Source organism: Toxorhynchites rutilus, chromosome 1 (assembly GCF_029784135.1).
Source record: "Toxorhynchites rutilus septentrionalis strain SRP chromosome 1, ASM2978413v1, whole genome shotgun sequence".
Taxonomy (NCBI): Eukaryota; Metazoa; Arthropoda; class Insecta; order Diptera; family Culicidae; genus Toxorhynchites; species Toxorhynchites rutilus.
Genome location: NC_073744.1, coordinates 90199581 through 90269027, shown reverse-complemented (window position 1 = coordinate 90269027; position 69447 = coordinate 90199581). Strand labels below are relative to the sequence as shown.

Here is a 69447-nt window from a genome sequence, read left to right as displayed (position 1 = left end):
TTTTCTCAGTTCATCGCAAGGATCGTGAATCGATTCGCCAGTGCTCAGTTTCATATATTTTTAAGCGGTTATAGACCTAATAACGATTAAGCGACAAAATGTGTTGAAACCAAATCCGCTTTGCCCCACCCCATAGCCAGCACGACCATAGTTATAATTCGATAGCTGAACTGAGCGAAACGGCATCACGGATTTTTACCTGAACTGTCATCCAGACAAACAAAACCAGGCACAATCGCATGATAAATATGCTGTCATCGGAATGGTTCTATTTTTTATTTGTTTTTCTCCGACATGAAGGAGAGATAGCTCAGACATTTACCTATATTCCGGAACCCGACCGGGTTTGAAATTAGCACGATGTTGTATTCTGGAACCCGAACGAGATCGACTTCTGAATTCTAAAATCCATTCAAGATTCAAACCCAATCGACATATGCAAAAGTAGTAACATTGCCTTGACGTGAAACAAACGTCAAAATAATCCAAAAGAACGTCTACGTTCCGTCAACGTCTCCACCAATTCACACATGCAGTCAGTGCTTGCACCTTGCACATCAAATGTCAAAAAAATGATTTATTTGATGTTATTCATGGTATCGCCACCTAGGACAATTTGAATGGCAATGGCCTCTTTCGAATCAGCATGCTTAGAATCAGTTCTAAATTTAGAAAAATTAAATGAAAATCATTCAAATCAGCTTCATAAGAATTGCATGGTACAATAACTGACGTAACGTGACGGGACGTGGATGTTGTATGTGAATCGCACTTAAATCGGTCCAAAGGACCGATCTTTGCCGAATCGATCTTTGTCGAATCGATCTTCGAAAAGTCAAAAGATTTTTTTTTTCAATTTATCTGCTTATTCTGTAAGAGTGTCGTGTTTTCTTTAGACATGGAATACAAACACAAAAAATCGGAATGGAAAAGATCGATCTTCGAAAAATCGATCCAAGATCGCCCAATCCCAAGCAATACGCAATATGCAATAGGCAACATATTTCATTGTACTTGCAAACTGTTGTTGTTCAAACAATCTACTTCCGGTTCTTCGTAGTCTGATTGGTTGCGTGTCCGCTACTAAGCGTACGATCATGAGCTCATAACCCTCAACCAGTCTTCCGAAAAACACTTACACATGTCCACGCGATGTGAAAATTCCATGTTTTTGTTTGAATTCGAACATGATTCTCGCTAGTGTTGAGTGTCTATCCCCAACACGAACAATGATACACAAACATAGACATGTGAAAACAAACACGATGTTTATAATTCAAGAACATCATGTACAAACATATCACCCGATGTCGCAGTATTCATTGCTTTCGTTTCGTTTCTTTTCATACACGGAAAGAAATTATTCATCCCAAAACATTCCTTCGTAGAATACTTTTTCACAGAAACGAATTTGAAATTTAGTTCGCATTAAAAAATTGCACGAACTAAGAGGCTATAAGCTATATATATTTTTATTAAGGCTCATATGGCGTCAGCCTAACGGGGCCGGGAGTTCAATATTTTGACAATGTTTGCTTACAACTATGTTAGCAATATGTAACCGATTACTCGCGGTTGGCTCGAGGTTGGTATTACAAGTGTTCTCATAATTGGGATGTTGCAGTCTTCAGTGCTCTGTACGTGTGTCCGACATGGGATACTTCCTATTGGGATGCAGCTGACCGTTAATCAGCAACGACCCCCTAGTCTGCACCCCATATCTAGCGTGGTGCGTCTTTTTCGATTCGAGGAATCCAGGATAGAATGATCACTAGCCGGCGCAATCATCAGCTCGTGTAGAGTTGTCATGAGCGGTACAACCTTCGGCTCTTGTTGAATCATCAGTGGACTGCACAAGCTTCGGCCCGTGTATCTGTAAAGAGTGTGTGTATGTATTGCCGCGACTAAGTAAAAGTTTATAGATCGTTCATGCACATTTTGCAAGTCTGATTAAATAATCCTTGGTTTCGTTCAAAGAAAACATTCTCTGAATAGAAAGAAGCTTTCTATTTTTTTTGCGTGCATGTTGGCAATTAAAGTCTGGGGAGCCGACTGCATAGCGGGCGACGATTTGTACGACGTCCGACCAAAAAAATAAATACCCAAAAATTAGTTTTAGATGCAACATTCAGCGGCACACAGCAGAACCAGCAGAGAAATTTCAGCGGCTAAAACACACCATTAATTTTTCGATGTTATCACAAACTGAATGAAGGAAAAAACTAAAAGCTACACTTACACTGCACTACATATGCTATGTGTGCATGCGATTGCATCATCCTTGCTTCTCCTCTTCTCCGCTCGTTTTATAGCTCGGGTCGCGATCGTCGCGAACAAGCAGTATTGGCCATTTGTATTCAAAGATCCAGCCAAAATTGTTGCTCCCGTGGTCGAGTGGTTAGCGTCACGCCTAACATGTCACTGCTGAATAATTCAATTTTAGTACTTGTTCAAATAGCTAATAATAGCGAATGTTACATGAATATAAATGCGTGCACTAAATAATGATATTAATTGTAAAAAACTCTGATATCAATCGACGTTTATTTTGTTCAGAACAGATAAAGAGGTTTATTTTATTTGCCCAATATTTTAAACGAATCAACCATTGTCATGATAGGAAAGTATTTACCAACACACCACGCGTTGAATGGTGGTGGTGTGGTGTCCGATTCGCTTCTTCTACTCTACGCACTGCCGGTGCTTGAGGTGAAAATGCAAGAGAAACTGTACACCATGTTCGAACATCATGTGAAACATTGGGATTAAACATCGTATGTCCAAACATACCACGAATACAAACATGTCACATTTTCTAACATAGGTACGAAAAAACAGGAAGTGGGTTATATCTATGGTATAACCGCAAGGGTGACGTAGGACTATCGTTGATTTAGAGATCATTTGTATGAAGTTGAATCTGAATTCATTCTGAATGAATGAATATTTGGAGAACTTCGAAAACGAGAGCGTTACGTTGGAGGCACAAGGTTTTATGCATCCAATATTGGATACGGAAATATCCTACTGATGGGGAAGAATAATCTTCAGAAGCTATCCTGTTGATTGCGATTGATTGAAAAACCACAAAACCAAATGTATTTGGTCACAGTGTTACATGGATAGAAAACATTCAATTAAACTCTTTCACATGAATATATTTTGAAAATTCCCAAAGGAACTGGCAGATTATTTTCAGTAACGATTAGATATTTCCACATTTTCCTCGATACTGGAAGCCCACCAGTGGTTAATGCCAACTCGATAACCACCTGTTAATAGCACTTGATTGAAACATATTTGGTCACAGTGTTACATGGATAGAAAACATTCAATTAAACTCTTTCACATGAATATATTTTGAAAATTCCCAGAGGAACTGGCAGATTATTTTCAGTAACGATTAGTTATTTCCACATTTTCCTCGATACTGGAAGCCCACCAGTGGTTAATGCCAACTCGATAACCACCTGTTAATAGCACTTGATTGAAACATATTTGGTCACAGTGTTACATGGATAGAAAACATTCAATTAAACTCTTTCACATGAATATATTTTGAAAATTCCCAGAGGAACTGGCAGATTATTTTCAGTAACAATTAGTTATTTCCACATTTTCCTCGATACTGGAAGCCCACCAGTGGTTACTACCAACTCGATAACCACCTGTTAATAGCACTTGATTAAAACATATTTGGTCACAGTGTTACATGGATAGAAAACATTCAATTAAACTCTTTCACATGAATATATTTTGAAAATTCCCAAAGGAACTGGCAGATTATTTTCCAGCAATGATTAGATCTTTCCGGAACTTTCTCGATGCTGAATGGCATCCTAACGGAAAGAGTTCTGCGCGTGTATGTGTCGATCCTTCGCCGTCCACCTCCTCCAGCACGTTAGGCAACGATGTTGTCTTGTCGATGTCCTCACGAAAAATGAATGTGTCTCACCACCAGAATATCGCTTAAGTATGCTTTTTGTGTGTGATTGAATCGAGAGAAGGTGTGGTTTACAATGGCAATTTGGAAGGCAAACTAGAGGGGAATGAACTCTCTGAGCTCGGAACTTTCGGCGACTGAGCAATAATCGATTGCGGGCGCATACAATATTGGATACGGAAATATCCTACTGATGGGGAAGAATAATCTTCTGAGGCTATCCTGTTAATTGCGATTGATTGAAAAACCACAAAACCAAATGTATTTGGTCACAGTGTTACATGGATAGAAAACATTCAATTAAACTCTTTCACATGAATATATTTTGAAAATTCCCAAAGGAACTGGCAGATTATTTTCAGTAACGATTAGATATTTCCACATTTTCCTCGATACTGGAAGCCCACCAGTGGTTAATGCCAACTCGATAACCACCTGTTAATAGCACTTGATTGAAACATATTTGGTCACAGTGTTACATGGATAGAAAACATTCAATTAAACTCTTTCACATGAATATATTTTGAAAATTCCCAAAGGAACTGGCAGATTATTTTCAGTAACGATTAGATATTTCTACATTTTCCTCGATACTGGAAGCCCACCAGTGGTTAATGCCAACTCGATAACCACCTGTTAATAGCACTTGATTGAAACATATTTGGTCACAGTGTAACATGGATAGAAAACATTCAATTAAACTCTTTCACATGAATATATTTTGAAAATTCCCAGAGGAACTGGCAGATTATTTTCAGTAACGATTAGTTATTTCCACATTTTCCTCGATACTGGAAGCCCACCAGTGGTTAATGCCAACTCGATAACCACCTGTTAATAGCCGCGCGTGTATGTGTGTGTAGCGATGTCTTCCCAGGGAACCGTTTGTGGCATCACTCTCCTCCTGATAGATTCCCTTCTGGCCTAGGGTGCACAAACAGGCTCTTGGTGACACCGTTCATCCGCGCTTTCATGATAAATAAAGAGCTTCACCGCAACAGCGACAACATGCTCCAATCGCTGTTCAATTAGAACTGAGTGGATTTCCGAGCGCCGCTCGCTTATATACCGATTGGTGATTTCAATAGCCTGTTTTGAAAGCAATTTTAAGACTATTGAAACAAGTTTTTGGATCAAAAAGTAACAAGTATATAACGCGTAGACATTTTATCTTTCGAATGAAGTGTTTATCATACCATTTCGTTCAGTTGTTTAGGAGCTATTAACGCTCAAAATCTCGGTCTCCGGCGTAACGCTTTCGTTTTCGAAACTTTGATTTTACACCCCGGTATAGAAATGAAAGACGTAGTCCTACGTCAAAATCATGTTTGTACTCAAACACAAAACTGTGAACAGCAGCGTGGACATGTTTATTCCGGACGCAGTGTTTTTGTGAAACATGGAAGACTGCCCTCAACTGACCAACTTAGTGTGTTATTCTAGCTACTATGTCCACGCAACAATCATCATGTGTCGGTAATCCCAGTCCCTTACCGCTCACATTTTCGGTCTGCTGCATCGGTAATTGGCACTATTGATAACGCAACAAAGAAAGTCTCATATCAACAGTCCAGCTGTGAACAGCCCAACTGTGAACATTCGAACAATAGCAATATTCTTACGCCGAAAAAAGGCGACATGTGTTGTACATCGATAGAATAGGAATTCTCTTGAGCCTAAACGGCTACTGTGTTATAGATAAAACAAATGTTTATCGATAGATAGCGATACTCTTACGCCTCAATATGGTAACAGTGTAATATACAACAAAACTTATCTTAAGATGAAAAATGTACACGAATGAATTCGGCTCTGTTTCAGCTGAATTACTAAATGAGCCTAATAAAATAAACTGTTGGGATAAAAAAAAAATCTACTTAATGAACGAAACTTGGACGATAAGTTGCTTTTCTACAAACACGTCGTGTTGCCAGCGATATATGTTGCTCTACAAAGGCGACAGCGTTATCATATTGCGTCGGTGTGCGAAATCAACAAAAATGTAATGGAAACCCCCATTGGCGATAATATTGCTTATTGCATGTTACTATTTTTTTAATCCCATCTATTTATTCTATTAGGCTCATTTAGCAATTCAGCTGTAACAGAGCCGAATTTATTCGTGTACATTTTTATCTTAGGATAATTTTTGTTGTATATTACACCGATCGAGGATTTTTTCGGTTCCCTCAATGCCACGGACACCAAGCAGCTGACCAGGAGGATCCGGAATTGCATCCGGAAGATGAATGTCAGTGCCATCCAGCGCTCTTGTGAGAGCATATCCACCAAGTTGTGCCGTTGTGCTGAGCACGGCCCCTTCGCCAACATTCACTGACTTTTTTTGAAGAACAGCCGTTATGTTTTTAATAAAAAATACTGAATTGCTTGAAATATTTTTTTTACTATTTTTTACTATTAGGTGTACCGGTAAGTTTCTTCGGTTTTACAACAGATGGCGTAACTTGATTATCATTCCAGTTAATCAAATTTCGAGACATTCGTTGCAAAGCTTCTGTCATTGCGCGTCTTTTTCAGTATATGTCAAGAAGTTGAAGCGTAAACAACATAGCTTTTCACCACTTCGAATATGTCGAATTTCGTACCAACGAGAGTGCTTTTACGGGGAGAGTTACTTCATTATTTGAATATGAAGACAAAAGCTGCGGAAAGTCATCGCATTTTGGTGGAAGTTTATGGTTACCATGCTCCAACTGAGCGAACGTGTCAGGCGTGGTTTACACGGTTTAAAAGTGGTAATTTTGACTTGGAAGACGAATAACGTTCTGGACCGCCAAAAAAGTTTGAAGATGAAGAATTCGAGGCTTTACTCGATCAAGATCCGTCACAAACGCAACAAGAACTTGCAGATACACTTGGAGTAGCTCAGCAAACAATATTTGATCGTTTAAAAGCAATGGGAATGATCCGATAGATAGGACATTGGGTGCCGTATGAATTGAAGCCACGAGACGTCGAACGCCGTATTTTCACGTGCGAATAACTGCTCCAACGGCATAAAACAAAGGGTTTTTTTGCATCGTATCGTTACTAGCAAAGAAAAGTGGGCCTATTACGACAATCCTAAAAGTCGGGCAACGTATGGATACCCCGGCCATGCATCAAGATCCACGGCCTTACGGAATATTCACGGCCAGAAGGTTATGCTGTCTATTTGGTGGGACCAGTTGGGTGTGGTGTACTATGAGCTGCTTAAACCGAATGAAACCATTACGGGGGACCTCTACCGACGACGATTGTTGCGTTTGATCCGTGCTTTGAAGGAAAAACGGCCACAATACGAGCAAAGACACGATAAAGTTATTTTGCAGCACAATGCTCGGCCGCATGTCGCGAAACCGGTCAAAACATACTTGGGCTGAAATGGGAGGTCATATCCCACCCGCCGTATTCTCCAGACATTGCTCCGTCCGATTACTGCCTTTTTCGGTCGATGTAACATGGTCTGGTTGACCAGCACTTCTCAAATTTTGATGAAGTCAAAAATTGGATCGATTCGTGGTTAGCCGACAAACCGACCGATTATTTCCGCAAAGGGAACCGTGAATTGCCAGAAAGATGAGAAAAAGTTTTGACTAGCGATGGGATTTGTAACTCTTTTTGCAGAATATAGAATAAACTGTTGAAAAAAACAGAAGAAACTTACCGGTACTCCTATTAGTTCGTTCATTTTTATTATTTCTATTATTTTTGTCTTTAATAACAATACTTTTTCTATGTATTGGATTATTATAAGAAAAGTAACGCATTTTTCCACTCCTGATTATTGTATCTCTTTTGACATTTCTGTTGGATTCTTTTTGACAACCAAATTGATTCTATCCGCATCACCCAGGTTGCCACTGCCCGTTGACCCCCAAAAACACTGTTTGACGCTGTCTTGTAAGCTCACTTTATTGCGCATTTGGTTATGCAAGAATTAAAACAATATTTCTAGTGCAACGAAATAAAATATTTTTTATATAGACTTACAGAGAAAAATTGGAAATTTGAATTATTCATCAAATACACCTTTTTTATATTGAAAAACTGCATGATCTTTTACGGTAGATCCTAAATAGTACGCTTACAATGGAAAACTTATCAATTTGTTGCATTTTCAACGAATTTAAACAGAAAATCGCGGTTTTGTTACACAAAAATGACTCCTAAATTAATATCGTATATTTTGAGCAACCCAAGTATTGGAGTATTGCCAGATTCACTTTCATTCATTCATTTTTAGTTAAGTATGTATTTAGTTAATATGGATGAATTGTTTTGTCGTTCGTTTCACGTTAAGGCAACGAATCCAGAAGTCGATCTCGTATGGGTTGCGTATCCGATCTCGATCGGATTGCGAAATTTCTAAACTCGAGTGGGTTCCGGAATAGGGGTGATTATATAGCAGGAAATCACAATTGCAACGGGTCCGTGAAAGTGCAGCATCGTCTGTTCAGCTTATTTTAGCTTATTTTAACTGCTCAACATATTCCGAAAAGCACTCTCTAGAAGTGTTACTAGGTATTGGTAAGCTGAAACTGGAACTAGGGAAATGCGATTTCAAAATTCTCATGCTGACATTTGTACTAATCTCCATCGTTCCTTATCTTAAAAACAATTCTTCAAACGTTAGGCGTACACACAATGAAACGAGATGAATTTCGGGCTCAATCACGAACGCCACTTCACGGTGAAAGCGAAATGAAATGTACATAACCTTGCATGCAATTCATTTCGTTTTCACTGTGAGGTGGCGTTCGTGATCAGGCCCTTCATGAAACTTTTATTACTGAAAAAATCATCACACATGTGTGTTTCTTTTAGAGTGTTTCTGCCCGGGATCGAGCAATATATTAGATCAGGGGTTTTCAAATAGTTCTCCGCGGGAAATTTGTGCTCCGCGAAGTCATAGTAAATGCTCCCACTTGAAAACCCACCCTGAAAAATCATTGTTGAATTTAATTTCACTGGGTATATAGTGATTTATTTTGTTTACTTCGGGTCAGATGTCGTGTAACTGCGACGCACAACCGAAATAGAGTTGTTCCCAGTTGGGTAATGCATATGTAAATATGATTTGTTTTATTGGTTAAAAATTGCAGATGCTCCGTCAAATGATTTCGCTATGAAAAATGCTCTGTCATAAAAAAATCTGAAAACCCCTGCACTAGATACTAAGTATAAACTACGAGAAGTTCGACAACTCATTTTGGTTATAGCACGAAATGTTTCGATGAACAACATCAGTGTATTAGTTTTTATTATAATAGCACAAGAAATGAGTAATGTAATGGTAATTGTTGAGTTACATGAATGAGTAGTATGTTCCAGGTAGTGTTATGAGTTTTAAAAAAGGTATTTTTTTTAAAAAATGCTTGTTTTCTCAAAAGTGCAAACAAACATTAGAAGATAACAGTCGATCGATACGGTGCCAGATTGGCACAATGCTGGCTCGTCATTGGTTGTCAAATACGAAGGAATCATTGCAAAATGGCACGTTATCGGCACCGATGTCGACACCATTTTCTTAAACCGATCTGGCACAACAAAGTAGAGTGGGCACTCGAAGATATATGAAACTGGGATTTCAGCATTCAGAAATTCAGATTGCATTTCAGTTGTTATTAGAGATGGGCAAAACAGTTCACTTTGATGAACAGTTCACTCATTAACCGTTCATCTAAGTGAATCAGTTCTTTTGAACCGTCTTTCGCTCTTTCGTTCAGCGGTATTAACCCTTTGCGGTCGTATTAAATTTAGGCATGGGTATCGTACTGGTCGGAATTATTTTTCCTTGGAAAAGCAAAGATACATGGCAAGATTATGAAACATTTTTTTTGTGAACTATATACTCGTATATGTATTATAGGGTAGCAATGGATGTATGGAATTTTTTTTAAAATTTGACATGACCATTTTCGCTGCCACCCTAATGTATTAGCGTAACAATGTATTTTAATGTAATGTTTTGTATAAAACATATATTTTATAATTCGTCTTCGTGTGAAATCTATTGAAACAGTCTCCAAGACTAAATCATATGAAGTATAATCAATACATAATTATATTTTTATTATCCGTTGGATATGAGACACTTTTGCCATTAATGCAATAAATATGTAATTAATGCCAGCAATGTGTATCCGAAACGATCAACACTTTTCACTTCTAACAAACAAAGATTGTTTTACATCAGATGACATAAGACACAAAGGCAAACAATTATTCTACTTTAAAAAAAACTACTTCAGCATAATTTAAACCAGTAGTTATTCAAATAATGATTTAAAAAATTTTTCACTTTAGATGAACAAAGATTTTATCGCTTGAGACACTTGCGCGATTATTAAAATAACATGGGACATTTATGTAGTTCTGATACATATGAACAATCTTTTCCATCACACCAAAGTGTTACAAATTCTACTGTTATGATATTTGTCCCACATTCCTATGCATTCAACGCACTGTGCGTTGTCTTGTGTGGGTGACTACTATGTTTGATACTGAGTACCGTTATCTATTACTCATAGGAAAACCGTATTGATTCGTGAACAGTTTCACAAGACATCAAGGTTCGTTTAGGAAAAGCATAAACTGATACTTGGTTGAGTAAAATATAAGATTAGCATGGTTTCTTGCTGTGGTGGCTGAGAGCAGACAAACGACCAGAACGGTAAAAAAAGGTATGGTGGCTGAGAGCAGACAAGCGATCATAAAGAGTTAAGAACAACATAGAATGTTAGCTGGAATCCAACATCAATAGACAGCTATTAATTGATATCGTTGGATTGGATAGTGTACGTATGGAATTCATATTTTTGAAATTTAGTGGGGAAAGATAAGCTGCTTTAAAAGTCGCAAACTGTATGTGAAAATATGTTTATCAGTCGACAAACGTTTATGTAATAACTTGATGCGCACAAAATATGTGCAATTTTTCATATTCTCTTTTTGAACAACATTCACATTCCGTGTAAGATCATATTTCATAATGTTCATTCAGGGGAAAACATCAGCAGCGATTTTCACTAACAATCAATCATACAAACAATCACGATAATACGTACACGCAATAGGCCAAACAATGAATTGAAAGCAACGAAAAAACTTTTTTCTCAACATGCCCTCACTATAAGATTATATGTTTACGTAATCCATGAATCGCCCCAGCTTCCTCCAGATTTTTATCTGATAATTAGGAAATATATGGATGTTACGCAGGTGCTCCCGTGGCCGAGTGGTTAGCGTCATAACTAACATGCCGGGTGTTCGGGTTCGATTCCCGTTCTGGTCGGGGGAATTTTTCGTCAAAGAAATTTCCTCCGACTTGCACTGTGATCACGCGTATTCTAGAGCTTTTGCCACTCAGAATGCATTGCAAGGCGTGTTATTTGGCATAGAAATCTCAACTAAGTACTAATAAAAATGACGCAAGTAATACTACGTTGAGACGGCGAAGTTCCTCTAGGAACGTTAGTGCCATTGAAGAAGAAGAAGAATGGATGTTACGCGGAATTGAAAGAATACATGAAATTGAAAATATATAGTTTTGCATTTAAAACTACGAAAATCTAATTTAATTTTTAACCCAAAATTGAGTATACATTAACATTTTTTTAATTTTTTTAATTCTTTATTTGAGAGGCTTTTAGCCTCCTGGGCTGGTTCGCCTCTGTAGTGACGGCAGTAAATATTGCCGCAAGGTACAACAACTTACATAAAATGTACATAAAACATTTACGTAAAATGACTACATAGACTGGACCTTGAAATGACGACGGAAAAAGAACGCATTAAAACATTTTTCAATAAATTGAATAAAAAATACTAGATTTTCTCCAATTGCTGCTCGCTTGCTGGACCAGATGGTAAGGATGTCCTCGGACCATGGCTCCAGGCCAGTGGAGAGGTAGCCGTACCGTTGAAGATGCCGAGAAGTTCTTATTCCCCTTCATCGTGGAGAGGAAGGTACAAGGATCTTCGTGGCTGATCCATTGTTCACGCGTTAGACTCTGAAGAATAGTTCGGCATCTTTTAAGTAGCAGAAAAGCGCTGCTGCTTTCGCTGGTTCGTTGCTTAAGATATCTCGCACGCTCCCGCTGATTCCATAAAGATTTCGCAGATCGTCGTATTTTGGGCAACCACACAGGAAATGTTCGACAGAGTTGTGGATTTGGCAGTGATCGCAGAGTAGTCGGAAAGGTCCTCCTTTGAAGCCGTGCGAAACCGAGCAATGACCGTGTCGTGACCAGGGTCTAGACACTGAGCGACCATTTCGGAAATATTTTCCTTCGATCCGGGACACACCTTACTCTCCAGAAATCGTACAGAATGAATTTTCAACATGATGCAATCTATCATCCAGTATAGAGACTCCAAATCTCTCCCGCTCAATTCTATTCCAAGTCTCTCGTTTTATAATGTGTTGCCAGATTTACGGCAAATAGTAAATCTCCAGAATTGACCGAGTATTGCTAAAACCGCAATTGAAGGCAAATCATCAATTTTATAGCGTTTTCCGATACTGTTATGTAAAGAATCGTAGTATAAATTTGATGAATTGATAACTAGTGTTATTATGTAAATATGTATATTCTTCCATGTCTGCTATATATCCCACAATACTTCCCTTCTTTACTCTCCCCATTATCATTCAAAAAGTTCTCACTGAATACACAAAATTCAACCATTGAAGATTCCTTTGACAAGGTAATGGACTTTTGTTTTTGCACTTCTAACATTCCACAGATTTACCTTTTTGTCAAATCGCGATTCTGTGATCTACCGATTTTAGATCTGAAAAATTGACGCTGATTAGCTGATTTTATGGACTCCTTTTCTCTAATTACAATAATCGAGAAATGTCTATCTATTTAATTGTATTCACTATGTAAAATGTATTTCGTCTGTCAAGCTGGTTACACTGAAAATGTATGTTTTGGTTAGGTGCATATGAAAACTTTCAAAATAGTCGCATTGGTTATTCGTTCGGTATCTTGATTCGGGCATCGCTCGATGATTCCGACGCTCTATAAAATTCAATGATTTTTTTCAGCTCTGGCTTTGTGATGACGGTCTGTTCTTTTCTATGAACTGATCGTACCAAACAATGCTTTCTCTCATGTCTTCACTGTAAGCGCTCTTCTAAGCATCGGCACCAACTTTGTTTTCTCTCTACATCATTCCATCAGGAGAGATGTTGAACGCATACGCAATCTGTTTTATGTTATTTGAACCGACAGAAGCCAACATGTCGAGTTCCCCACTGACTTTTTCTCTTTGTTTTCTGCCTGAATTGGGTTCCCCACTGACGGTTCTGCTTGAGAATGTTAGCCTCAATCATAGCACCCGGCTGGAGTAAACCATACACTGTTTGAGAATATTAATGCGGCCAACTGCGTACCACTCAAACTATCCTCACTAAACCCATGTGTACGACTTGGACGACCATCCGAGTTGAAAGTGAGTTAGCAAACTCTGTTTATTTTCCAGTGACACATACAGACCGGCCCTGTGTCTAGTGTTGGATAAATGAAGTTGTTTGTCACAGGGGTGACCACTTTTTCCGGATTTCCGGTAGCCGAAGTTCTTCAACGCGGAACAACTTTTGGTATTAAATGTAAAAACTATCTTTATTAACAGTTGAAGATCGGGAGTAACAACGTGTCCTTTCTGTACAAACTATATTTCCCAACTGACTATTGTTCTGATTATACAACGATTACAATGATTTGTGCGAGCGGGAGATTTTAAATGAGAATTTCTCAATATACACTAGTAGCGCGATTTTCCTGCCGCTATATGTGCCCGATAGCACCAATCTATTTAGTTTTTATAGCGTTCTCTAACATCCCGGCCGCCTTGAAAGAATTTTCAATGCCAATTCAATTTCTTTTTTAACCGCCGATTCTTTATATAATCCTTATACTATATTCTTCTATACTTCTTTCTAATTAAATTTCCTTTTCCTTTACTGTGCTTTATGCTGCATTCCACTGAATGGCTTATTCAGTAACTGTGCATGATTAACAACCTTTCCATGAATGCCGATGTCGATATCCTATTCTCGGATTTCTGTGCGACCGATCCGAATGCTATCCCTGGCGATGTTCTGATTATTCTGAAAAATATGAGAGACGGCCTTTTCAACTGTTATATTTTGAAAGTAAAAGACTTTCCTGAAGCGGAGGCCCTTCTGGCCTCCGCGAGTGCCTCTGGCACCCTTGCTGCTACCCCGTAGCGATTATTTCAGTGCTACTCAATTATGCTGCTATGTTTGACATACGATGTAGAATTCCTTCTCCTGATTTTGGATGATATAATGTTCTGGTGATCCTGGTTGTGATGACAAGACAGCTGGCCAAACTGTCCAAAATCGCTCGCAAGAACTACGCAGTCACTGTACTGCGACGAAATACGACTCATCGTGATGAGATGCCCGATGGCATGGAGATTGTGACCTGACGATTCAAAATAAAAAGCATTACTGGCTTATCAACGTGTGGAGACCATGCGTCTCCACGGCGCCTTGCGCGCCAACTCTAGTGCAGCACTTGAATGTTTTCATTGCGTTATAGATGGGATTTAAGCTTCATCGTTCATGTCCTGGATTTGAATTTCTGATAATGATGGATACGGACCTTAGGTTGGATGATACGGCAATAGTTCTAATTCAACTGGAGTGAACTGGAGCACGCTAGAGAAAAAGATAGGAAATTACTTTTTGCTCTAATATTAATACACAAAGACTTATCTGAAAGGCGGAGGCCTCTCGACCCCCGCCGGCGCTCCTGCGCCCGTTGGAGAAGAAATTAATTCTTCCCTTGATTGCCTAACTGGTTATCGATAATAGGAAGGATTCATATTTTCGAGATTCCTCTCACATAACAGCCGTCCTTCGTCCTGACAGTCACTACGCGAACGTTGGCGTCGTCTCCAGTTCGTACCTCTATCACACGACCTAATTGCCATTTCAGGGGTGGCAAGTTTTCCTCCCTTAATAGTACCATTGTACCCACAAATATGTTGTTCCGTTGCCTGGTCCATTTGGTACGATTGTGGAGATCAGACAAATACTGCGTTGACCATTTTTTCCAAATCTGTTGTACGAAGTTTTGTGATTTCTGCCAGATCAACAATCTATTTTCCGGGATTCCGTCTAAACTTGGTTCTGCTAATGCTGTGAGTGGCCGTTGGATGAGAAAATGACCTGGAGTTAGTACCTCCAAGTCATTAGGGTCACTGCTTAAAGATGTCAGCGGCCTTGAGTTTAAGCAGGCTTCTATTTGAAACACAACTGTTTCGAGCTCATCGTGTCGAAGTACTCTAAGCCCGATTGTTTTTTTGAAGTGAGTCTTAAAGGACTTCACCGCAGCCTCCCAAAGGCCTCCGAAATTTGGTGACCTGGCAGGAATAAATTTGAATTCCACGCCATCCTCCATCGCTGCTTTAATTAAGCTCTCCTTAAATTGCTGACTGCAAAATAACTTCGACAACTCCCCAACTTCTCTCCTCGCTCCGACAAAATTTTTGGCGTTGTCGGACATTATCAATGTTGGTTTTCCTCTGCGAGCTATGAAACGCCTTAGCGCTGCAATGTATGCCTGAGTAGTTAGATCTGTGACTATTTCTAGATGAATGGCCTTGGTTGTTAGGCACACGAAAACTGCAACAAAGCACTTGATTGGTCGGGCCTTTCTTCCTGGGTACGACATCAAAAATGGTCCGCAATAATCCACACCGACCTTTAGAAAAGCAGGTGCAGCATTCACACGCTCTTGCGGCAGGTCTGCCATTAGTTGGTCCTGGAGTTTCGGTTTATTTCGGAAGCACGCTACACATTCGTGGATAATTTGTCTCACTGCTCGTCGAATGTTCAGCGGCCAGTATCGTTCTCGCACAGTGGAGATTAATAACTGTTGACCTGCGTGAAAGTATTTGAGGTGATAATATCGGAGGATTAATTTTGTCAGGGGATGATGGTGATCCAAAATTATTGGATGTTTTCTGCCGGTAGAAATGGCCGCATTTCTCAACCGGCCGCCCACATGTATGATGCCGTTTAATAACACTGGATTTAATGCGTTCATCCTGGAAGATTCCTTCACCTGGTGTCCTTCGAAAAGACTCGCCCTTTCTTCTGGAAACGACTCCGTCTGAGACAGCTGAATGAGTTTCATGAGTGCAACATCATGTTCGCTTTGTGTGATGAATCCAAAGCGTTTGTTCTCTCGATTAATGCGCCTAGCATTGTGGGCAAAACGTAATATTAGTGCTGTGATGCGAATAAGAGCGGGTAGAGATGAACGTAGTGAGAAAAATTCATTTGTTAACACCACTTGTTGACTACAGGTAAGCGAAGACCTTTCCTCTTGGCGTGCGATCTCCATGTCTCCTGCGGTTATGTTTACTGTTGGTGGCCACATGGATTTATCTTCAATCAACCATGTGGGGCCACACCACCATAGTGACGAATCGCGCAAAAATGCTGGGTTCATTCCTCTTGTTATAATATCCGCAGGATTATGCGCGCCCGAAATGTGACTCCACGCGCTTCCTCTAGTCAAATGCTGGATTTCGGAAACACGATTTCCTACGAAAACTTGCCAGCGAGATGGACTCGATTCTAACCAACACTTGACAATCATGGAGTCTGTCCAAAAATGTGCGGGTACATCTGTTGGAAATCCATTTTTTATCTTATTGTACACATGACTCAACAATAGTGCAGAAGCGAGTTCTAACCGAGGAATCGTTTGTTTTCTCGCCTTTCTTTTGGTATCTTCGATCGGGGCTACCCTCGATTTCGACGTCAACAGCCGAACCATTTTAGTACCATCTTCCCAGATATTTCGAATGTAGAAGCATGCCCCGTATGCCTTCTCGGAGGCATCGCAAAAGCCATGCAACTCTATTTCGTTTGGCTGGTACCGATATCCTATCCAGCGAGGAATGGTAATGGTCTCAATGTCCGCCATGGCCCTTCTGTATTCTATCCAGTAGCGATACATATCAGTAGGTAATTCATCATCCCACGCAAGCTTCGTTTTCCACAAATCCTGTAGAAAAATTTTAGCTGTAATTACCACCGGTGTGATTAGTCCGAGTGGGTCGAATATGCGAGCTGTATCTGACAAAACAGTTCGCTTTGTTACGTTGGGCCCAGTATTCCAGTTGGGTATATTGAATAGAAAATTATCGGTGCATGGTTCCCATAAAAGTCCGAGGGTTCTGATGGTTGCACTGGAAGAGTCCAGCTCCTTTGCAGTGCCGTTATCTTTTAGCTGTATCGGAACATTTTTCAAAGCTTCATCAGCATTACTTCTCCATTTCCGTAAAATGAACCCTGCCGAATCCATGAGATCAATGGTTTCTAACACTAATTTCTGCGCGCTCTCAACGGAATCAGCACCAGATAATAAGTCATCTACGTAAAACCCTTCAGTTATTGTTTTTGCAGCGATGGGATGCGAACTTTTTCCTTCTTCAGCTAATGTCTGCAGGCACCTTGTTGCCAAATAAGGCGCCGAAGCGGTTCCATAAGTGACTGTTGTCAACTTGTATGTCCGGATAGATTTTCCTGGAGACTCTCTCCATAGTACACGTTGAAGATCCTGATCAGAAATTTGTACAGCCACCATTCTATACATTTTCGCGATATCTGCGACTACCGCGATTCTATTGAATCTGAAGCGCAAAATAATTGAGAGTAGATCCTGCTGAACAACTGGACCTACCATCAATGCATCATTTAGTGATACACCGGTAGAAGTGGGGCATGATGCATCAAATACTACTCGCAATCTTGTAGTAGTGCTCTCAGGCTTCAGCACTGCGTGGTGCGGCATGTAGTATGTCAATATCGGCTCTATTTCTTCTGTCACATCTACCATATGCCCCATATTTATGAATTCCTGAATGAACTCATGGTATAGAGCCTTCATTTCTGGATTGGCCTGCAAACGTTTCTCCAATCCTAGAAAGCGCTTCATTGCAATTGATCTCGATTCTCCAATTTTGGAGAGAACTGCCTCTTTTTTCGGTAAAGTGACAACGAATCTTCCGTTGTTATCGCGAAATGTGGTTTTTTTGAAGATTTGCTCACATATGGTTTCTTCAACTGAGAAGGCTTCTTTTGTGTGGCATGACTCTAACTCCCAGAACTTCGCCAGCTGATCCTGAAGATCATTAGTTGATACAATTCCTCCAGAGCATGCCCTTGCTATGACGCGTGGTATTCTTGTTGAATCTATATTGACTGCTCCCGAGATGACCCAACCGAAAACTGTGTTCTGCAAGGTGGGGCCGTTGCCAGGAAGCTTTATTCTTCCATCCACCAACAAATCATGGTAATGCTCGGCCCCTATTATTAGGTCGACTGGTCCGGGAACATTGAAGTGTGGATCAGCAAGATTTACATCCGTTGGGAGTCCTAAACTCTCTATGGTGACGTGTTTGGACGGAAGATTAGATGTGACTTTGTTCAACACGTGAAATTTCATCAACTCAGCGAATTGATTGAATTTCAAGGAACGTGGGCGAACCATAGGAACCACTGCGACTGTCGACACTGACTCTGACGACCCTACTCCTTTAACCTTGAGATAATCTGATAACTGTTTGCATTTCAACTTCTGAGCGAACTCCTTCGTCATCAAGTTTCGCTGAGAAGCGCTATCTAATAGTGCTCGCGCAAATAACGTCTGCCCATGTTGATTACATATCCGAATAATTGCAGTTGACAATAAAACTTCTCGTAAGTGTTCAGTTGTAATTGTGGATCGATTGCATGTGGCCGTGTGATCTGTGGTGAGCTGATCTTGCTGCGCAGAATTGCTTTGATCCAGTGTGGGTGTGGAGTGTGGTGTGGATTGAGTGAGCGTGTTACGGTTTAGACCTTGTGGCCTTCTTTGTGGTGGTTGAAACTGACACTGATTCGCAGTTCGAGGTCGCGTCGTATTGGGTGAACCGGTTGACTGGTTGAGGCTGGATGTGCTAAAGTGCTCATGCAACAAGGTGTGATGCTTTCGCTTGCATATTGTACAGAATCCACGCGTACATTTGTTCATGTTATGCCCCGTCTTCAAGCAATTGAAACAAAGCATATGTTTTCGGGCAACAGCAACGCGTTCGATACATTTCATTTTACGAATGGTAGAACACTGGAACGGGTTATGCTGTGGACCGTTGCAAAAATGACATCCCTGATACTCCGTTGAAACTGAATGGCTTGATATATTCTTGAAGCATTGTCTTTCATAATGATTCATCTTCGTTGCAATCGACTGCAAAACTGTGCAATGACTACGCAAAAATTCATTCATATCCTCGTACCTCACATATTCATTTGATTTGTGTTGAGTTTCCCAAACTCTAAGTGTATTTGTATCCAGTTTGGAACTCAAAATATATGCCATAAGAACAGACCATTCGCTTGTTCTGATGCCAATTTTATCTATCATTTGTAAGTTTTTGTCGAATGTAGTTAATAAATTATTGAGCGCCTCATAACTTTCTCTTTTGACAGGATCCACAGAAAAAATCGAATCAAGATGAACTTTCAATATCATTTTTTTATTTTCATATCGTTTTTCAAGTGTAGTCCATGCTATTTCATAATTTGCCGCGGTGATTTGCACCGAGCTAATTTCTGACAAAGCTTCTCCCGTTAAAGTGGTGCGCAAGTATGTAAATTTATCGATTTCTGATAAAGTTGAGTTATCGTGAATCAACGACCGGAAGGTATCTCGAAATGTGATCCATTCCATTAATTTTCCACTGAAGGTAGGAAGTTTAATGTCCGGAAGCTTAACTCGCGATGTCATCGAGGAAACTGACCTTGACATCGATGATGTTTCATTTCGTTTACATATTTGAGTTAGAAGTGCCTTCACTTCACAATAAGAATCTTCAAAGTTCCATAGCGATTGAGCACTCTCGCTGCACCGTGCCGCTTCTGTTGTTGATTTCTGACTGCCCCCTGCAGTGTCTTCGTCGCTATTATCCATTAGAACGTCAATACGTCTCCGCACGGCATAAAATTTGCTCAGAGCATCTTCAAGCATATTCATCCTTACCTCGATTTGTATATGGTCTCGTTCATGGCTGTAGGACGTCGCAAATTTCCTTATTGCTTTTGAAGATCCCTCAACGTGGATTCAGGCATCTTGTATTATTAGAACCACTTATGACAGACCGGTTCACGCGCGCGACCTCTTGACAGAATATGTATAAAATTACAATGGTGAAATAAATATATTCAATTCGGCGAAAAAGACCAACCAACAAATGCCAACAAAGTTCGGAGAAACCGTCATTTGGGAATAAGGGCTCATCAATGCAAATCCAACACCTTTCCTCAACTTTCATGCAGCGCTTTATTTCGGTTTTCAATCAATTTGATTTTCATGCAATCATCATCATGCAGCATCCAACAATGGCGGCGGTACATGCAACAACCTTTCAATAATTGTTGGATAATCCAATTGTCAATGGTGGACTAATCATGCAATGTCTCACCACGACTCACATGCAATCAATACTTCTCTAATAATTCCTCCTGCGAAATGCTGGAAATGGGATTTTCCTCCGAAGCTTCGTGTGATCCTTATAGTCCAAAGATGTACAGCGATGGCCTTCCGTTCCTAGTGATCCAATCGTCTCAATCCCTTTGTCCACACTGTCAACGTACAATGGCTTCCTTTGATCGATCACTTTCTTTTGATCCCCAACACTTATTGTTCCACGCGAAATCTATTCACCAGGTCCACCGGTTAATATATCCGGCTCGAAGGACCAAAATGTTTGTCACAGGGGTGACCACTTTTTCCGGATTTCCGGTAGCCGAAGTTCTTCAACGCGGAACAACTTTTGGTATTAAATGTAAAAACTATCTTTATTAACAGTTGAAGATCGGGAGTAACAACGTGTCCTTTCTGTACAAACTATATTTCCCAACTGACTATTGTTCTGATTATACAACGATTACAATGATTTGTGCGAGCGGGAGATTTTAAATGAGAATTTCTCAATATACACTAGTAGCGCGATTTTCCTGCCGCTATATGTGCCCGATAGCACCAATCTATTTAGTTTTTATAGCGTTCTCTAACAGAAGTAATTACAAGCAAACAAAAGATGACCCACACCTTGTTTTCTCTCCCGAGTCCGTAAAAACGTGTATTCTTGGGTTGGATTAGAGGTGGACACATTTTTATTTCAATTTCAACAGAGTATATCAACAAGAGCTAAGGTACTAATAGTTTCGATACAGACCGAAGACTTGAGGGACTGCCGGTAGGCTCATGCTACAATCTGACAAATCACTTATCGGGCTGGATTGACCACCTATGACCACAGTCTGTGGTTTGCGCATCAACCCACATAAACTCGATTGATTGGTGTAACAAAAAAAGCTTGACACTCGTTACGATATAGCTGTTCAATGTATCGCTGATCACTTTCGCGTCAGCGAATCAAGAGATATCGAATCATTCAGAGCGTGAGTTTCTTTGTTGCTTCAGCACTGATACTTGCTAGCACCAATGAGCGTGGGATCTTTCATCCATGCATCAAAATCCAGATTGGAAATGCCTTCTCCATCCACAGTGGAACATTAATCAATGATAAGGATATTTGATGCACCGAAGAAGCAAGGCGGGATAATTCAATTGATGGTCAACCTGGTGTTTTCGTTTTCGATTTCAATGCTGTTGACATTCCCGAAATCGCTCCTCACCAATGTTTCTACCGCTCTGGTCGGCGCTTCAATGAACCAAGCTCTACTGAAGTGGGCTTCCGATGTATCATTCATTGCTACGTCTTATTTAGAACGTTTCTTCTTCCTGTAAGTTTCGCAAACTTTTTGGAATATTTCGAAAATATATGAAATATTTCCAACCTTTGTCAATAGCCATTTTATGGTTGTGGTGTACCATAGCAGATGCAGTTCCTTCAAAGGCTTTTCAATTTTTTTGACGTAGAACTACGTCTTTCAGGAAGGGTGCCAAATCAGAATACAGGTTACGTTTTTATGAAATAAAGTTAACGTTAATAACTACTTTCACTGTGAACGAATTCTCATGATTTGCATACCAATCGAATCGGAAATTCTCTAAGATTTGTTTGATATGCTATACATTACAATTCGCTAATCTCTAAACGGTTTAAATTCGATTCAGAATGCGATTAATCGAGCGAATATTTATTTCTTGTAATCGAGATGAACAGACATTTATAATAAAAAAAAAATTATGCAGAATAGTAGTTTTTGAATGGTAATTCAGTAGGTTGATAAATTTACCATTTCGTGATTTTTTTGCGGGCGATTGAAAAAAGAGCACATCATGCAAATGATGCAAAATATTTTAATTGCACCAACATACAATTTTTTGTGTTCAAAACTACCTGTTCTTCGAATGTTGTTGAAAAAGCAGATTTATTTGAAAATTTCTACTTGGTCCCTATAACTACTAGTTCAAAAGAAGTATTTTTGTAGAATCATTGACCACTAGTATTTTCCTTGGCACTCTGAATTTGAATAATACCACTTTAGTACGGGAGATTAGATCACATCCTTCTATTCCGCTATTTACTCCTGCAGACGCTGAATTCTTCTCCCCAGTCTCCTCCACCACCAGGGAATTATTTTTATGCTTCAACCGTAAGTGGTTTAGCATAATCGATGAGTTTCGACAAACAAAGTTTAAATTTTGCACTGTATTTTTTGAAAAAATTGTTTCCTTTTTCATTAATCGCGATTACTGTGATAATTATTCGATGTATTCATATTTTGATTTTTCATTATTCGATACAAAATTACTCGGATAAAACTGCAGATATTCGATTATTTGAATTAATCGAACGATTAACCGACGTCTCTAGTGTTGAGTACTTTTGCACTCGCTTGTCGTTGTGCAGACCGGAATATATTTCCCTAAAACGTACTTTTAAACTGAGAAGCCAGGGAAAATCGTCATTTCAGATACTAGAGGTGAATGAACTTTCGCGGTTTGAGAACCGTTTGATCGTTTGACAATTCTTCCGTTCACATATTTTGGTGTCCCGGGCATCATGTCAAACGTAAAAGGAGTTCATCAAATTTATTTGTAACGAAGAACATAATATATTACAAAAATTTCCATGCATTCTAAAATAATATTCGAAGTGGTAAACAAGTGGATTGCATAATATAATTGCGTAGTTCTACGTCGAATATGCGGTCGTGTCCTAGATACAACTCCTTACAATTTTTTTGCAATCATTTCTTCCTCTTAGGCTTATCTTGCTTTTTTACCTACGTTGCTCACTATACTTTTGCAACTGTTTTTCTTTCGGCTTACCTCTACTTTTTTTGCCGACTACGATTTTGGCTTACCTTTTCCTTTGCCAATTTCTCTTCTTATTTGTCTATCCAGATTTGTATGCTCGCTTGCTCTCTTGCTCGCATAAAAGAAAATTGCACCGCTATTGTAACCGTTTTACAATTTCGCCACTAAATATCATTTTTCTCTGATCAGCTAGTTGTACTTACTACTAAGGAGCGTCAACCACGCCATTGTTGTGACCAGGGTCTAGACACTGAGCAACCATTTCGGAAATATTTTCCTTCGATCCGGGACACACCTTACTCTCCAGAAATCGTTTACAGAATGAATTTTCAACATGATGCAATCTATCATCCAGTATAGAGACTCCAAATCTCTCCCGCTCAATTCTATTCCAAGTCTCTCGTTTTATAATGTGTTGCCAGATTTACGGCAAATAGTAAATCTCCAGAATTGACCGAGTATTGCTAAAAATCGCAATTGAAGGCAAATCATCAATTTTATAGCGTTTTCCGATACTGTTATGTAAAGAATCGTAGTATAAATTTGATGAATTGATAACTAATGTTATTATGTAAATATGTATATTCTTCCATGTCTGCTATATATCCCACAGACCGGTCCTCAGTCTAGACAGGATACGTTGTTCTCGCATCCTTTTTACGTCCTCGAACCCTTTACCTTTCTGAGAAACAGTCCTCTCTCTGCCAGCCACCTTTCAGACCAAAAGGAGCGGAAAGAATTGGTGATCCACAACTTCGTGTCGTCGAGCGGCACCTCCCGAGTGAAAAACGGTCTGGTGTAACCGATAATGCAAATCGATCGGCCGCTTCATTCCCTGCGATGCCGCTGTGTCCGGAACCCACATGAGCACAGTGTCGGGCAATAGGTACTTCCTGACGGCCTGTACCCATGGGTGTTTGGACCTAGCCGCACCGATGGCATCAATGGCACTTGCCGAATCGGAGACGACCAGCAGCGGCTTAGAGGACGTTATTGTGGTTGCCTCTAAAATGCCGGCCCCCTCTGCCGAGAAGACCTGGCAGATGTCCGCCACTTTTTTGCTGGAAATCAGTCTGTTATTACCGTCGCTTACCCCAAATCCAACTCCTGATGGTCTTTTTGAGCCGTACGTATACCTGATTTTGTGGAGGCGGTATTTTTCTGCTATGATGGCCTTGAAATGTTCTGGCAGACCGGCTGAGCTCACCCCGGCTTGGAAGTTGTTCCTGATACCGTTCTCCACGAGAGTCGTTGGGAACCTCCAATCGTTCGCCCCAAACCAGGATTGTTTTGCCACCGGGGGAAGGTTAGAATGCACCACCCACTGCAGGATCATGTTGCTAAGGGCGGTCAGGTGGTTCTCCCCCCTACCGCTGGTTTTCGAAAAAGAACTGGCAATCCTAGATACAATGGCCAAGTTGATGATTAGGTCGAAAGGGGGTTCCCCAATTTCAACGCAGACAGAGGCAGCTGGTGTTGATGGCAAGAGGCCGGAGACAGTCCGTAGTGCCTTATTATAAATCGGTGCCAGAGTTTTTGGGAGCTGGTGTACCCAATTTTGACCTCAAAGGTTCGGCGTGTGGCGAAGTTCTTGATGAATTGAAGTAGTTTACCGTCAACACCCCAGTCTGCCAGAGTTTTCAGCACTAACGGGATCCATGTTCTGTTGTACGCCTTTTCCAGGTTCAGTACTACCATCTCCATGTGCTGATGGTTCCTGTTGGCTTCGGCTATCACGTCTCCGAGGGTCGCGAAGTAGATGTTGGTGGCCATACCTGGCCGGAAGGCGAACTGCCGATAGTCCAATTTCCTGTTTTCGGACAGAAAGGTAAACAGGCGTCTGTTCGCCATTTATCCAGGATCTTGGATACACAGGAGGTTAGGGAAATTGGACGGTAGCCTTTGGCGTTGTTGCTGCTTTGGCCGACTTTAGGTATGGGTATTATTAGGCTGTGTCTCCAACCCTCGGGATATTCGTGTGTACTCCACAGGTCGTTAAAGATGCTGAGAAGGACGAACTGTAGTCTCCTCTTTCCATTCAGCGCGTTAACTCTGCCCCAAAGGTCCGCCGAGGACTGGTTCTCGTTGATTGACTCAAGAAAACGAGTCCAACTGTCTAGTTTCGCCTTCCGGATTAATCGACGTACCCTGATGTGTTGCGCTCGATATTTGTTCATGGCAGCTTCCTTCATAGGGTCTCCGAGTGGTAGTCGTTTGGCCGCACGGAGGAACTTTCTCCGCTTCCTGACCTCCCCTTTGATGTCCTCGGACCACCAATGCAACCCTTTTTTGCCCGGAGTGGTCTTCGTTTTTGGAATGGAGGCTTCGGCTGCCTCCATAATGATTTTGTTGAAAGTGGCGATGGTGGTCGGGTTGTCCCTAGATAGCAGGAAGTCGGAGGTTGTTTGGTAAGCTGCCCAGTCAGCCCTTTCGAAGATCCATCTGGGTTTTTGAGTCGTTAGCGGCGGCGGGCCGTTGAAGCTAATGGTTATCGGGTGGTTGTCGCTGCCATGAAGGTCGTCGGCTTTGTTCCACCCTAGCCTATCCACCAAGTTAAGACTGGCTGCTGAAACATCAATGGCTGTGTTGCTGATGCCTCTACGGAAAGTATCCGTGCCGTCGTTTAATACCGAGAGCTCCTGCTCCTCCAGGAGGTCGGCAATGATATTCCCCCTGACGTATGGTGTTTGCATTCCCCAATTGCGGTGAAGAGCGTTGAAGTCCCTCAGAATGACTATGGGGTCCTCCAAGCCCTCTAATGCCTCAAGCAGCTTCCAGTATACATTAACAAAATAAACCCTGCGTTACATGCATTTTGCTCATAAATGACAATATCGTTTTTTTTCCTTACAAGTGTTCTCGTTATATTTATCCATTCCATCCAGCGCAAATCAGTTCAGCTGCACTAGTTTGTTCACAAACAGTTCGTTCCCAAACAGTTCACTCTCAATCAGTTCTTTCCCATACAGTTCACTCGCAAACAGTTCGTTCACAAACAGTTTACTCTCAAACAGTTCACTCGCAAACCGTTCTTTCGGAATCAGTTCGTTCACAAACCGTTCGCTCGAAATCAGTTCGTGGGAAGAACTACCGTTCCATGAAAAACAACGACCGTACGTTCACTCTTTTCGGCGAACTAGTTCTTTCGTACCGTTCGTGAACGGTTTGCCCATCTCTAGTTGTTATGCTCGATGGAAAATGTGACCGCTGCTGAACGCGTTACTCTTTATGCAACAAAACGTACCAAGTTCCAACACGCAATCAGCTCGCAGTCGGTTATCGAACATCGAAGGAGCGTGATGGGTAGCTAGTCGAGAGAAGAGAGTGAAGAAAATATCGGCCTTAGTCCGCTATTTAGCGTTTGTTTTAAACACCACCACTACTTTTCACCATTTTATGAGAAAATATTTCTTCAGCGCTAAAGTGCGACCGACGACGACGACTTGTGAGAGTTTGGCGATCGTTTGGTTAATTCTTGTTATCCAGATGAGTCGCTAGTGTTAAAAGTTTAATGGAAAAATCAAATTGGGCAAATTTTTGGTCGTGGAAAAAGCAATAAAAGGAAGAAGAAAGGGGTTCCTTATTACTCAAGCTGGCAAATTGTGAAGAAGTAGCCCTAACGCGAAGGAAAAGTTGGTTATTGTGTAGTTGTGTTGGTGTTCTCTATCATCTCGGTTAGTGGCTGTGTACGTGACGTCGACTGAGAGATCGGTTGTTATTCAGCTTAAAAGAAGATTTCTACTGTTCGAATTGGATGCAGTCATCTTGAATCCCGGTGATCACGGTCTGCTCTTTTCCAAATAAAAAGAAAATAAGCAGAAAGCTAACGTTGTTTTTGTTTTCGAAAATAACAAAATTGCGGCGGTGATTTTCATTCGTAAGCGAATTTATGCTAAATTCGCTTAGTTTCTCCTGAGAATATCAAATAAAGTGCATTGGCAAAAGGGCTTTTTTCCTGCTCCACATTTGAATTGTGGGTAGCTCAAAAGGAAACGTGTGATCAACCAGTAAACGCTAGGAAAAGAAAGGGAATTCAAGTACAAAAGCAACAAAAAAACGACAGCAATGGTGGAACGTATTGTGGAGGAAACATCTGACGCAAATATAGGTAATTTTGTTTATTTTTCATTATATGATAGACTATGGTGACGTGATATTGCAATGTTTTCTAGCAGAAAAGGTCTGGTTTGCTTTTTCTATTGATATTTAGTACACAGCACCGTAGAAATGTGCATTCATTATTTTCATGTTCGGTAACACGTACTCACTTGCACACCGGAATCACTAACACAACCATGCGCAATAAACAGTGCTGCCTACGTGCTAGTTTTAGCACCCTGTTGGACAGTTAGAATTAATTCCTGATTCATACAGGAAAATATGAAGAAATTTCGGCTAAAATTGTGTAATTGTGCTATCATGGAAAATGTGTTTTTACTCGTTACTGTTACAGACATAAATAATGCTGGTTTGATAGCATGTGATACACCAAATACGAATTGTAATGATAACATTCGAATCAACTTGTTGCAAATCTATGTGTTCATAGAATTTATCTAGAATGAAATGCCTCAGGATATTTTATTTCATCTATTGTACGAATGTACGGTATTATATTTTCAATGCATTACCTGGCCCTCCATGATTGTCTCATAAACGACGACGACGATGTTGAATTGAAGAGGCTTAAAACTTTTGAGTTCATTCGCCTCTAGCGTCATAAACACTCTTCAGTTCATATATGAGGGGCTCAAAATGAAAGGGGTGTAAGTGACATCATCGATTTCTCTGCATCGAATCTTTTTTAGGTCATAACTTAGCTGCAAACACATTCTTAGCTGTATTTGACAATGTGGAAGATAGGTCAGAACCTCATCTATCGGATTCTATAGCAAACTCAAACTGGAACGTTTTGGCAGTTATATTAACTAAAGAAAAAGTTGATGAAGAGAAATCGATCAAGTCACTTACACCCGTTTCCTTCTGAGGCCCTTATATATAGTATTCGTAAAGGAGGCATTCCATCTATTCAACATGCTACATGCTACAAGTCAATGGTGAACAACAATGTATATTATAGTTACGCATTTTTTTTTGTTTCCACCTCAACCTCTACTGTGTAGCGAACGCTTACTGCTCCAACATATCTGTTCTGATGTTATTATTCTATGATAAAATATTCTGTTGTTTCATTATTGTGTTGAATTATGACAATCGTCAATAAATGACGTAGTGGCTCCAACAGTGTGCTACACATGTCGCACCGATCCGCAGGCCATTGGATAAGGGCGACATTGCTCGCCAAGATCAATTATGTCGTAAAAAGAGACACTCCAATATGCAAGAACCATTGACTTGTAGTATGTAGCATGTAGCAAGAATTCCGCCTTAAGGCACAATTGTAATCAATCAAACATGAAGGGCTTAGAATGCAAGGGGTGTAAGTGACTTGATCGATTTCTCTCAGGCCCCGGCTAAGAGGATATGATCCGCGAGTCAAGATGTGTCGCAAATTTAGCTGTCATTGCCAAACTATTGGTGAGCTCAAGGCAGATCTATGCAACAAGGTGCGCTTATTCGCTAATCATATTTAACTCGAAACTATTGTGAAATTCGCGAAAATTTAAAGAAGGCAGTTTTGCAATCTTAAAATTTGAATGGAGATTCTTAAGTTATTCGATTACTTAAAACACGACGCTCTCGTAACTATTAGGCTATATATTTCACAACACACAACACACAACAAAAACTCGCCATTATAATATAAAATCATCATCAAACACAATTAAAGTTCAATATTACGTAATACTGTATTGCATAGAATATATATTCGAAATAGAAAAGAAAAAAATTCATTCATTATTTTCTATTATAGAAGTGTGTTAATGTCATCTTGTAAATTAATGGCTGTAGAGTGGTTTTTACATTTTGACCCACCTGGCAGTATGTTAAGCGCCTTGAATCACACCAGCTTGAGAGTTTGGCAGTTCTACCGAGTGACAGTGGTCGCGAATTGCATTTGCGACCCGGACATGTTTGACGCTGTCAAATGCTGTGTATGGATGCCCTAAGGCCAAAGTACGTAGAAAAAGAAGGTAGTCTACTCCGTGCTTTATTCAAGTAGTTGTAGGCAAAGAAAAAAAACAAAAAATTGTAATAAACTATCGATCGAATCCATATAAATTTAAACATTTTTAATTTTTTTTAAATTATAACACAAGAAATGTCTCAAAATGTGTTTCAAAATGATGAAATAGCATTTAAAATTTTAAACAGTAAAATTATCGCACCTGTACTATAAAAATAATGCAAACCAAATGTGTGGAGAGGTTATATCGAAGCAGTGTCGTTCTCGTTCCCGATCCAAAGAGCGAAGCATGGGATAGCTGAAAACATATCCGTTAAGTTTATCTCATTCGAAATTATTCTGTTCTGGCATCGCGGGACATGGTACTTCAACATTTTGCTGAAGTAAGCAAAAACTGTTGAGTATGAAATCGATAAAAAATCACATAAAACCCTACTTACAGTGAAAAAGCGATACACTATCGCGTTTACCGTTGGCTCGACTTGCGATTTCGTCACTATTTATGATTTTTAGAACTTTTAAAATCGAGAAATATTGAAAAAACTTCAGAACTTCGAACAAATTGAGGATTTTATATTACTAACTTCGTTGTTGTGTAACACATGCGCTCTCCGTATGTATACACAGGAAATATCACTTACCTTCTATTCTACGTACTTTGCCCTAAGGCTGATTTCTCTTCGTCAACTTTTTTTTTTGAATAATAACTCTCGTCTCGTTTTCTGGAATAGGGCCCATAATAGTGACAAGAAATTAAATTGTTCAAGCAAGCAAAGTTTCCTTCTCAGTTAGTATGCTTTCGTTTTAAATAGAGTAGTTTCGGTTGCTTTTATTGAAAACATCATGAAAAGATGAAAAAGATAAATGAACTTTAGTTCCAGTCAGGAAAGCATGATTTTCCTTCCGGACAGATTATGAATGCGAGAATATCGCTGATGACCATCTGCATATCTTGAATTTGAATTCCCGATATAATATTATGTTAAAACAAAAATACATACTAGAAATGCTGATTCATAGGAACAAATAAAATTATGTATAGATTTCTTTTTTCCCAAAATATATATTTTTATTAAGACTCATATGTCGTCAGCCTGAAAGGGCCGGGAGTTCAATATTTCGACAATGCTTGCCTTACAACTATGTTAGTAATATGTAACCGATTATTCGCGATTGGCTCGAGGTTAGTATTACAAGTGTTCTCATAATTGGAATGTTGCAGTCTGCAATGCTCTGTACGTGTACCCGACACAGTATACTTCCTATTGGGATCTCGTTTTTTTTGACGTAGGACTACGTCTTTCATTTCTATACCGGGGTGTAAAATCAAAGTTTCGAAAACGAAAGCGTTACGCCGGAGACCGAGATTTTGAGCGTTAATAGCTCCTAAACAACTGAACGAAATGGTATGATAAACACTTCATTCGAAAGATAAAATGTCTACGCGTTCTATACTTGTTACTTTTTGATCCAAAAACTTATTTCAATAGTCTTAAAATTGCTTTCAAAACAGGCTATTGAAATCACCAATCGGTATATAAGCGAGCGCCGCTCGGAAATCCACTCAGTTCTAATTGAACAGCGATTGGAGCATGTTGTCGCTGTTGTGGTGAAGCTCTTCGTTTATCATGAAAACGCGGATGAACGGTGTCACCAAGAGCCTGTTTGTGCACCCTAGGCCAGAAGGGAATCCATCAGGAGGAGAGTGATGCCACAAACGGTTCCCCGGGAAGACATCGCTACATACACGTACACGCGCGGAATTCTTTCCGTTTGGATGCCATTCACCATCGAGAAAGTTCCGGAAAGATCTAATCATTTCTGGAAAATAATCTGCCAGTTCCTCTGGGAATTTAAAAATACATTCATGTGAAAGAGTTTATTTTAATGTTTTCTAACCATATAACACAGCGATCAAATACATTTGATTTTGTAATTTTTCAACCAAGTGTAATTAGCAGGAAAGCTTCTGAAGATTATTCTTCCCCAACAGTAGGATATTTCCGTATCCAATATTGTATGCGTACGCAATCGATTATTGCTCAATCGCCGAAAGTTTCGAGCTCAGAGAGTTCATTCCCCTCTAGTTTGCCTTCCAAATTGCCATCGTAAACCACACCTTCTCTCGATTCAATCACACACAAAAAGCATACTTAAGCGATATTCTGGTGGTGAGACACATTCATTTTTCGTGAGGACATCGACAAGACAACATCGTTGCCTAACGTGCTGGAGGAGGTGGACGGCGAAGGATCGACACATACACGCGCAGAATTCTTTCCGTTTGGATGCCATTCAGCATCGGGAAAGTTCCGGAAAGATCTAATCATTGCTGGAAAATAATCTGCCAGTTCCTCTGGGAATTTAAAAATACATTCATGTGAAAGAGTTTATTTGAATGTTTTCTATCCATGTAACACTGTGACCAAATATTTTTCAATCAAGTACTATTAACAGGTGGTTATCGAGTTGGCATTAACCACTGGTGGGTTTCCAGTATCGAGGAAAATGTGGAAATATCTAATCGTTACTGAAAATAATCTACCAGTTCCTCTGGGAATTTAAAAATACATTCATGTGAAAGAGTTTATTTTAATGTTGTCTATCCATGTAACACTGTGACCAAATACATTTGGTTTTGTGATTTTTCAATCAATCGCAATTAACAGAATAGCTTCTGAAGATTATTCTTCCCCATCAGTAGGATATTTCCGTATCCAATATTGTATGCGCCCGCAAACGATTATTGCTCAGTCGCCGAAAGTTCCGAGCTAGAGTGGGCTTCCAGTATCCAGGAAAATGTGGAAATATCTAATCGTTGCTGGAAAATAATCTGCCAGTTCCCCTTGGAATTGAAAATTACATTCAAGCGAAAGAGTTTATTTTAATGTTTCTATCCATAAAATATCCATATAATACATTTGGGTTTGTGATTTGTCAATCAAGTACAGTTAGCAGGAAAGCTTCTGAAGATTATTCTTCAGAACAAGGTTTTTCGTATCCTATATTGGATGCATAAAACCATGTGCCTCCAACGTAACGCTCTCGTTTTCGAAGTCTCCCAAATATTCATTTATTCATTCATTCAGAATGGATTTAGATTCAACTTCAAACAAATGATCTCTAAATCAACGATAGTCCTACGTCACTCTTGCGGTTATACCATAGATATAACCCACTTCCTGTTTTTATTTTTCGTATGAATCACACGAAATGGAAACGAGCCATAATGTGTATTTCAATTGCGCGAAAACACTTTGCATTTTACCATCACCAAAGACAAATTGATTGATTGGTGGTTTTTGGAGTCATTCTCCAGGTTTGGTAGTTGTCAAAGAGTGATCGAAATCAAAACCTTTTGAAATGATGCATCGATGCTGTGACACGAATGTTGTTGATATCATCAGTTTGTGAATTTATGTTTTCCAAAAATTGGAAATTAGTCAAAACGACGTACCAAAATGCTGAGCATAAACGAAGAAATTTGTTCATACTTCCATTTTCATTATTGAAACGTATACGAATCAATTCCAATACCAATTCGCTTAAGTCGAACAACACAATGCAGACTTGTAATGATTGCATTTCATGCTTAAAAGATAATTTCTCATCCATATTTAATTGCTCAATAAGATCGCGATTATAAATGTTGCTTAAATTGTACAATACGTTGTGCCTTAGCAGAACAAAATTTCAGGAAGAGAGGGAAGCATAGAAATTGGGAAAAGCATTATCATCGACATTGGCGAAGATAATTGTGTGTCCATTTCCGGTAATGCATCTCTCGTGCTGTATTGGAATAATTGAGTACCAACAGTTGAACGATTTTTTTATTTCCTTTGATGTTTCTCACGCTTAATATTCTTCTATTGCTCTAGAAATATGTACTTACATTTATGAATGTGTATTTAACCGCTTCTTTAACTTATTCGATTTTCTAGATTACTATATCATTCAAACATAACGAAGACTGCAAATTAAAGAGTTTGACAACACTGATCTTGCTAGTCCACGATGATGAGCGGTTCAATTTCTCCGGCATCGTATGTTTGACTTTGTCTATGTGTTAGTTTGGTAAATTGCTGTTATACTTCAATGAAACGAACAAAAAAAGCACCAATTTAAATTCACATACAGATAAACGTTGGATTCAATCCCTGCGCATTTATCTCGATGCGTTTGTTTTATTGTGTTTTTTAAAAACCGGTTTGACTGTCCTTTTTAAACATATCATCATCACAAAACCATTGGTATACAAGAAAATAATTTCAGAATGGTACCAGCAGTGTTTAACTTTTACACTTCTGTTTGGATTACCAATTAGTATGCAAAACGTTGATAACAACGAAGCCGTGATTGTACTGTTTGTGACAGAAACACAACACAACTCGTTCGCACGCACGTAAGCTCATTTTTGTCATTCAGTCAAAATGTGTTGGTTCTGTGTCTATCATGGAGGGTCATACATTATATATTTATTTTTCTTTACCAATATAGATATTCCAATTTATCCTAAAATTCTCAGGTATTGACAAATTAACCATTGAATAATTTGAAAATGGGATGGAAAGTTTTTGATATTTATGAAAAATCGAATCTAGCGCACAGCTAGTTTCACTCTGCACATTGCCAGTATATTTCCGTCATTTTTTTTCGCGTAACTAAATTGTGTGGCACCGGCATGAAGGTGTTATAGGTGTGATCATTTCACGATTTTTCTTCCACTGTGGTTGGCATTTCTATTCCACTGTATTTTATTGGCCAGTTATATCCCTCTTGTTTTGTTTTGGGATGCTTCTGCAGCAGCAGACATTACGCCGCAATAGCCAAAATGATAGACGGTCATAAATGAAAGAACGCTATGTGAGTGCCGGGTGCTTCTTCTCGGTGTGTAAGTAGTGGTAAACTCGGTCGATGTTGTCGAATGTTATCAATGTATCATACTACTCGTGCTATTTTTTCAGAGATAACATGGTCCATAAATACATGGTAAATAAAAATCAAAATCATTTTAAACTAATAATGACTATTGTAACTTCATTCGCGCTGGCTTTGATAGTTTTCCAAACTTCAACATAGCTGGCAAATATTCTTTAAAGGCCGGTCATATGTTGTTATACTTAAAAAAGTGTTGAAATTTGAAAGCACACGCCAACAAGGTCGCATCGAAGTTGGCGTGGTAGTCTTCAGTAATAGAAGTGGACATGATAGTCATCCGTGACATAACCATATCAACAAGACATTGCAGACGATTCGTCTGGCAACGGAATGTTGAAAACATTTGTGCTGGAGTTGCATTTCACCAGGAGAAAGTGGCCGTGGCCATTGACAGTGGCATTCAAGTATTTGTGTGATTCGAGGCCTTAAAAATTGTTTCAGTCGTTCCCTCTTCTTCTTCCTTTGTTTTTAAGAGGCTTTAAACTTTGAAGTTAATTCGCCTCTAACACGTTCTCTCTGGAACTTATATTGTCCTGAACACTATGTTGCAGATGCAGTTCGAGAGTCACATAAACGTGTAATTTGATTATGTTATTCCTTATTATACCTCTTTAGCGAGGGCAGTAAACAAATGACTGCATTAGGTTGACCTTGAAATAACAACGAAAAAACTATGGATGGGTTATGCCTATGATATAACCGCAAGGTTGACGTAGGACTGCCGTTGACTTATTAATCAATGGCATTTCTTCAATTAGCAATAATCCCACCTCGGATGATCCTCATTGGGTACGATATCGCCGCTGCGCAGAGTTTTCTCTTGTGTATATCGGTTAAACTAGTGAATGAATGAAACTACAGTGGAACCCCGATTATCCGCGGAATAGTCGGGTTGGCTCACCGCGGATCACGAAAATCGCGGATAACACAACAAATGACTAACAATGAGGTGCAAACACGAAAAAAAAACCAGATATTTCAGTATGAAAACAATGTTTTATCAATACAGGAATCATTGAACTATCCATCTGTAAGGTCGTGTGCACCAGTAGTCAAATAATGTGAAAGTCATGACCAAAACAGAAGAACAAAAACCTACCACTCATTATCAAATTTAGGGTAGTGTATTTACTGTATTTACGAATTCAATTGCAAACAAATTGTTACGAAACCACAGGGCAGTTTCGTCTGACAGTTGAGTGAATTCCGTACAACCCTGTTTTTCATCGCGTATGTCAAGTGCAGCATAGCGGATAACTTCACTCCGAAAGTGACAAGCAACAACATAGTCGAAAAAACGTGCTAGTAGCTACAGCTAGGCTATTTTCAAATTCAAATTTAGTTCATTGCCATTTCTATTAACTTTTTAGTTAAATTAAAGTCTGCAAAAAGGTAAATATGGAACCTCCATCGATGAAATATTGATCAAGTGAATTCAAGTTAGAATTCATTTCCGTTTAAGTTCGACCAGATTTATCGTAGCATACAGGTAGTCAGTAAGGTTTCAGGTAGAACATCGAAAAGTAACACGACAATGTAAGTGTAAGTACAAGTAATCTGTTTAAAAACGTCAAATCAGTACAAATATATTTTCAGCTTTGAAGCTGGGTAAAAGCTGCTGTCCAAACGTCTTTTCGTCTGCCTGAAAACCTACCCGAACACAAATCCCAATTTGAGTCAATTCTTGCATTATGGTAGTAGTTATCGCAGAAAATAGTTATCAAAATTTTGCCTAATCATCAAACAGTATGCGTAGAAGTTCAGTGAGCTGGCGACATGAAGAGATATCTTCCAATGCAGTCTTGAATAATCTAGTCAAAGCGTTGCATTTGTACTCGTTTTTGTAGACCGTGATAGCAAAACGAATTCCGGAGTGTAAAAATGCTTGGGGGTATAAAAGTATTGCCGGCTTGAATGTATCTGCAATGCCAATTTTCCCAACTTCTTGGTTTCAGAATCTGTATTGGGAAAACACATTTCGGTTTGCAAAAATGCAAACGAGTACAAAAGTACCCGTAGTTTGCATCTATTTTGCAATGCCAATTTCCCCAGGCTCCATGTTCTTGAAATCTGTGTTAGGCATGCATTCCAATTTGCAAAAACGCAAACGAATGCAAGAGTTCCCGCTGCTTGCATCTAATTTGCTATGCTAATTTCCTCAGGCTCCATGGTTTTGAAATCTGTGTTAGGAAAACATTCCGATTTGCAGAAACGCAAACGAGTACAAAAGTTCACGCTGCTTGTATTTAATTTGCTATGCCGATTTCCACAGGCTCCATGGCCTGTGTTAGGGAAACATTTCAATTTCCACATACGCAAGCGAGTACAAAAGTACACGTTGCTTGCATCTATTTTGTAGTGCCGATTTCCCCTGGCTCCATGGTTTTGAAGTCTGTGTTAGGGAATTATCCATGACGTAGTCCTACGTCAAAAGAACACATTAAAACATTTTTAAAGTGATGAAACAATAAATACTGATTTTCCTCCGATTGCTGCTTGCTCGTTGGACCAGATGGTAAGGATGTCCTCGTACCATAGTCAGTAGATAGGAAGTCATACCATTTAAAATGCCGAGGTGTTCTTATTCCCCTTCATCGTGGAGGGGAAAGGAATAAGGTTCTTCGTGCGTTAGACCCTGAAGAATAGTTCGGCAGCTTTTAGTAGCAGAAAAGTGCTGCTCTTATCGCTGGGTCATCGCTTTAGATTCCTCAGACGCTCCCGCTGATTCCGCAACCTGAATCTCTCTGAACGACAAATAGTAATATTTTTGTTGTGTGATATTATAAAATGGCAAGTTTTTGCATTTAAAACATTCTTCGTGGCAATTGAATCATAAGGCTCTGCTAATTTAGAGAAGAGAATTAGTTTTGCACAAAAATTATTTAGGGGAGGACCCCCTGCCTGGAAGGTCGAAAAATAATGAATTTTCGTGCTTTTTTATGTTGGGAATAAAGGGAAGTGTTCGGGTATTTTTTTACAGTGTAAGGTATAATTAATGATGTATTTACCATTTTTTGAGTGCACGAATAATGATTTTTACGCTGTTGACAGCTAGGTGCGTAAATGCTGTCTGAAAATCGGTAACTTGCTGATGGTATCGGTTCTGAAGCAACGGGGTATTTCAGAACGAATTCCAATGAATATATGAAAACTTTAGAACAATACCTAAATCGTTACATAGGGGTTTTTGAAAATTCGGGAAATTGCCAAAATGGCGGCTAAACTCTAACTTTTGTAGATAATTTTTATTTTATCAGCTGATGCAAAAGAAGAGAACAATAATATAAAAATAGCCCATCATCATCGAGATCATGACAGACATAATACTGTTAAAACAAATTGAAAAATAATAATAATAATAAGATAATTTTCTACACAATACAATCCGTTCAAAAAAACTTCGTCAGGTAAATTATTAGTTGAGAAAAAATATATAAAATCTGCAATAAACTGTCCATATTAAGTAATCCGTTCGTATAAAACTTCGTCAGTCACAATCTTCGTCAAAAATTTCTTCTAAGTTCATTTTTGGGTGAAACTTCCAAATCTTCAACTTCTGTTAACTGGCTGTTTTATTCCATCAGGTTCATCGACCAATTCAATGGATTGATTAATCAATGAAACAATGAAACAATACTGTTCAGACTGTCCAAGTGTGCCATCAAAAGTTATGAACAGCGGTTTGCTATTACTAGGAGGCTGTCCGCATACCACGTAGACAAAAAAGCACAATTTTAGACTCCCCCTCCCCCTCCGTGGACAAGCGTGGACATTGACTATACCCCTCCCCCTGTTGTCCACGTGGACATTCTCCGAATTTTTTTTAATTAAAAATGTTCAAGTAAAAACCCGATTGCGGCAATATGCTATTTTAGGTTTGTTTCATTTTATATTTTGTTTCTTTATTATTGGAAAAATAAAAAAAAATGATATTTTCAAAAGACTGATCACTGATGTGACTGATGTGATCTAGTTCTTCTGTCAATTGTACCTTGCTTATGGCGGAATATGATCAATCACAGCAAAGGCAGGTTTATCTTTACTCTCGATATTAAAATATTTTCAAAGAAAGCCTTCCATTTCCTATTCAGCGACTTCAGCGTATTGAAAAAACGTTCTTAACGCTGGATGCTACATGAAAAAAAAAAGTTGTATTGTGTCCAATTTTAATATCCATTTTTTTTTGTAAGAAGGTATGAAAAAATCATAGCTCGATATCCAGTTATTCAATTAAAATATAACGTTAATAATAAATCAATAAACTTTCTGGGAAAATTTTTGGAAAAAAATACACTGAGAACATACTTGAAAAAATAATTTATTCTAGAAAACATTTATATCTCGAATAGAATTTTAGAATTAGAATCTCAGAAATTTTATATTTTCTATATACTAGTGCTGCGTTGGCAATCCCACTAAAACGTATGTATGAAATTTAAAAAATGATCAAATTTAAAACTTTGCGTAAGAGTAGATATTTAATTGCAATTGCGTATGACAATCTCTTTGAAGATTATTATCCTTTTGAAATTTTCATTCAAATTAGGTAATACAGTAATGTGCAGCTGATTTCATATTATTTATTTTGAAATATAAAAAACCATCTTCCAGAACCATAAATCGGTAGATGACGATACAAAGCCAATTGACTGCCTCAAGGAAGCAGTAACCAAGGTTTAACTGCGTATGACAACCAAGGCTGCTTTCAGTCTTGTGAACATAGTTGGAATCATTGTTTATAGCTAAATAGGTACTTGTAAATGCATAGGTTCTATTTAACAGTTCCCGTAATTAAACATCCACGCTTGGTATACATACGATGCTTGGGAGCTTATAGAGGTGCTTTTAGGGCGTGACGAAGGATTATGTTTAATGAAGATAACCCTAGAATCGTGGAATCTGATGCAATTTCAGTCATTATAGAGTCATCAAACTTTTACAGTGGCTTTGAATGTCCACAGCTCGTCCTGAATAAAATAAAGCTACCTTCACAGTAACATAATTTTTACCACTGTTTTTTGTGGTTTACGTTATTTTTCTCCCAAAAATTCCCAATAAGTTTTATTGTTTTTAATCAATCTAAATAATTATCTCAGGCTGCTTCACGATTCGTTCTCTGACACAAAATTGCTAGCTTATTTACTTCCGTGGGAATTTTATTCTAAGTAACTTCAAAAATGACGAATTCTACTCCATTGTGTCTATATTGACAAGTGCTTGAAATAATCTGGCTGAAACCTTTTTTTATAAACGCGAATGAGCGGAAAGTTTAAAAATTCTTGAAAATACAAACAGATTTTTTTTTTATTTTTAGGTATAGATGCGAATGTATTTTTTTAAAATATATATTCTACATGCCCACGTGTACATTAACTATACCGCTGCTCCCCTCAGCGTGGACAATCGTGGACATTTTTATAAAGTAAAGTAATGTAAAGTTCATAAGTTCTGAACTCACGATCGATTGCTTAGTAAGCGAAGGCGCAACCAATGTGGCTACGACATCAATTAATATTAAAATCACCAGCTAATATATTGATTTTGCTTGAATCAAGGAACATTTCGAGCCAGTTTTCTAAAATTTCATCAAAACGATTGGAAGTGTACCGATTCTAAATTGGCGGAGCTTTATAGAATTATTCAGAACGTTGCTAGCAAAATCGTAGTACACATTCATTGTGCGATTTTCTCGAAAACAAAAGTTGGTTCTCGCTAAACGGAAGAGTGCAATCAGAAGATATACTTAGAATGTATATCTATATAATTATAATTTATAATATAATTTGCAAAATGATTTTTTAGAAGTCTTTGAAAGTCTGCGAAAAAATATCACGTAATCAGTCTATCCTTTCATCTCAAACATTCATTAGTCTGGGCCTAGATAAATAATATTGTTTTATGATTTTTCACAGATTTGCGAAACACGGAGGTGGCGCGCTATAGCAGCGAAGAAATATCGGGAAATGAGTCGAGCGAGGTGCGACTGATGACCGAAGCCGAACGGCAGGCCGATTTCAATCGCCATAAGGAGGAAATGAAACGCAAACGACGCAGGAAGAAGAGAACTAGTTCGTCTTTGCAGTCATCATGCTTCCAAGGTAAGGAAAGAAACACACCAACACGCATATATGCACTTTTCCTGTCGTACTAAGTCTCACCTTATTGTTTTGTTGATATCGATTATTAGAATTGTACAAGCTAACCGGTGAAGTGTTAGGTGAGGGTGCATACGCCTCGGTGCAAACGTGCATAAACATCTACACGGAGCTAGAATATGCGGTGAAGATTATAGACAAGATTCCCGGTCATGCCCGCGCTCGTGTATTTCGTGAAGTCGAGACCTTCCATCATTGCCAGGGTCACCCCAACATCTTGCAACTATTGGAATTTTTCGAAGACGAGGAAAAATTTTACCTAGTATTTGAGAAAATAAATGGCGGACCGTTGCTGACTCGCATCCAGGAGAACATCTGCTTCTCAGAGTACGACGCTGCGCAGATCATCAAGGAAATCGCATCAGGGTTGGATTTTCTGCACAAGAAGGGCATTGCTCACAGGGACCTGAAGCCGGAGAACATACTGTGCGTTTATCCTGATAAGCTCTGTCCAATCAAAATTTGTGATTTCGATCTCGGCTCCGGTATCAAATTCACTACAAACATTTCATCACCAACGGCTACACCGCAGCTGTTGACACCGGTGAGTTCAAATCTATCTATTCATCAATAGGTTGAAATAACTAGGAATGTGTTTCGAATTCATGATAAAGCGCAGCCTTTTTCGTCAGTGAATTTCTTGCAAAACGTGAGAGCACAATTATCGACCATATTTGAAGTTATTTCCATACCAATTGAATTCTATTGATAAAGTAGATACGAGTACCAACTCTCGGTTGTTATGTACCACGATTACCATGTGCTCTTCTCATCCAGAGTGTATATTGCGCATTAACGTTTCCTCTGGATACATTCCGATTTTCAACAAGCAATTGTTCAATCGAAGAACAAACATCAAAGCAACGTTCTATTCTCATCAGTTTTTGTTGTTTTCGCAACGCTGGTCCAGAAGAATCGATTCTTTAATTCACTTTTTCTCTGACATGCGTTTATGTTAATATGTTATTGAGTGACGAAGTGTGTTTTCCAATGCAAGTCGGAAGAAATTTCTTCGCCGTAAATGCCTCCCACCGCGATATGTGCGATTAGAGCACTGGACGATACAAACCACTTGACTGCGGGAGCCATCATATTCTCTACATTTACAACTAAAGAACGCAAATAGAACCGGTTTTTTGCAAAATGTACATAACAGGAGGACGAAAAGTGCTAAAGAAATTGAGAACGCGATAGTTTCACTTTTTTTTTCGTTCTATTCGCGTTCTTGTGTTGTTGGTTGGTTGATTGTAGTGATCCCCGATTTTTTAAATTAATCGTTTATCAGCTAATCGAATATTTTTCAGCTGTTTGTTATTCGATACGATTAATTGCCCAAAATAATCGATTATTCAAATAATCACCACCCTGAGAGATACAATTAGACTAATTTTATTAATTTGGTAGAATTTTTTTTGGTGTTATATTCAATTGTATTTATAATTATTTTAGTTGCTAGTGGTACTGCGGTTGCTGTTTGGTAAACCACGTAAACACGTTTGAGATATCTCTTCATCAGCTGTAAAAACAAATAATTCTCGCGTAACTTTTGAAAAGGTCCAATGTAACATTTTCGTCAACTCGAGAAAAACGAAGTTGAAGCCCAAACATTATTCCGCGAATTGTCTTAAAAGCTTTCGATCTTTATCGCTCCTTTCACCACTAGCAGTCAAGAATAACTCTGAAAAACCAATCGTAACTGTTGTTCCGTGATTTGAGATTAAAGTTGAAGACTAGGAGCGAAAAATGTTACATTGGACGTTTTGACTACCCGCATTTGCACATTGGACATATTACGTTGCACGATAAGGATTTGAAACTAACTGCTAAACAACAATCCAAATAACAGCATTTCATTCTAAAGGCAGATTATTATTGTTTTTTTTTTTTTTATCTTCGCTTATTTTTCGTCGGCCTATTTCCGCCACTTTAGTGCCAATCACCGACATCAGGGAGGCGACTCCACCTGTTCCTACCTATCAGACTCAACAACTCATGAGCCGGGCCAACTTCTTTTACTTCCGCTCCGAAGGAAGACGTAACCAGAGATTTTTCGCCTCAGAAAATCCCAACGACGCCAGCTGGGATTGAACCCAGGCCGATCGGATTGTGAGGCTGTTACGCTAACCATACAACCACTGGCGCCGTTATTATTATTGTTATCACTCGTTGAATTGCACTGAAATCGATAACAACACCTGTAAGAAACAAAAACTTGAAACGACCGAAGTACGACTTCGTATTGTTTTGACTGCTTTGTTACTTCGGACGTTTCGGGCGTCGGAGGAAGGAAGCGCCCGAAGTAACAACCGGGCGCTTAAAATCCGAATCTGTACATTGGATATTTTTTGTATCGGCGATAAAATGATGAAGAAGATAGATACGTGAACGATTGTTTCTGTAATACACTCAATGATTGAAAACTAATAGCGTGTATCCATTAACTCGATTTGTTTACATTTGTTACATAGGACCTTTTCAAAAGTTACGCGAGAATTAAGCTATGCATCGTGTAACAAACTTTACCCGAAACATTGTTAATCAATACTGAAATTGAAATATATGAATTGGAGTTAACTTCATGTATTAATCAGATTTTCTATGTGATTCGATAACACGATTTTTTGCAATTGTTGTGAAAAAGCATGAATATCACAACATTTATAGAAAAATGGTTACGCCATGTTTCTTCCACTGCAATTTTTTTCATTGATAGAAGAGGTATTTTTATCGATTCAAATATAATATCCAGAATTCTGTTTATTCGGGATATTATTTATAATAATGACATATATCGCACAGTCCCGCACGAATGTGTGAAAGCGCTTTAAAATGTCCAATTTTCCCAGCTTTGGGTACTTTGTTCCATGCATGTGATTGCTTTCAGCCACAATTGAATCATGAATCATGGAATCACCCAAAAGTCGTCAAAATTGGTGTTCTGGCTCTTCTGATCTTTGAACACCTTTATTCTTTTGAATCGGTTCTGACGAATTCGCATGTGGAATAAAATTGTTGTGATTTTTTGGATCAGTTGGTTGAAAAGCCCTGGTTTTTATAATTAAAGTATCATTTCGTTTTATTCTATATATTCGATATTCATCAAGATATAAACTGGGAACGACTCAGCTATTCCTACTGAAAGTAGAAAAACATCCATTCCCATGCCGGTCGCTTAACACAATTTCGAAACTTCAGCCATAATGTTTAGCTGTAATATGCATTTCCTGTTATTTATTATGGAATGAAAAACGAATCATCTTCCGACACCAAAGCTGTCGGAATTGTCTATTCCGTTTTATATGCAGCTAAAATTGCGTAAGTTGACATTCTATACCATTGTTCCGTTTACTCCAATATGAGTACACTAGAATGAGTAGAATCAGATGGAAAACTGTCATTCAGCCATTCCATGCCAAACCGATATAGTGGTTATCAGATTTTCGTCAAAAGTGGTCATTTTGTTCTTTATAGCAAAATATTAACCCGATTTTTTTTTGACGTAGGATTACGTCTTTCGGGAACATATTGGGGTATAAATTGAAAATCGAAAATCGAGCGCACCGTGAAAATTGTCCAATTTCAAATGCTTATTGCTCAGCCATTTCATGATGGATTGATGAGATTTTTGCGTCAATCAATTTCGGCACTCCATAACAATTTTTTACATTTAATAAAATAATATATGTCATGAAACTTACTATCGAACAATTGAAAAATTTCAACCCCTATCCTAACGGAAATAGCCACTTCTTATTGGTCGAAATTGACGACATATGCGGCGGGTCCCTAACAGAGACATCAAAACCAAGCTGCCTGAGGGAAATCGGCATTGCAAACAAATGAAAGTAGGGGGAGCTTTTGTTCCCATCGAAATGTGTTCCCTAACAGAGACATCAAAACCAAGCTGCCTGGGGGAAATCGACATTGCAAATACATGAAAGAAGGGCGAGCCTTTTTTCAAACCGACATGTTTTCCCTAACAGAGATTTCAAATCCAAGGGGTCTGGGGGAAATCAGCATGTAAATACCCTCGTGGTCGATAGTAACTAACGACGCGCACAAATGGATAGTGCTAATTGTAACTAGCGTGGACATTGCTGATTGCATACGTGCTGGCGAATAAGTTGGGAGTGATGAACGAGTGTTTTTTTATTATTTTCGTTCCAATAAGAATCCTTCGATGGGTTGATTGAAGAATGATATTTCAATGAACTGAATAGAACTTATGCTTGATAGAATATAAATAAAATTTAAATTTGGAACTTTTATGTTGGTTGCTTTGTGTTTTCATTTCATATCAATGACCGATCATGTATTGTGGAACTTTTAGCACAACTGTAAGTGTAAAATTGTATATGGAAGCTATTGTGTTAACATGACTTGAAATATCAAACGATTTTTTCCCCCGAGGATAGTTCATGCGACGAGCAAAATTGGAAAAATGAAGAAGTATTCGAAAAAGTGATTTCACATATGCTCTACATATCGTATTGGGTGCTGTTAGCCCAATTGAAATTCGCATTGAGGCGTGTAGCATCGTGTTCTGTTAGGGTTAAAGCGAAAAGGAAATGGGTTGAATAAACAGTCAGAAAATAAAAAAATTATAAATTAAATTACCTTTTCCAATTCAAATATATTTTCTCCATACTAAAGTAACTCTTTTTTTTTTGTGAATAAACTTGTGTTCGGTAATGATTATGACCAGACAAAACAGACCCAAATCATTATCGAAGAGTTTAACAATGTAATTCTTCAAACATATCCAAAATCAGCATGCAGCAGATAGCCTAACGGAATTCTAAACTCTATATTAGTTTACATTACGTACTGCTGTTTCATGCAAGATCCATATAATATGACATTGGCATGTGTTATTATTATTGAATGATTCAAAGCATTCATATTGCTTGTTAACTACATATACTATATGCACGATCACTCTTCTTAAGTTCTCGATTGGGATTTTATCTGGCAAACAAACTGGCCGGATCAGATTCTAAAGTTTCTATTCATTAAATTATGCCATGGCCGTCCGGTTTTATGAACTGATGCGTTACCCTATCGGATTTCCCAATTATCACAGTGGTTTTGATGCAAAAACAGCAGTAAATGAGTTGAAAAACTACGTTATTCGTTCCGTAGGTCCTTTCAATGTTAACAATTCTATCCAGGTTGAATTTCATTTCATCATAAGAGACCTGAAATAGTGAACCCGATGGACCTGTTATATCAAATAGGGGAGGATGAATCATATGGCTAAAAAAAGCAAAAAAAACGGTAGTTTTTTATTTACGACCCAGCGAATTTTGATTTTTTTCTCACTCACCTTCAATTTTCTACTACTACCCAAATGAACATTCTGAACTGAAAAGTTGATGACAAAGTTATGAATTGCAAAGCAGAACCACCACTGACAAAAACATGCAGATCAGGGCGTTTATAAGATCGAATTAGTTACTACATTGTAAATTCAAAAATATAAAATATAAATTCAAAAATAATCAAAACACCTCTAAAAAATTACCGGCGTTTTTTCTCTGCAGTTGGATCGATTAATCGACGTAAATTATTCGTTCGCTTCGATTATTGCTTGCACAGTATTCGTTCGATTAATAATCGATTTTTGTAGAAACTAATCGAACGATTATCGGGGATCACTAACTGCTTGCTCTTTGCAAACTCTCCTACACACGCATACATTGGAAGAATTTGCTTCCCGAGTGAAACGAAACCGGGTGGTGTGTTTATCTGCTTTTATTTACGAAATATGAAGGAAGCGTTTACGTGCTGGGAATGAATAACTGCGCAATTCGGTCATTTAGCAGTGTTTTTATTTACCATATTTCGCGTTCTGTGAACGCGTTTGCGATGAAAGATTGGCAGAAGCATGCGACCTACGAAATTGTCGGCCGATAGCGCGGCGATAAGAGAATTTTCGATAGATTGGAATTACAGAAGAACTTGGACTGTTAGTAGAATTTTTGAATTTGCGTTGTAACGTTTATTTTGTTCTCTACCCTCTAAACCCTTTTCGGATCATTATGCCACCGATACATTACTTGCTGGCGATTTGATTTTTGCATCATTCTGTTATTAATAAATGTTGATTTTATTATATTAAAAATTCAATTTGTGTAGTTTTCATTTACGCATTCAAACAACACTGCAGTATGATGTCGAACAGTATCCTACGGGCAAGATATTCTATACAATCATCCGATTGACTGTTTCGTTTAGGTTTTTCATTCAAGAAGTAACATCACCAATACACATCCACTCGGCATAAATGTGACTGAGTGACACAATATACGGTTGATTCAACACAAAGCAGACATGTCTATTTATGCGTTGACCACGTTGGCGACTAACCACATTTCTCTGTGTTAACATTTTCACCCCAATGCAATATCAAAACATCTTCTCCGACGTTTTGTTTTCAACTTGACTCGCAATATGTTTTTTTCCTTTATTGTTTACAATTTTCATTCTCAGCAATTTGTCCGGTCACTTCTAATGTCAATAGAGTTTTTGTTGAGTTTTTAGAACATGCTTTTTCTGCGGCTGATGAGTTCTTGTTCGCCTGGCATGGACAACTTTTCTGCTCCAACGCACTTTGCTGCTCTAGAACATTTCTAGATGCTTGAAATTTGTTTGTGCTATATGTTCACGTTTACTTTGTTCAGGTTCTATTATTCTATTTACAGCACAAGCACAGCAGCAGCATGCAACGCTTCGCTTAACCCGTGTGTTCCTTTTGATTCATAAGTTGAATAGTTATTATTTACTGCATAGCCAATTAGTTGGAGAGCAATTCTGCATGTAGATAGGTCTAGCTACTGTGTGAGATCTGCCATGCATGATTCATACAAGACTTTTGCTATGCATAAAATATAAATGATCGTCATGGCTTAGGATAATGAGAGCGACTGTTATCTAGTTGATAAAAACATTTCGTTGTTTGCTCTGTTATTCAGAGGAACAATTTGCTTATAATTGAAGTCGAGTTTGTAGTTCATATTTTGTGGATGGAATCGGATAGCACATGTATTGAAGGCTGATAAAAATGGCAGAGTGCGATCAGGCACTCGATCTACTCTAATTTCAAAATGACTGCAAGAAAAATGAAGAGAACTTTCAGCTCAAAATCATTCAAAGAACATATATTTTAATCCATTACTTTAGTTGTTGAACGTACATCCTATCTTCCTGCTAATTAATACTCTGTCCTTCCAGGTCGGAAGTGCAGAATTCATGGCACCGGAGGTGGTAGATCTGTTTGTAGGCGAATCGAACTATTACGACAAACGCTGTGATCTGTGGTCGCTCGGAGTGATCGCCTATATCCTGCTGTGTGGCTATCCTCCATTCTCCGGAAATTGCGAACAGGATTGTGGCTGGAATCGGGGCGAAAATTGTCGTACCTGTCAAGAGCTGTTGTTTGAATCGATCCAAGAGGGACGATTCAGTTTCCCAGAGAATGATTGGGTCGACGTGAGTGAAGAGGCTAAAGACTTAATTCGTGGACTGCTGGTTAAGGAAGCACCCAAACGCCTAAGTGCGGCGGCGGTGCTAAATCATCCATGGATTAAAATCACCGACGAGGGTGATTGTATTGATGGTGTTAATTCCGATGCGATTAAGGATAAGCAACGCAGACGAGTGTTGAAGACGCCGGGAATAATTCGCCGGTAAGTATCATTTATGTGTGTTATCCTGGTCTGTTGTGTGATTTCATTTGTTTTGTCATTTTTTCAGCAATCAATCGGCACGAGAACTCTCGCACTTTGCCGAATCCGCAATGGCTGTAAAGCGCGTAATTTTACAGCATTTTTCAATGCGCTATGATTACATGACCAAGGAAAGGCCCAACATCTACCAACCTTCTGTGCAGCAGGATGAAGATGTGGTAGCTTCATCGAAAAATGCAAACTATGAGATAGCATCTCCTATGGCAGGTTCCGAGGAGCATAACTCTGTCAAGTCAGAGCCGGAGAAGAAATCGGTGGAAGTGGTTCGAACTGAACCACAAGTCTGTCCACCATTTTCTGCCAGGCCTAGCATCATCAAAATGCAGACAAAAGAACGGTTTGATGCGGATCTTGGACGTGGTTTCGTTACACCTTCTCCCTCCACGTCACCGTCTTCGGTGTCGTCATCATCGACAGATGACCAGAGCTGTGATGCAGATGCTGTGTATATAAGCATCAAAAAGTCATCATCGGCGTGTACGTTAACACCGCACGCGTCGTCGGAAGTGATTAGTTCGTCTACAGTTAACAGCGCCAACAGTGTTGTCGTTGTGAAACATCCTTCTTCTTCTCCTTCTACCTTGACGGAAGTCACAAATAATGGCCATGACAAGGAGAACACTTCCACCATATCAGTACAACAAAAACCGTCACAGAAACAGTTGGATGTAATCAAGGAGAAGAGTACTCCTGCATCTATCATTGTCAATTCGGCTATTATTCCACCTGAGCAAAATTGGCGATATCGTGGCCACGTCGATGCGCACAAATTCAAGCATCCTTCTTCGATCTTAGGATCAAGCTACAATAATTCTGCCAAAGCACGTCATCACCAGCAGTACCACCATCGCAACAATTACCACCACAATTTCTACCAGAACAACAATAATCAGTATCGCAATGGCAGTGGTGGTGGTGGAAAATCGTCCGTTTATCGTCAACCGAACAGCAATAACGAAACGGGTTTCATCGAGATTCGTTCACAGCATCCGAATCAGCAATCATGGCGAAGCCGAAGAAACAATTACTACAATGACGATGATGAATATTTTCCGGACGTTTCATCCAATCGTCACTATAATGGTTACAGCATGAAGCATGCTCCGTAAGTGTTTTTTCAATTTTTTATGTTCATTCAAAAACAACCCATATTTAGACGAATTTGTTGTATCAAATGACTCAATGACTACTAAAGCTTGACTCAGCTAGGATCCGGAATGACTTTTCGTTTCATAGAAATCAGAAAATTGTTTGGAAAATCTGTATCTTTCGAAGGTAAAAAAAAATCTTGTTGATCCGTTTTGTTTTGAAAAAGTCGAGAGAAGAAATTTAATTTGCCGGTCAGGCAGTAAGATCGCGAAAATGGCTAAAACGATAGTACATGAAGTTGATACTAGAAAGTTGTACAATCCCAGGCCTGAAATTCTATAAAGTACCACTGCCATAGGAGATGTCACCAGCAAATTTAAGTTCCTTTTCGCTGATAAATTTGCCAGGAAGTTCTCGTATGGCAAGGAATTTGTATCTGTGGACAGAAAACCAATGTTCTAGTCACAAACAAGACAACAAACAAAACCTAATCTGCATGGCGTATGAGGTGAGATGACAATTGTCACATCACCATCACGCACTTCTTCTAACTGTATTCCGACACTTGTATCGGATGCCGTGTGATGCCGATTCATTTTATAGTGAGTGACAAAATGAACTGCATATGACGAGGTTTTCATTCTACTGGTTGTCAAATCAGTCGAAAGATTAAAGATGCCGCATGGAGGTTCGTATTACGAAATGGGGGAATAGGCATGACAATATGGGTTTGCAGACGAAATGAACACACTTTTAAAATAAAATTTATGAATGAAAATTATTTTTCCCAAATCAAATTAGTACTCTATGTAGATGAGAATCACTTTTGGTTGCAAGTAGTGAGAAAATATCATACAGAAATTGTTTCTAAAGATAATTTTCTATTATAATGGTAAGTTTTGGTGTGAATATCTGGAAATTCATAGAAAAATGTTTAAATTAGGGTCAGAACAGTAGGTAAATAACGACAAAAAAAAATTGTCATTCAAATTTTAGTGATTGAAAACTGCCTTAGGGCCGACTAATCTGATTTCTTTGTTTTTAAGAGGCTTTAAACTTTGCAGTTCATTCGCCTCTATCTGATACAGAAGAGTTGGCCTCATATAAACTAATGTCGTATCCAGATGTCGACACCATTCCACATACAGACACATACAGCGTCACCGTCCCGTCAACTCTTGGACTTATTTTGCCGACGTTTCCGGTGATTGTGTATGTGAATGCTACCATTTTAAAAGTTCGTCAGTAAACGTGAACATCAAGCTTTATTAACCCTTTCAATACGGCAGTGTGCTCCGCCGGACTGCTACCGCTGAACGGAGCACTGCGCCGAAAAGTATGCACATTGCGCTGGTGTGATCGATGTGCAGTATCACTCTCATGTCGTCTAAAGAACCGGCCTTCACGCTTACGTTCCAACTTATATTTTTGTTTGTCGTTTTCCCCAACTCAAAAGAAGTTGTCAGGTCTCACCCGTTCTAGTTTGGTAGGAAGCGTGTGTTGTCGTCAGCCTTTGAGGAAGTTGGAAAACAGCTGAGGGATCTGTCCCTTTTTTTTTCCAAAATATATATTTTTATCAAGGCTCATATGGCGTTAGCCTCACGGGGCCGGGAGTTCAATACTTTGACAATTTTTCTTATTATCTATGTTAGTAATATGTAACCGATTACTCGCGGTTGGCTCGAGGTTAGTATTACAAGTGTTTTCGTAATTCGGATGTTGCTGTCTCCAATGCTCTGTACGTGTGCCCGACTCGGGATACTTCCTATTGGGATGCAGCTGACCCTTGATCAGCAACGCCCCCCTAGTCTGTACCTCATATCTAGCGTGGTGCGTCTTTCTCGACTCGAGGAATCCAGGATAGAATGGTCACTGACCGGCGCAATCATCAGTTCATGTAGAGTTGTCATGAGCGGTACAACCTTTGGCTCTTGTTGAATCATCAGTGGACTGCACAACCTTTGGCCCGTGTATCTGTAAAGAGTGTGTGTATGTATTGCCGCGACTAAGTAAAAGTTTATCGATCGGATAGGAGGGATATAAAACGGGGACACAACGAAGGAAACATCATTAAACGTTGACATCGGCGTTCCTGAGGAACAGGTATAGATGAAGCAGAAGATCAGGATCACGGCTACCTAAGATATCCCGGACGGGGATCTCCGATTGTCTGCCTTGTGCTCTCAGTGCTCTAGAGAGCTGAGAGCGAGCAGCATGGAACCGGATACACGACCAGACAACATGCTCATGTCGTGGTAGCCATCGCCACAATCACAAAGATTGTTTGCTGCGAGCCCAATGCGATAGAGATGCGCGTTTAGGTTGTAGTGATTGGACATAAGCCGAGATATCACGCGAATGAAATCACGACCTACATTCAATCCCTTGAACCATGCACTCGTCGAGACCTTAAGGATAATCGTATGTAACCAACGACCGAACTCATCTCCACTCAACATGCGCTGCCAACTTACGAGCGTGTACTGACGAGGAATGTGGAAAAATTCATTATAAGCAATTTGCCTTTCAAAAAGTGTGCCTTCTAAAGCGCCCACCTTAGCTAGCGAGTCCGCTTTCTCATTCCCCGGAATCGAGCAATGAGAGGGAACCCATGCTAAGGTAATCTTGAATAATTTTTCGACCAAAACACTCAATAGTTGTCTTATTCTTGTTAGGAAATAAGATGAGCGTTTATCAACTTTCATTGAGCGGATTGCCTCTATTGAGCTGAGACTGTCTGAAAAAATAAAATAGTGGTCGATGGGCAATGTTTCAATGATCCCCAGTGCGTAGTATATCGCACCCAGTTCAGCGACATACACGGAACAAGGATCTTTGAGTTTGAAAGAGGCACTGGAATTTTCATTGAAGATGCCGAAGCCAGTGGACCCGTTTATGTATGAACCGTCAGTAAAGAACATTTTATCAAATCTAACTTTCCCATATTCTGCCGAAAATATCGGCGGAATATAATCGGAGCGTAGATGATCTGGGATTCCATGGATTTTTTGTCGCATGGACAGATAAAAAATGACAGAGGAATTGCAAAAGTATGGGAAGAAAACTTGGTTGGAGATGCCTGGTGAAGGGTGCACGTCGTGGGTAAGGTACTCATGGTATAAAGACATAAAACTTGACTGAGGAATCAGTTGGAGTAGATTTTCGAAGTTATCAATCACCAATGGATTCATGATCTTGCAACGGATGAGAAATCTGTAGGATAATTCTGTGAACCGAAGAGTAAGCGGGGGTACTCCTGCCAAAACTTCGAGACTCACCCCATGGCTATACGCAGGCAACGATATTGTATTCTCTCCAGCTCTCCAGATCTGTCCCTTGTTGCGTGCGTATAACACTTTTAGGAAATAAACCCGTAATGTAATGATTCGGAGGACTTCGTAGTCACATTGGTTACACGTTCGCTTAACAAGCGATCGGTCGTGAGTTCAATACTCAGAGCCTTCAATAGACTATCTTTGTGTTGTTTTAGAATAACTACGTCCACGCAACAATATAACTGATCTGCTCTGAAGAAACATCGGGCTGTTGTGCTATAAATAACACAACAATGATCATAACATCATATATATATATATATAACCGTCTCCGCTGTCCGGTGACCTAACTGAACAATGGACAACAAATGACCACAAATGCTCCCTGTGTAATGTACAATTTATAGATACGAGAAAACTTGTAACATGTACACTTGGGTTCCAATGAATGTATGAGAAAAATCAACCCTAAAATTCAAAAAGTTACCCCATGCAAAATGTTCACCACCTCGAAAAAAGCACCTTATGCAAAATTTCAGTTCAATCGTACTTAACCCTTTCGCTACGAGCGTCGTCTATAGGCGATTTTCGCGCGATGAGCTGTATGTACGAGCGTCGTCTTTGAACGACATCAGGGTGAAACTGCACATCGATCACACCAGCGCGATATGCATACTTTTCGGTGCAATGCTCCGTTCAGCGGTAGCACTCCGACGGAGCACACTGCCTTAGAGAAAAAGTGAAGGGATAGTGGCGCAAATTGTAAAATTTGAGGTTTATGAAAATCGAAAAATCACTCGGGGTTTTCAAAAAAAAAACTTTTGATGCCAATTTTTTTTCAAAAATCGACACTTTCGGACTACGAGTCAAAATGTATGGTTTAAGGTGCCAATAATATTATTATTAGGGGTGCCGGTGAGTTTTTTCGTTTTTTTTCTCAAAAAGTAATGCTTTATTCTGCAAAAATGGTTACAAATTATTATTCAAAGTATTGCCCATCGCTAGTCACAACTTTTTCCTATCTTTCTGGCAATTCCGGATCCCTTTGCAGAAATAATCACACTTTTGACTTCATCAAAATTGGAGAAGTGCTGGTCAACCAGGCCGTGTTGCATCGATCGAAAAAGGTAGTAATTGGACGGAGCAACGTCTGGAGAATACGGCGGGTGGGATAGGACCTCCTATTTCAGCATTTCCAAGTATGTTTTGACCGGTTTCGCGACATGCGGCCGAGCACTGTCGTGCTGTAAAATAACTTTATCATGTCTTTGCTCGTATCGTAGCCGTTTTTCCTCCAGTACACGGGTCAATCGCATCAATTGTCGGAAGAGGTCCCCCGTAATGGTTTCATTCGGTTTTAGCAGCTCACCACACCCAGCTGGTCCAACCAAAGAGACAGCATAACCTTTTGGCTGTGAATAATCTGCGCGGCCGTCGATGTTGTTGCATGGCCGTGGTATCCAGACGTGGCCCGACGTTCAGGATTGCCGTAATGGACCCACTTTTCATCGCCAGTAATGATTAGATGCAAAAAAAACTTTCTTTCATGCCGTTGGAGCAGTCATTCGCACGTGAAACACGATGTTCGACGTCTCGTGGCTTCAATTCATACGGCACCCAATGTCCTATCTTTCGGATCATTCTCATTGCTTTTAAACGATCGGATATGGTTTGCTGAGCTACTTCAAGTGTATCTGCAAGTACTTGTTGCGTTTGTGACGGATCTTGATCGAGTATAGCCTCCAATTCTTCTTTAACTGTTTGAATACGGGGGAGCGCGATAGCGCTCTTCTTGTTCTATGTTATGATTTTTTACTTAGCATCTCTTAACGTAGGATTTCGTCTTTCGGGACATTTTTTAAAGAGGACTTCACGCGCTTTGTGCACAAGCCATAATTTTGAGTGAAATTGTTTAAATATTATTTTTCATTATTTAAAAAAAATAATTTATGTATAGAGTTTATGTTAGTAAATTTCATAAATCTCACTTTTTATGTGTTTTTTTCCTATTAATACAACTTTTGTGATCTAATCAGTTATCTAAGCTCTTTAGTATTTTTTTAAATATACCCAAACTCATCCGCATTTTTGGCATATGCTAACAAAATTTGCTCCGCACTCAAACGGTTAAACTTTTGACGGTCCGGAACGTTCTTCGTCTTCCAAGTCAAAATTACCACTTTTAAACCGTGCAAACCACGTCTGACACGTTCGCTCAGTAGGAGCATGGTCACCATAAACTTCCACCAAAATGCGATGACTCTCCGCAGCTTTTTTCTCCATATTGAAGTAATGAAGTAACACTCCCCGCAAAAACACTCTCGTTGGTACGAAATTCGACATATTGGAAGTGGCAAAAAACTATGTTGTTTACGCTTCAACTTTTTGACATATACTGAAAAAGACGCGCAATGACAGTAGTTTTCCAAGGAATGTCTGGAAATTCGATTCAGTGTACATCTGTAACGTTAGTAAATGAAGTACGATTGATCTAATATTTTGCATTGGGTATATTATCGGGCAAATCAACATTTTGCAGCAAGTTCCGAATGAAAAATCGAGATAACTATTTCTATTGGCACCCAAAACGATACATTTTGCCTCGTAGTCCGAAAAAAACTCAGAGTGTCGATTTTTGATAAAAAAAAATTCGAGATGACAGTAGATCTTGGGTGATTTTTCAATTTCAAAAAACTCAAACTTTGACCGCTTCGTGCCAGTCTCTTTAAGTCCAATTGAGCTGAAATGTTGCATTAGGTGTTTTTTCGAGGTGGTGAACATTTTTTATAGGGTAACATTTTAAAATTCGAGATGACCATTTTCATTGGCACCCTAATGTACACGCTTAAAGTCCGGCTCTGTTACAGCTAAAATGCTAATGAGCCTAAATAATAAACAAATTGGATAAAAAAAAGTAATGATGCATCATATAGGGGAAATGGGGGGAATTTGGACCACCTTAGCAAATCGCCTAATATTTCCAAACCAATATGTGATCTAAATAAAAAATGTCACATTGTACACTGAGCTACACTTGTTTCCTCTCAATCAATAATGTTGAATCATTCTACTAAGCTTCAAATTACCAAATATATCATAAAATAAAAGAGATGATTTTTGGGCATCAAATTTTAATGCGGGGTGATTTGGACCGTCTGTGGAGTGATTTGGTCCAGCGAGTGTTTCATCGGAAAGCACATACTTATGGTTATGTAAAGTATTTTGGGATAATGTTACAAACAGTTACAAACAGTGTTTTGGAATCGATACCAGGTGTCTTGGGCAGATTCCATACTAGAGAAATTTTTTTTTATTTTTTTTAATTTAATTTATTTTCAACTGGCTCAGCAACGTTAAGCATCAATGAGCCGTGTTTATGTATAGGGAAAAGCCTCTGTGAGTAGAACTATGCAAATGTTCTTTCTCATAAAGGCATAAAAACCCTATGATTTTTTCAAGAAAAAGAACAATATAAATAATTATACAACAATTCATTATGAAATATTATTTAAGACTTCTTCTTGAGGATTTTTTATAGAGAAAACCACCTCCTTGAAGATTGCGAGCAATTGCGTGCATCTGAGTATTTTTGAGTTCTGAGGAAAATAGTTGAAGAAAAATGAAAACGTTAATAACCATATATTATTGATAAATAATAAAAATATTCATAACAAAAAACAAAAAAGTTGGAGAAGTAAACGATAATCAAAAATAAAAGAAAAATACACACATACTCATACTTGAAAGTGTATGGATTTGAGGAAGTAATAAATCAACATAATTGCATCGAGATTACGAGTAGCCAGAACGTCACGGATCGAAACATTGAGTTTCATTCCCTTTTTGCGAAAATTTTCTATTAAAGATAACCTTTTATTTTGAAATTCAGAGCAATACCATACAATGTGGTCAATATCGTGGTAACCTGTACCACAAATACATAGGTTACTATCACTGATGTTAATTCGAAAAAGATGTGTATTCGAGGAATAATGATTAGACATGAGTCTGCACACTACTCGAATGAAATCGCGAGAATAATTATATCCTTTGAACCATGGTTTGAGGGAAACTTTGGGAATGATAGAATACAGCCACCGACCTTTATCACTACCATTCCAACTTGTCTGCCAACATTGAAGTGCACGTTCACGAGGAAAATGGAGATATTCATCAAAAATAATTGGCCTATGAAATAACAGTCCTTCCGTAGCGCCCTTCTTAGCAAGAAGATCAGCTTTTTCATTTCCTGGTATCGAACAATGAGAGGGAATCCATACAAAAGTGATATTAAATTATCTACTTATCAAAACACTTAAAAGATGTTGGATTCCAGACAAGAAATACGAAGAATATCTAGACCTTACCGAATGAAGTGCCTCTAAAGAGCTGAGACTATCAGAAAAAATGTAAAAATGTTCAGGGGACAAGGTCTGAATATGTTGTAATGCAGTGTATATTGCAGCCAATTCCGCAACAAACACCGAACAGGGTAAACTAAGCTTACGGAATATGGAGAAGTTAATATTAAATACCCCAAAACCTGTGGAACCATTAAGACTAGATCCATCAGTAAAAAAAATTTTGGTTGAGTCAATATGTTTATATCTTGACAAGAAAATTGCAGGCATGACTATTTGGCGGAGATCACTGGAAATACCACTCACATAAACTTTCATTGACAAGTCAAAATTAATAGAAGGATTGAACAAAATTGAAGGAATGGTCTGGAAACCAAGTAAAGCAGATGGGCTTTCCAGGGTCAGAAATTCAAGATATAGCGACATTCGCTTAGATTGAGTGCCTAAGGTTAGCATTTTTTCAAAGTTTGTTATCACTATCAGATTGAGTGTTTCACAACGTATCAAAAAACGAAATGATAACTCGAAAAAGCGCACAGAAAGAGGAAGGATACCAGCTAAAATTTCTAGGCTCATTGTATGTGTTGACTGCATACATCCTAGAGCAATACGCAAACAGCGATATTGGATCCTTTCCAGTTGCATAATATGAGTACGGGCAGCGGACCTGAAGCAAAAACTTCCATACTCCATAACAGATAGAACGGTTGTTTTATACAACCTAATCAAATCGACGGGATGTGCCCCCCACCAAGTCCCTGTTATGGATCGGAGAAAATTTATTCGTTTCTGACATTTTTGTTTCAAGTAACCTATGTGTTTACCTCATGTGCCTCTAGAATCAAACACAACTCCTAAATACTTGAATGACGGCGAGTGGCTAATTGTTCTATCCAAAAGTTTAAGTTGCAATTGTGCGGGACGGTGTTTTCTTGAAAACACAACCATTTCTGACTTTTCAGAAGAAAACTCAATACCCAATTTACAAGCCCACTCAACCAAATTATCAAGAGAAATCTGCAAGGGATTATACAGATGAATACTGTCTTTGCCTGTTACCGACACTACACAATCATCTGCATATTGTCTCAAAGTACAGTTTCCTGATAAACAAACATCGATGTCATTTACATAAAAGTTGTAAAGGATTGGACTAAGACATGAGCCTTGAGGAAGGCCCATGTAGCTAATCCGTAAAACTGACGAAGAACCATGGGAAAAACTCATATGTTTTTCACGCATTAGATTAAACAAAAAACTATTTAATTTTGGAGAAAACCCATTTAGATGAAGTTTTTCAAAAAGAACCTCAATGGAAACTGAATCAAACGCACCCTTGATATCTTGGAACACTGATGCCATTTGTTGCTTACTACACAAGGCTATGTCAACCTCTGATGAAAGCAGAGCAAGACAATCATTAGTTCCTTTACCTCTACGAAACCCGAACTGCGAAGGTGAGAGGAGGTTGTTGGATTCTATCCAGCTGTCTAAGCGACATAGAATCATTTTCTCTAATAATTTTCGAATGCAAGAGAGCATTGCAATTGGTCTATAAGAATTATAATCAGACGCGGGTTTACCAGGTTTCAGAATAGCTATAACTTTAATCTGTCGCCACTCATGCGGAACAACGTTCTGCTCAAGAAAAACATTGAACAATTTTAACAAACGTTTCTTCGCATTATCAGGTAGATTTTTCAATAAGTTGAATTTGATCCTATCTGACCCCGGCGCCGAATTGTTACATGACAGAAGTGCAAACGAAAATTCAGCCATACTGAACGGAGGCGCAATATCATCAGATGTCTCCAAGAAGGGAGGTGGAGCAGGTGCTGAGTCTGGACATCTTGGCATCTTCTTGGCAAAGTCAAAGATCCACCTTTCAGAATATTCAACTTGTTCATTTGAATGAGTTGAATTTCTCATTTGTCTGGCAACTCTCCAAAGAGTGCTCAAGGAAGACTCTCGGGAAAGCCCATTCACAAAATTACGCCAATAGCCTCTCTTTTTGGCTTTTATGAAGCTTTTGAATTTACGCTCCAGATAAATGTAATTGTCGTTAACGTTCGCAGGAGCCTGATTTACGCCAATTCTTGAAAGCATTCGATTTTTCTTTATAGAGATTTGTACAATCTTGATCCCACCACAGATTAGGAGAACGTCTGCGAAACGAAATTCGAAACGTTTCGTTTGGGCCTCAATAGCACTGTCATGAATTAAACCAGCTAGAAAATTATATTCTTCTAACGGGGGTAACTCATTAACTAATGCCACTGATTCTGAAATAATTGAAGAATATCTCTTCCAATCAATGTTTCTAGATAAATCATGCTGAACATTTATAGTTTCAGACGATTTAGAATAATTTGAAATAGAAACGGTGATCGGCAAATGATCACTTCCATGTGGATCTTGGATAACCTTCCAATGACAATCTAATGATAAAGAGGAAGAACAAAGGGATAAATCTAAGCGACTTGCGCGGCCTGATGAAGGAGCAATTCTTGTTATATCACCTGTATTTAAAACTGTCATGTTGAATTCATCGCAAAGATCATAAATAGAATTAGCTCTTCGATCATCAAAAGATTCACCCCAGCCAATGCCATGTGAGTTGAAATCTCCCAAAATAAGATGAGGTTGTGGAAGAAGCTCAATTATATTCACAAGGTTTCGATAATTAAGCATTGTACTTGGTGGAATATAAATAGAAGCAATGCACAAATCTCTACCCTTGATGCGTGCCTGACACGCAAGAATTTCAATTCCTGTGACTAAAGGCAGGGGAATCCTGTAAAATGGATAACATTTTCTAATACCTATGAGAACTCCTTCATAGGAATCATCACGGTCTAAACGAATAATATTGAAATCATGGATGTTTAATATATTGTCCGAACGAAGCCATGTTTCAGATAGAGCAAACACATCGCAATTCAAAAAATGGAGCATTTGCTTGAAAGAGTCATGTTTTGGAAGAAGACTTCTACAATTCCACTGTAGAATAGAAGAATTCTCTGACTCATCCAATAAATTAGGCATCGAAATTAATGAAGGAGAGGAGGGGCCACTTTGCAACCATTTGTTTAGCTAACTGACTGATAGTAGGAAGCCAAGCAGAAATGAGACATTTCAATGAATCTGAAATTCCGAAAATATCAAAGATCCATCTAACAATTGAAGAAAAGCAAATACCTCCTGAAAATGATTGGGGTTCAGGAACCGATCGAGAAGCAAATCTGGGATGACTTGACAATTCAGGGAAATGAACGTCATAGTTAGAGGATCCCCAAGTTACTGTTACTGTTGGGTTACTGTTGGAAGGAGCAGAAAAATGAGAAGAAGCTTCTGGTTGATTAGAGGATAATCCTCTTTTTTTAGCAGGCTTGGAGGAGGAAGTATTTTTTCTCTTCCTGGTTCTTCCCGCGATTATTGGATCGAAAGTAGTATCCGATTCATCATCCTCTGATAAAGCAGAGAAACGATTTTCTGAAATCTCGGATACCTGAGCTGCCTTGAGTATATCAGCAAAGGATCGCTTAGAACGATCTTTAAGTGACTGTTTAAGTTTAATTGAACGGGATTTGTATTTTGGACAGTCTTTAACTGTGTGAGGAACACCTCCACAAAGAATGCATTTATCAGCATCCTTGTTGCAAATACTTTCATCATGATCGACTCCACACTTAGAACATTTAATTTTATTGCAACAGAAGGTTTTAGTGTGACCTAACTGTTTGCAATTAGTGCATGACATTATTTTGGGAGAAAATAATCGAACTGGAAGACGAAGCTTATCAAAGAGCACATAATTTGGAAGAGCTGTGCCCTCGAAGGTGATTCTAAAAGAACCAGATGGGAAATATTTCTTATCGTTGCCATCAATTATAAATGAATTCAGCGATCGAACTTCTAAAATTTTCACATGAGGAAGTTTTACATCATGAAAAATACCCTCTGCTTTTTCGAAATCTGCTAGTTGGAGAGATTTTTCCGAAACCACACCATCGATTTCAACAATGTGTGCCGGAATATACACTCGATATTCAGCAGTGAACAAAGAATTATTTACAACTGCGTTAGCGTCTTTACAATCCGAGAGCACAACACGAAGTTTGTCTTTATTAACTTTTGTAATCTCCAAGACACTTGAGTAATTAGATTTCAAGTCTTTACAAATTTGGGTCACTCTTAACGGTTTCCCTTTGGGACGGAAGAATACCACCCAACGATTTTTCGATGAACCCGAAACGTTCTGGTATTGTCGTATTCGAGGAAGATTCTTGGGAGGAATATTCTCAATGATTGGATGTTAAGGAGAATTAATTAGATTTTGAACCGAACTGAGTGAAACAGAATCAATTGTTGGCTGTGTCGAATTTAACTGTGATTGTTTTTTATTTTTCTTCGAAGGACGAACTTCAGAAAAACAATTACTAGGAGAAGCTACGATGCTCATATCAACATCGGAGGGTTCGTTCCCCTCGATAGAATTGTGTAATAAAAATGAGAGCAGAGAGAGCATAAAATGCCTAACACTCACAGAAAATAAAACTATTATTTTTGTATATATAAAAAAAATAAAATGAAATTAATTAATTAATTAAGTAACACAAAACAAAAACTTAGCTGTTTTATATTTTCCAGAGGCAGGGAATCTTCAGAAATCCTGCACCGAGGTTCAATACAGCGGGAAGCTTCACACACACCGAAAAACACTTGAAAATTCAAAATTCGTATATCTTCTTCGGGGAATTCCACTCGCTAAACAAATGGCTCCAATAACTTCACAACTTCTTCGAGAAATAGTCTTCAAAACACTGAAATGACCTACAAGAAAAAAAAATCACGAGGAAAATCTGCAATATTCGTTTTGATGAAAATTATACGTCACCTTTATTCCACGGCTTGCTGATGTATAACCAGAGAAATTGTATTGAGACCATTTCGAATTCTGCATGAGTCTTTTCACTGTTCGAGCATTTTCAAACACTTTCGATGCATGGTAAAAACACCGTTTTTGATGACCTGTGTTGCTCTTTCAAACTCCTTCCTCCTTCTTCCGACGTTGTCTGTCCATCCTTTTTTTTGTAATTCCGCGACATCTGGAATCGATTAGACCAAAGAAAAGCTTCAAACCTGTAGGACCAATTCACCCCACAGAAACGTGTCCATGTCACCCCACACAACATGCAAAAATTAAAATGCAGTTAATTTCGATTATTGTTATCAAACTTACAGTTTCGCTGCATCAAATTGTTCCTCTTCTGTAGGCAAATAGAACTTTACTGCAAAATACACGAAAAGTTTGTTTAATAAGCGGAAAAAAACCTTAAAACCACGATCGAAAATTCACATTTTGTGACAATCAAAGTGCTTGCTTTGTTCATGCTACTTGTAGAATTTTACCAGTTTTCACGTTAGGTACATATGGTTCAACAATGGAATGAGATGACAGAAAAAATCCAAGTTGAGCCGTATTTTTTTAGATAAAGGGGTGATCCAAATCACCCCGTGTTACAGTTGAATCTATTAGAAATTTAACGACAACAACCCATGTTATTTAATGTTCATAACGTACATTGAACGAATTTCTCTATTTAATTAATATGTTTTATACTTGTGCAATTTTAGGGTACAATCTGCCATTCCGGATTCACCGAACAACATCCATGGTATACCACACACCAATAACAATCCTAATCACCATCAGTACAATCGTGTAGGAGCAAATAACAATCGGGTTAGCGTTGGTAGCAATTATCGTCAGCCGCAGCAGCATCGTAAGAATGAGATGATTGCTTCAATTGAGAAAAAGTACGGCGATTGCACCAAAGGTGGCAGTGGAGGAGTAGGAGGAGGGTTGAACCCATCACAAAATATAAATACTTTGAACTGTGATCCAATAACAAATAATACTACTAATAAGTATAAGCATTATCATACAAATTCAAACACAATTGTTACCGCTCTGAAGCGAGAGACACAGAATGGCTATCAATCGATGATGGGGGCAATTGGCCAGCTGAGAATTGGCGATATTTATGACGACTACGGCGACAACATCAACGCTCTGATGATTGGTCTTTCACCGCCGAATGAGTCGTTGTTGATGCAGCGACGTCTCTCGCTTAAATCACGCAGCATTTGCAGTCCACCAATGGCGGTGGATACCATACAACAAAAGCAACAATATTATCGTGAATATCAACCACCACAACAACAAAAGTATCATCATCAGCAACAATATCATCATTGCCAAAAGCAAAATAGGGTAATCACAACAGAAAGTGGTTGAGTGTGAACCTATTACTGAGAATTATTGTCTAATCACACTAATCTTTTTCTTACATTTCTCAGCAAAAACAGCCGATTTTTTTATAGTTCTTCGTTTCATTTTTTTCTGCAACTTTTCTATTGACGTGGTGATTCTTTCCATTATTTTTATTTACTTTTTTGAAATTGTAAATTTGTCATTTGCATCATTTTTGTATCTTTAATCACGAAAATAGTAAGTACAACACCTAAATGATCTACAAAAAAATTGTTTGGAGCTAGCACTTTTCCGAATGTATGTTTCAACCGTTAGTTAAGTGGAGAAAATAGCAAAACGACATTTATTCAGATATGATTGCAAAATAGTTTGAACACTATTAGTTTAGTTGACAAATGTCACACTGAAGATAAAAAAAAGAAATTGTCCTTACCAACTGTAGAAAGGAAACTGAACTTGACAACTTTGTTTCCTTCGTTTCCACTTTACTAATGAGGTTTTCATTATTCGCCAAGAAGTGCAGAGTTTATACATTTGGTTCAGCAAGCATACATACTTAGTGAGGAGAGAGACGTTAGAAGACAGGGAAAGAATCAAATTCTTTTAAAGAAAAATGCAACCTTTGGAATATAATATGTAAACGCCAATATATGAAGCAAAATTGAATGAAAACTAAAATATTTACATACACACACAACATCTAGGCGATAAGCTAAAGATAGACAAAATAAATGGTAACAAATTACTGAAATCGTTAGGTGCGAACGCACGTTGTATTTCAAAATCATTCTATGCTTTTGTTTAAGATTTTGTTCCAACTCTCAATGCAACATCCAAATCGAATAGTGCAGGATATTTAGCGATAACTACGCAAAATGCAGTTGAACATCTCTGTTCGTGGTGACATAAAGATGATCTCCAGGTTTGGAAATTTTAGTAAATTTCGGCAGCCGTCAACAGCAGCAAGAATTGAAAAACGAAAGAGAAAATAAGTGTTTCACATGTTTTGACTTTCTTTTGATGGTAATCTGCCATATCTCTTCCAAGATTTAGACCCGATCAAATAGCTTCCTATAGGAATTCAGAATAAGTTTATTAGGTATTTATTAAAATTAGTGAATGACAGACATTCTCCGCGCGATGTGATTAATTTAGATTTTTCAATTATGGCCAAATAAAATGATGCGGTCACTAATTTAAACAATTTGAACACTGTTCATCATAGAATGGCCATATGAAGCTCCTATTTTCCACGTTTGAATATTCGGAAACATACCTGGAGGCACCCAAATGAAGAAACCTGCTCCCAGGTCGATCACGTACTGATTGACGATCGGCACTTCTCGGATGTTACTGATGTTAGGTCTTTCCGGACCAAACATTGGCTCTGACAATTATCTCGTCGTTTGTAGGATCCGCGCACGATTGTCGAACGTGCTGAAATCCCGCACAGAGAGGACGACGCGGTTCAATGTACAGCGATTGATAACGACAGACGAGAAGAACCGTGCCAGGAGCCGCATGCTCACTGCTGCTACGCGGCAGAACAGGGAGAGATACAGGGAGGCAAGAGCTGCCGAAAATAGAATTCACTGTCGGAAGAAGCGCGAGTACGAGGAGCATGTGCTTGCCAGCGCAGAAGACAACTTTGCTAGAAACGACGTGCGGAGCTTCTATAGAACAGTAGACAGAGTCAGAACCAGAAATTTCCCTGCGCCGGTGATGTGTAATGACAAGGACGGCAACCTGCTTACTGAGAAACCGATGATTGCATCCAGGTGGAAGGAGCACTTTCAGGCGCTATTGAACGGTGAGGAGCAAGATGAGCAAAATACGAACAGGATGAGGATTATGAATGACGAACAGGCTGTGGAGCCACCAACACAGGAGGAGGTTAAAAAGGCGATTAGTGAGCTGAAAAACGGCAAGGCCGCTGAGAAGGATGGTATTCCGGCGGAACTTCTAAAAGCGGGAAGCGAGCGGCTGTACGATGCGATACAACTTTCATATTGAGGATCTGGGCGGATGAACAAATACCGAACGACTGGTTGGAAGGCCTCGTATGCCCAATCTACAATTCAATATTTATCAATTCAATATTTATCAATTCAATATTTATTCAATACTTATTAGTCAATTCATCAACAGGCTGTAAGGAAAGGGCAATCGGCATTACGTTGCTCAACTCCGCATACAAAGTGCCCTCCCGTACCCTGTTCTTCAGGTTGAGACCGCTAATGGAATCCTTCGTCGGCGAATACCAGGCTGGTTTTCGACAGGAGCTTCTACGACAGATCAAATGTTCACCCTGCGACATATCCTTGACAAGTTCCGGGTGCAGACTCACCATCTGTTTGTAGATTTTAAAGCGGCATACGACTCAGTGAAAAGAAACGAACACGGTTTTCCGACGAAACTTATTAAGCTGAGTCGTATGACACTGGAAGGATCGAAGTCATGCATGCGGATAACTGGCCTCGTTCGTAACATTAGATGTACTGAAGCAGGGGGATGCGCTCTCCAACTTACTGTTCAGCACAGCCCTTGAAGGAGCAGTGCGAAGAGCAAACATGCAATGAAACGATACGATCATCACGAAATCGCACATACTCCTTGGGTTTGCGGACGACATTGATATCGACCGCAAGGCCGTGGAGGAGGCCTTCAGGCCTTTTAAGAGGGAAACGGCGAGGTTGGGACTGGTACTGGAGAGGAGATTGATGGGGAACGATTTGAAGTGGTTGATGAATTCGTTTATCTTACTACACTTATGACTTGTGACAACGATATGAGCCGTGAAGTGAAACGACGAGTTGCAGCTGCGAACAGGGCCTTCTACGGACTACGTAACCAGCTAAGGTACCGTAGTTTGTAAACTTACACAAAACTAGCGCTGTATAGGATACTGATCCTACCGGTGGCCCTTTACGGACATGAATCATGGACCCTGAAGGAAACTGACCGACGAGTGCTCGGAGTTTTTGAGCGTAAAGTTCTGCGATCGATACTTGGCGGTAAATTGGAAGATGGAGTGTGGTGCAGGCGCATGAATCACGAGTTGTACCAGGTATACAAACATGCTGATATAGTGAAGGTTATACAGCATGGCAGGCTGCAAGGGGCTAGACATGTAGCCAGAATGGCTGACGAGAGAGCCGCCAAAACTATCTTCAGATGTGCGCGGTGGAAGAGAATTCACGATCTGCTGGTGTACGAGATGACTGGAGAACGGCTGCCCAAGACAGACATCACTAATTCGTTAGGCCCTAGACCGGTAAACGGTCCGTCATCCAGCAAACCAAACCAAACCATCATCATAGAATGGGCGTGACTGGGCCTGCTGGAATATAATAACATTATCAAACGACCAATTCGAAGACCCAACGTAATCTAGTCATCCAATTTAAAGTGACAAACATTCTAAATTCCAACTATGTAAGCTTTTTTCATTTAGTGAAATTTTATTATATTTGTTTTTTTTTTTTACAATTTATGTGTCTAAAAATGTGCGATTTTCGAGCTATAGAATTGTTGCGTTCGTATTAGCAAAATGTGATGGTACCCACGTTCGATAAATGTATGCAGAGAAGTGAAACGAAATGTTACTTAAATTTTTGATTACGATCACACACATAATGTGCTGCCCCTTCACTATCAGGTCTACAATTTAAAGTGTCCAATATTTTGATGGGACAGATTTTCTAGCAATAATTTTCTATTCGTCTAAGTCGTTTTCCTATTCTCGATTGTGAATTTGAATGACGAATATGAAACGTATTTTTTATTTCTCCCCTCAGTCAATTTATGATTTTCACTGTGTAATATTAAGTGATTCGCCGGCGTATAATATAAAACATATCGACATATGTTGTTTCATTAAGATTATATGCATTTTTTTGTGAAACCCTCAACAAATCTGCTGAATGATCTGAAAATTTTTGGTATTTTTTTGATTTTTAATTAACACTTGCACACAGTGCGAGTTAGCCTCCGAGTCGGCCTAGTCAGCTACTAAATGGTTGGGAACGAATGCGGATCGGTTGGAAGAATAACTGAGTAACTTTTTTGTACAGTTCGGGCGCCTAATTGCATCGTTATATGATGCTTTCTTCGATCTGACCATAAAAAATCGTGTAAACTGTGTAAACAGTTCTTGGGCCGACTCGGATAGAAACTTGCTCTGTGTAAGTACTGTGTTAGTTTCAGTGAACAATCAGAACCAACCAATATTCGAAAGTCACACGCTGTTACAAGTGTTTATTGATCACAAGCCTTTGAAACTTCAACGCAGTGACCCCAAGTTTTCTTCTCGTTTTTCATTTTTCAAATGTTGATTTTATATTTGCGAAAAAGGGAAATATGGAAGCAATATTTATTGTTATATTTTTTGTCTTTATGCTTGGGAAATTTTATCTTTTCAAATCGAGCATTTCGCTTGAACAACATGTAAGAAAAAAATGAAAAAAAAAAACAAAGAAACAGATAAGACTGGATTCAAAAATTCCTTTTTCATCCTTCCCACAACCGGACACGATACATAAAGAAGAACAAAATCAACCACCAACAAGTGTGATTAAAAATTTTTATCCGAAATTTCCCCGTTTAAATTTTTTCATCAAAACAAAAACATTAAAGCATAATTGAGAGGAACTGTGTTACGTAGCCAGTTCAAACTTTCAAATTCGAACCAGTTGGCTCGAAAACAACGAACCGTGTTTATAATCTCAGATTCCTCTGTGACGGGGAATGTTGCGCTCCAAATTTGATGTACAATAATGTGAAACATGTGAACACAGATTATTGCAGTAAATAAAAAAAAAACGCAAATTTGAGATAATGAGTTGATAGTTTCCAAGTTATATTTTTTATACAAAAAAAATAAAAATCAGAAAAAAACTACTAAAATAAAAGAAAAAAAGAGAAAAAGGTGATTATTTAATATAAAAGCTCCCGAGAGTATATAAAAATAACACTAAAAGAGAACTAAAATATCTATTATCTACATCAATAAGAAAGTCCAAATTGATCTACAATACAGAAAAAAGGAGAAAAATCGAGCTAAACATATTACAAAGAAAACATACATTTTGCATTGTTGCCATATATTTTTTATTCCTGCGTTAAGATTATTCGAGAGAAAGAGACAAAGTAAGTGGCATTTGCGGCTCCATAAGAACGGCGTGTATGAAGGCATGTCATTTCCAGGCAAATTCTAATCCGTTGTTTGATAAAATGGTCGAATTTTTATGCGTCAAAATCTTGATTGACGATGATCGAAACTAGCTTTTGCCAACAATACTACTTGTATTCTGTTTCCTACAAGACAAACAATTGGATCCAGAGAAAAAAGCTGAAAAAAAGATGAACAACATTTGTTGGGAAGCAACATAAGGTGTTTTGAAATGAAATTTGTATATTTTTTGCAAATCACCCAAGCCGGTATTGTTTTTGTTTGGTCCGAACATTCTTCTGGAATATCACAATCTCTTGAATAGTGTAGTCACAACTTAAACATCTTTCTATCGTTAGTTCATGTCGTACAATTAGAATACGAGTCCTGCAATCTCCTCGTCTGGTTGAGTTTCTCAATGTGCTTCGATCGTCTTGTAGCTCTTTTCAAAATAGTAAGTCCAATATAAATCTGTTTTTTTTCCATAATCGTTACTGATTCCTCCAGAGGTTCGTCAGAATTCTTGAACAGTTACTAGAATTACTATAAGGATTTCAGACTCGCCTTCCACACCATTTCACAAGTTGCTCGGTTTCGGTTTAACCATCAGGTCAGCAAATCCTACTGTGTAAGCAGTTTCTAACAAATTTTTCATCGAAATGCTCCTAATGGAAGCTTGGAATAATAATGTTGCATATATAGTGTACAACATCATTCTCGACTAGTATTCTAGCCAAATTGTTTGATGCAGAATGCAGAATGGGGGTGATTCATCCCGATTCTACATTTCGATCGTCTCGAAATTTTTCGATCGGATAGATAAAATTCCATTCTGTATTCCGTTCGAGATAATTTCACATTTCGTTCGATTTGCTTCTCTTAAAACAACGAAATAATGGTTTCGAACGAATAGGGCTGATTATCACCCCGATTCCGCATTCCGTCGGATTTCCATTTCGTTCGAATTATACATCCCTATTCTGCATTCCGCAGAATAGAGGTGTATAACTTTCTCACCCCTATTCTGTATTTCGATCGATTCGAAATATTTCGAACGACTTGATTAAAT

The 69447-nt window shown here is 38.9% G+C and overlaps 2 protein-coding genes and 1 pseudogene across 2 annotated transcripts; 1 reads left to right on the top strand and 2 right to left on the bottom strand.

Annotated features, from left to right (window-relative positions):
* Window positions 1-14808: 14808 nt before the first annotated feature.
* LOC129761163 (uncharacterized) lies at window positions 14809-19017 on the bottom strand. The gene has a single exon (XM_055758876.1). It carries the CDS (start codon window positions 19015-19017, stop codon window positions 14809-14811), a length of 4209 nt encoding a protein of 1402 aa, XP_055614851.1.
* Window positions 19018-26557: 7540 nt separating this feature from the next.
* LOC129763582 (uncharacterized) lies at window positions 26558-68638 on the top strand. The gene is made up of 6 exons (XM_055762802.1): window positions 26558-27385; window positions 40216-40401; window positions 40491-41002; window positions 47692-48146; window positions 48214-49311; window positions 62569-68638. Exons 1-6 carry the CDS (start codon window positions 27343-27345, stop codon window positions 63230-63232), a joined length of 2958 nt encoding a protein of 985 aa, XP_055618777.1. The 5' UTR covers window positions 26558-27342; the 3' UTR covers window positions 63233-68638.
* Window positions 35048-35118, bottom strand: LOC129763832 (U4 spliceosomal RNA; annotated as a pseudogene).
* Window positions 68639-69447: the final 809 nt, after the last annotated feature.

Bases quoted from the DNA above. Each gene is read 5' to 3' on its own strand.
- LOC129761163 (XM_055758876.1), bottom strand. From the start codon at position 19,017: ATGAACAAATGTACGCGTGGATTCTGTACAATATGCAAGCGAAAGCAT.
- LOC129763582 (XM_055762802.1), top strand. From the start codon at position 27,343: ATGGTGGAACGTATTGTGGAGGAAACATCTGACGCAAATATAG. The intron at 27,386-40,215 runs GTAATTTTGTTT...GATTTTTCACAG, and splicing joins AACATCTGACGCAAATATAG to ATTTGCGAAACACGGAGGTG. The intron at 40,402-40,490 runs GTAAGGAAAGAA...ATCGATTATTAG, and splicing joins GCAGTCATCATGCTTCCAAG to AATTGTACAAGCTAACCGGT.